The 72,089-nt window shown below is 44.4% G+C and overlaps 1 protein-coding gene across 1 annotated transcript; it reads left to right on the top strand.

Moving 5' to 3' along the window:
• Nucleotides 1–48,777: 48,777 nt before the first annotated feature.
• Nucleotides 48,778–67,530, top strand: LOC137428067 (cytochrome P450 3A19-like). The gene is made up of 6 exons (XM_078777423.1): nt 48,778–48,913; nt 57,406–57,549; nt 62,345–62,505; nt 63,695–63,921; nt 64,071–64,233; nt 67,153–67,530. Exons 1-6 carry the CDS (start codon nt 48,778–48,780, stop codon nt 67,270–67,272), a joined length of 951 nt encoding a protein of 316 aa, XP_078633549.1. The 3' UTR covers nt 67,273–67,530.
• The last annotated feature ends 4,559 nt before the right edge of the window (nt 67,531–72,089 follow it).

Genomic DNA, 72,089 nt, shown 5'->3' with positions numbered 1-72,089 from the left:
ACTTTGGGATGAATGAACCATGATTACTTCCTGGTTGTGCTTGTTTGTGAACCAAGCAGACAGAGATCCCAGAAAAACATTCTCACTTATCTTTGATCTGTTGCCATATGATGTGGAATCTTCCTGGTTCACCGCGGATACATTACCAATAACCGGCATGGCCGCCTGGTTCTGCAGAGCTGGGTTCTGTTGCGACTCCACACGTGACTGTGGTGTGTGATGCTCTTGCAACTCCACAATCGGGACAGGAGCATTCACTTCCGGGATCTCAGCATCACTTCTCACTGTGCTTCTTCTCTTCATGGAGTCAGGGCAGTCTGTGAATGAGTTATAACAAAATCATGAGACGGAATGATAATTCCTTCATATAAATTTATCTTATGATTGGTGTACATTCGTGTTCAATTCCAGGAGCTATAACTTACCAAACTTCTCCATTATCATATTGTAAAGTCGTTGATTCTGGAAGCCAACGAATATCTGTAACACAAAAAGTATCAGACGACACACCTTAAGAGAGGACCTCATGCCATGTGACATGTTGTTCAATTTCACACAAGTTCTGCACAAAGCAAAGGATGAATCAATTTGACTTGTCATGTTTGTTTTGTTTTCAGACTCCATTATATATATATATATAATATATAATATATATATATGTATATATATATATATATATATATATATATATATATATATATATATATATACACATACATATATATTGTTACGGATCTCAGAGACGGCACTCCCCTTAACAAGGGGGGTTAATCCCCTTGGCCTGTTAAGCTGGCCGTCTCTGGTCCTGGTACTTGTAACGCTCCTTTGCGGGTTGGAATTGATCAGGGTTATTGGTCGAGGTGTTCTCCCGAATACCTTTACCAATCCCTCCGCAAAGCAGGGAGACAGGGTACCGCTCGAACCACGGACAAGATGATATTTGCCGAGCGGTTTAGCAATCCGCGGCTCGAGCCATTAACAAAGGACTAAACCCGGCTATTGCGGTTGGCCGAATCGTGCCACAGGTACTCAATTGAAAGAAAGGACTAAAGTGATCGGGGGGAAGAAGAAACCAAAGTCAGGAATACCAGACATTTATGAATTATGTACAAAACCAAAGAACCAAAGAAGAAACAAAAGTAATATACAGAAGAAGAAGTAGAGACATGGCAGCCTTAAGCAATCTTATATTAATTCCCCAGGACAACAAACAGACTCACACGACAGGGGAATAGCAGGCAGGAATGACTGGAAGAAGGGATGAGAAGGCCCAGGCAGACGGTAGGCATCGAGGCCCGGCTCCAGGAGTCGACTCGCGTCGTGGCGGGAAAACCCTGGCAGGCAGCGAGCGCGTATCGTTCACCACGAGTGGACGTTGCATATAGCGATGGGACTGGGATGCTCCGTCTATAACAAATGGCTCATGTCCCTCGTGGTCCCCCTGTGCTGTCTTTCCCTCGCGGTCCCCATGTGCTGTCTTTCCCTCGTGGTCCACCTGTGCTGTCTTTCCCTCGTGGTCCCCCTGTGCTGTCTTTCCCTCGTGGTCCCCCTGTGCTGTCTTTCCCTCATGGTCCCCCTGTGCTGTCTTTCCCTCGTGGTCCCCCTGTGCTGTCTTTCCCTCGCGGTCCCCATGTGCTGTCTTTCCCTCACGGTCCCCATGTGCTGTCTTTCCCTCGTGGTCCCCATGTACTGTCTTTCACTCACGGTCCCCATGTGCTGTCTTTCCCTCGTGGTCCCCCTGTGCTGTCTTTCCCTCGCAGTTGTCAGCTCTTTCACGAGCTTCGATTCAGTATATTTAAAAAAAAAAAAAAAATGTCAACGCTCTCTCTCCCTTGAACAAGATGCCAATTCGTCGCGCACTCCAGGTCCTTCCCCTCTCATCGGTACCTTCTCACGCATCTCTCCCTGCCTTCTCTGGTACCTTCTCACCCGACTCTCTCTAAGCAGTCCCTCGCAGCCGCTTTTATTGCTCATGTTGGAATCAAGCCGCCGGCTCTGATGACACGCCTACCGGTCGGCTCACCTCGGCCCTGGTTGGCCGGTAAGGGCTTGCTGACTCCACCTCCGATGACGAGTCGACGTGTCACACCTTGTTCTGGCGGCTCCGCCCCCTTCTTCCTCGGCTTCAGACCGCATGGTTTATGGCGGCGTGGTGCCAGTAAACAGCCCAGTGCAACGGCGGCGAACGCTGTTGGCAAGCGAGGCCCCACAATTTGAAGAGGGAGAGCAAAATGGACGGAATGGGGCCTATCTTATTTGATTAATGCAACGCAGATTCAACTACTAGGAACAGATCCTCAACTGAAACACATAATAATGAAATAACTACGGAGAGGTCCTATGGTTCGCTACGTGTTGTACATGGACTAACTAGGGTGCGATCTTTAACAAACCAATTGATGGGGATATTTACACGGGAACATTTATAAGGGAAACATTTACTAAAATTTACTAGTGAAGGTTCTAAAAACCGTAACACAATATATATATATATATGTATATATATATATATATATATATATATATATATATATATATATATATATATATATATATATATATATATATATATATATATATATATATATATATATATATATATATATATACACACACACACACACACACAGTGTATTCAGCAAGTATTCAGACCCCTTCACTTTTTTCACATTTTGTTATGTTGCAGCCTTATGCTGAAATCGTTCAAATTCATTTTTTCCCTCATCAATCTACACTCAATAACCCCATAATAACAAAGAGAAAACAGGATTTTAGAACGTTTTGCAAATTTATTAAAAAGAAAAAACTGAAATATCACATTGACATAAGTATTCATACTGTTACGGATTCGGCCCTTCCGTGGTTGTGGTTTTCATCCACTTGTAACATTGCTGGTTATGTATTCTTATTCTTATCTGGGTTGGAATGAAATGGCGGTTATTGTTGTTTAAGGGAAATGGTTATTGTGGTTAAAAGGTTAAAAAGCGCTCATGGTAAAAATGAGACAGGAAATCGGATGGTAAACCGGAAGACGTCGAGCGAAGAAGAGGAGGTCGTGAGGCAAAAAGGTCGGAGAAGAAGCGTGGTTGAAGCTCCGTACCGAGCGGTCGAGCGTACATCGCGAGTGAACTTTGAGTCCTTGAATGGAAGTTCGTGTGATAGGTGTTATCGCTGGAGCATTGAGGAGCCCGCGTAGTCGGGTATCGGCATTGAGGTTCCGGAGAATCCTTGCCTGGAGGCTCCGGCTCGAGTGAGAGCCGTCCGCCATTTCGCCCCGCGCGCTGCCTTCATCGGAAAAGGTTTTTGTCGCGTCGGCTGGTCTTATCCTCCGGTGGTCTGCCGGGGACGGCTGTGCAATAAAGCGGCGTTTGAAGATTACACGGCGATTCGCTGATTGAACGGCAAACGTGTACGTCGGCGCATGTCTTTGGAGATTTTCCATTCTACCGCGAGTTTTCTGGGTGTTGGACTACGTGACTTCTGTGTCGCTTCGATCGCCTACGCCTCGATTGATCTTGATCGGACATTGTTCCAACGATCGCTGGAGCGAATCAACTTCGCCTTGGAGGGTAATAGAGACATTGAGGAGTGCTCGGTTCCATTCCCTGGGAGTGCCGTGATTTTGAGTTAAGTTACTAGATAAGGTGGTACCATCTTAAGATATTGATTGTATGGTTGATTGCTATTATTATTTGTATCGTGATTCCTGTGTGCTCTTTAATATAATCTTTGGTTGTGGATAACTCATGGTGTGGTTTCCATGTTGATTTCGACACGGAATAACATATTTCTTTTCTGCCGTGACTCCTCCCGGGGTTCCGGGGTATAAGGAGACCAGGAGGTCGGGGAGGAGCACGTAACAGAAATTGGGGGCTCGTCCAATTGACTCGTGGGCTCGAACTTGGGTCTGCGTCCGGGATCTAAAAATTCCCTAAATTTAGTCTGGGAAAGAATTCCCTAACATTCCCAGAATTCCCAAATTTGGAACTTTTCCAACATTCCCAATTTTTTTTCAAAAACAATTTTTTTTGGACATTTCTTGTGTGAACGTTAACAGGTGCTAACAATACTCACCATGGAGTTTGACGCAGAGAAGTTTGCAGTGACCCCTAGTGAGGCACAGTTCAGAGCGTTATTAAAATCGGACCTCTTGGTATTGGCCAAACATTTTAGCTTGGAGGTTCGAACGAATATGAGGAAAGCAGAGATGCAGAGATTGGTGATAGAATCTCTGGTGGGACAAGGAACATGGGAAGAGGGAGCCTTGGATTGGTTATCTGAGGAACAAGAAAATGTGGAGTCCCGGAAACTGGAGATGCAATTGCAGAGCCAGGAAAGGTTAAAAGCAGAGGAAAGGAAAGCAGAAAAGGAAAGAGCAGAGGAAAGGAGAGTGGAAAGAGAACTCCAGGATAGAAGAGCAGCACAGGAACGAGAACTCCAGGAAAGTTTAGAAGAGAAAAAAGTACAAGAAAGAGCAGAGGAAAGGAGAGTTGAAAGAGAACTCCAGGAAAGGTTAGATAAGAGAAACAAGCAGAAGAAAGGAGAGCTGCAAGCGAACTCGAAGCGGAGGAGAGAAAAGCCGACAGGGAGTTAAAGGACCGTGAAATGGCGCTTCAGCAGGAAATTAGACTCAAGAAGCTGGATGTAATGAAAGAACGGGGAGAGGTACCATCCATGCCGACTGGTTCGACACCTGGTCAGAACACCTGGGATGTTGGCAGACATGTGAGGCTGGTTCCACCCTTCAATGAAAAGGAGGTAGCCAATTTTTTTTTCACACTTTGAGAAAGTGGCTCAACTGCTAAAATGGCCTGAGGAGTCCTGGACCATATTAGTGCAAAGTGTTCTGGTGGGTAAAGCTCAAGATATTTATTCGGCTTTACCGATTGACCAATGTGCAGATTATGAGGTATTGAAGAAAAACATTCTCAAAGCCTATGAATTGGTCCTGGAAGCTTTCCGGCAAAAATTCCGGAATGCCAGGAAGAGGGAGAGTGAGACCCATGTGGAGTTTGCCAGAATGAAAGAAACCATGTTTGATAGGTGGTGTGATTCAAAGGGGTTGGGAAAGACTTCGAACTATTGTGACAATTGATCCTGGTGGAGGAATTCCAGCAGTGTGTCCACGAGGACATTAAAGTACATCTGGAGGAAAGGAAAGTACCAAAGCTGTATGAAGCAGCAACCATGGCAGATGACTATGCCTTAACACACAGGATGGGGTTCCACAAACCGAACTTCTCGCCTAGACCTAGCCAGGGGAGCTATGGTACATCAGGGGCGGAGAACGAAAATTCATGGGGGCGGCCTCGAGAGGAATATGAGGATCACTCTGATACCACGACTTCTAGAAATCCGAAGACAGCAGTTCCAAGGCAGACTTATCCTCCGGGGGGGGGGGGGGGGGGCTCGAGAAAAACCACGAGGTTCTCCTCCGGGCCTACTTGTGCTTTTTGCCATAAACCTGGACACTTGATGTCCCACTGTTATGCTCGGGGAAAGGAAAATCAGGAGCGGAGTTCGACTAGTACAACTCCGAATGCAATGGCCAATGTGAGAAATCGCCCTCAACAGAGTTACCAACCATTTATTTCAGAGGGGTTGGTGTCACTGGGTGGAGACCCGACTAACCGGAGACCTGTTCAGGTGTTGAGGGACACAGGAGCACACCAATCTTTAATGCTTGAAGGCATCTTGCCATTGTCAGAGGAGACGGCAACTGGTGATAGTGTTCGTTTACAGGGAATTGGTGGCTGTGTTAGAGCTCCACTTCATGCCATCCATTTGGAGTCTGATTTGGTGTCAGGACCAGTCACCATAGGTTTACAAGCCACTCTTCCTGTAGAGGGAGTATCTGTTGTGATCGGGAATGATTTGGCCGGTGGTCAAGTTTATGGCAACCCGATGGTTGTTAAAAAGCCCAGTAGGGAAAATAACACCACACCAGTTAGGGATGGCGACAAATGTAGCAAGTTATTTGTAGGTGGACTGAACTTCAAAACAAAGGAAGAAGTTCTGACCTCTGTCTTCAACAATTATGGACCGCTTTTGGAAGTGCGGTTGGTAAAAGACAGGGAAACACAAAAGTCAAGAGGGTTTGGCTTTGTCACGTTTGAAAGCACAAAGGACGCCAAAGAGGCAGAGAAGAATTGGGATGGTAAGGATTTGGAGGGTCGGACCATAGCCGTAGAGAAGGCAGGCCGTAGGCGGCGAGGGGGCTACAGAGGAGGACAACGGAGTAGTAGTTTTGGTGGTGGCCGCAATCGATATTATGATGGAGGCTCCCATAGTTACGGCAGCCCCGAAGGAAGGATTATCAGGGTAGGGGCCGAGAAGGAAACCGCTATTCCCGGGACTACAGTGACAAGCGGTCCACCCGTGATTATTACGAAAGTTAGAAAGAGTTGAAGCACTGAATGCTGCAGAGCAGCCGAGCAAAAAATTCCTACACGGATTAACCGTGAACTCCACGTTCCTAAAGGCGTCCATGTAGTGAACTTTCCTGCACGGACTAACCATGAACTCCACGTTCCTAAAGGCGTCCATGTAGTGAATACATCCAGGCCTCACCACCCAACCACCATGGAACCTGGCTTTCAGCTCGGCCTCCCGGGAAAAGTGCTGTAGATTTGCTTGACTTTGGATTTTGATTACTACCCCATAACCTTCATTCAAAAGAAACGAAAAATAAAATCAGAGGGGGATGAGATGGAATTTGGCTCTGCAGGAGTCCAACTGGGAAATTGAACATGTAAAGGGCAGGGACAATGTCGTGGCTGACACTTTGTCCAGGGTCAATTAACTTTGGAAATCTCTGTGGGTTGTTCGAAGTTTTGTTGCTTTATTTTTGGGAAATATTGATTATTGTTGTTCACGGGAATTGATGATTTGGGTTGTGAGTTTACTTTGGTTTGTTACAGAGTTTGCCTACAAAGAAAGTTTTCACTGTGTTCAAACTTTCTTTCCTGAGGGGGGGAAGTGTTACGGATTCGGCCCTTCCGTGGTTGTAGTTTTCATCCACTTGTAACATTGCTGGTTATGTACTATTATTCTTATCGGGGTTGGAATGAAACGACGGTTATTGTTGTTTAAGGGAAATGGTTATTGTGGTTAAAAGGTTAAAAAGCACTCATGGTAAAAATGAGACAGGAAATCGGATGGTAAACTGGAAGGCGTAGAGCGAAGAAGAAGAGGTCGTGAGGCAAAAAGGTCGGAGAAGCAGCGTGGTTGAAGCTCCGTACCGAGCGGTCGACTGTACATCGCGAGTGAACTTTGAGTCCTTGAAAGGAAGTTCGTGCGATAGGTATTATCGCCGGAGCATTGAGGAGCCTGCGTAGTCGGGTATCGGCATTGAGGTTCCGGAGAATCCTTGCCGAGAGGCTCCGGCTCGAGTGAGAGCCGTCCACCATTTCACCCCGCGCGCTGCCTTCATTGGAAAAGGTTTTTGTCGCGTCGGCTGGTCTTATCCTCCGGTGGTCTGCCAGGGACGGCTGTGCAATAAAGCGGTGTTTGAAGATTAGACGGCGATTCGCTGATTGAACGGCAAACGTGTACGTCGGCGCGCAATGTAATGAAAATGTATCTAAGTTGAACCCCGGCGTTATGCTCTCTCTAACCACTGAGAGGCGTCTATAAGAACTCGGACGGCCATCACTCCGAAACATTCCTGTGACATTTAATCCGTGACACGTAGACTCGAATGGTGCGTATACGTAGATGATCCAGGCTTGCTTGCATTGATTGATATTGCTGAACTTTCCCCATGATTCCATAATCCTGATATATTGCATGATTGTATTTTTACAGGATGTTGCCAGAGATCGGATTATCATTAAACCTACTATCAGGTCAAAGTTGTGGATCTGATTTTCAATGCAATTAATGACAATTCGTCTCGCCGTCCGAACGAGAACAAGAGGCGAACGAGAGCGACATGGCGGGACACCAAATGATCCATGTGCCGCTCTTCGCAGCCGACCCTCAAGCAGCGGACGCGGCCGCGGCCGCGGAGCTGACACATTGGCTGAAAACCTTGGATAACCAATTCAAGGCTCAGGAAGCCGCCGTCACCGATGAAACGAAATTGGACGTACTGCAAACAAAGGTACACCACAACGTGTATCGGGCAATCGAACAATGTGTGATATTCGATGCCGCCGTGGCAGAGCTGAAGCGTATTTACATTAAAAAACGAAGCGCGGTCTATTCCCGGCATCTGCTCGCAATACGACGACAACAGCCCACGGAGACTTTAGATCACTTCGCTCAAGAGCTCCGACGTCTGCTGACTGAGAGTGCCCCAGCGGTACGTACACATGAACAAGTTTGTGATGATCTTGTTCGCAATTCTTTCGTCGCCGGACTTAGATCCCCAGTCGTCAGACAGAGACTTTTTGAAGAAGCCGATTTGACACTCGCTGAAGCACTACGGCTATCACACGTCTATACCCAAGCACGGGAACAATCCGACGCGTATGAACACCCATACGTCACTGCGGGGACATCTCGACAAGCTCGACAGGAGAGAGCGACCGCCGAGGTGGTGGATGCAGCCACGGCATCTCTGCCGGAATCGGAGATCCCGGCCACTCCCAAGGAGGATTTTGATCCGGGCTTGACGGCAGCAGCAGCAGCTGGACCCAATCCCGGACGTAACGCTACGTGCTATTTCTGCGGGAACTGAAAACATCTCAGGTCTGTTTGCCCGGCTAGAGATGCGACATGTCATTTGTGCACAAAGACGGGTCATTTTTCCGATCGACGTCGTGGGGCAAACGAGCCCGCCCGACGATGAATGTGCTTATCGCCGAGTCAGCGGACCGAACGGTGCGCGGGGCACCTCGCCCGACTTTGATGGGGGTCGCGCCTTCCCGAGGGCCCCTGGCTGTGCACTCGACCTTGGTGAGATTCGTCGCGCCGACTAAACAAGTGGCGCAAACACGACAGCATGCGGTGCGACCGTCCTTGGCCGGCATTCTTCCGACGCCATGCCAACTTCCCGGATCGGCCGCCCGAACGGCTAATGTTGGCTTTGAAACTCCGCGCGTGACACGAGCACCATCCGGAGGCTGCACATATGATCTACAAGCTACAGCTATGGCACGGAAGCCGGGAACTCCACGCGTGGCACGTGCACCCTCTGGAGGCGGCACGACTGGCCTACAAACGATTTCAACGGCACGGAAAACTTTAGCTGGCGTTGGATCCACACGCGAGGCACAAGCGCCTCGCCTAGATGACTCGATAACTGCAGGTCCACCTGGCCTGGCTCGTGCTATAATCCCACTTATGATCGAGGGAATTTTTGCTAATGCTTTGATCGATACAGGTTCCACAGATAGTTATGTTGATTATCGACTTGTGCAAAAACATGGATGGCCGATTCTTGGGACGAGACGCCGAATCTTTATGGCCTCTCAGGGGCTGAGGCTCAGCACGAAAAGGGAATGTCGACTGAAGCTTGTGATTAAGGGACGAATGTTTCCGGATGTGCATCTGTTGGTCTTACCAGCATTATGTGCAGATGTTTTGCTAGGACATGATTTTCTCAAGCGACATGGACGGTTGGAAATGGAATTTGGTGGCACTGATACGCTTGCTGTGTGTGCTCTTGCAGGGATGGAAATTGAGCCGCTGTTGCTGTTCCCCAATATGACCACGGACTGCATACCTGTAGCGGTTAAATCGCGACGCTACTCACGAGCTGACGCGCAATTCATTGCGGAAGAAACGGCCCAGCTATTAGAGGAAGGTATCATAGAACCTAGTCGGTCGCCATGGCGGGCCCAAGTTCTAGTGGTACGAAGCGAAGCGCATCGCAAACGCATGGTAATCGACTATTCGCAGACGATTAATCGGTTTACACAGCTGGACGCCCACCCCCTTCCGGGGATGGACTCCCTGGTTCGACAGGTGGCCCAGTATTCGGTCTATAGCACTCTCGATTTGCGTAGTGCGTATCATCAAATCCCCATCTCCGAGGCCGACCGCATCTATACAGCGTTTGAATCGGGTCAAAGGTTATACCAGTTCACCCGACTACCTTTCTGGGTCACGAACGGGGTCGCTTGTTTTCAGAGGGCTATGGACGACCTCATTGCTAAGGAGAACTTGACCGACGTCTTTGTATATCTGGACAATCTCACGGTTTGCGGGCATGACCAGGAACATCATGATGCTAATCTGAAGTGCTTCCTGGAGGTCGCGCAGAGGTATCGCTTAAGTATGAATGAGGCTAAATGTCGTTACTCCGCCCGCACGATAAATCTTCTGGGGTACACCGTGACCCACGGCTCTGTTGCTCCGGATAAGGAGCGTCTGCGACCATTGCTCGACATGGCCCCGCCCTGCGAGCTTGCTTCGCTGAAGCGTGCTCTCGGGCTGTTCGCTCATTATTCTAAGTGGGTACAAAATTTCTCCATGAAGCTCCGCCCACTTGTGGACTGCGAAGCGTTCCCCATGAGCCTTGCCGCCAAGGCTGCTTTCCATGGCCTTAAGTCCGACATCGCTGGCGCTGCTGTGGCGACGATTGATGAGAATAAATCTTTTGTTTTGGAAAGTGATGCATCGGATCATGCGATAGCTGCGACTCTCTCCCAGGGGGGGCGCCCTGTGGCTTTCTTTTCGCAAACTCTCACCTCCGCTGAGCGGAGACATTCGTCTGTCGAAAATGAGGCGTACGCCATCGTCGAGTCGATTCGGCGTCCCTATTTGCTCGGACGATGTTTCCAAATTATCACGGACCAACAGAGCGTTGCGTTTATGTACGACACCCTGCATGCTCAATGCATTAATAATAATAATAATAATAATGCATTTATTTTATATAGCGCTTTTCAGGAAGCCCAAAGACGCTTTGACAGAGTGCAAAACATAATGCATAGCAAAACATAAAAACAATTGCAAAAAAAAAAGAATCAATAGGGAAATATTCAAAGCACAAAGGAGGGAGAAGGAGAGGAGATAGTCAGGGGTTAGATGCTGTGGGTTAAATGTTGAATGCAGTGTTGAACAGGTGGGTCTTGAGTGATGTTTTGAATGTGGTGAGTGAGGAGGAGTCTCTGATGGTGTGAGGTAGCGAGTTCCAGAGGGTGGGAGCAGCGATGGAGAAGGCCCTGTCCCCCCAGGATCTAAATTTGGTCCGGATGGGGGGGGGGGGGGGTCAGGAGGTTGGTACCAGCAGAGCGGAGGTTGCGGGTGGGAGTGTGTCTGGAGAGGAGGTCAGCCAGGTAGGGTGGGGCCAGGTTATGGAGGGCTTTGTAGGTCAAGAGGAGGATTTTGTACTGGATTCTCTGGGAGATGGGGAGCCAGTGAAGCTTGTAAAGGACGGGGGTGATGTGGTCACGGGTCCGGGAATGGGTGAGTAGACGGGCAGCGGAGTTCTGAATGTATTGGAGTTTATTGGTGATTGTTGAGGGTGAACCATAAAGGAGGCTATTGCAGTCGTCCAGACGGGAAGTGATGAAGGCGTGGATGAGGGTTTCTGCAGCCACGGAGGAGAGGGATGGACGGAGACGGGCGATGTTTTTCAGGTGAAAGAAGGCTGTCTTTGTGATCTGTTTAGTGTATTTGTCGAAGGAGAGGGTTTGGTCAAAGATGATGCCAAGATTCCGGATGTGAGGGGAGGTGGATACTGGGAAACCGTCGATGTTGAGGGCAAAGTTATGGGTGGACTTGGTGAGCGTTTTTGGGCCAATGATGATTATTTCAGATTTATCACAGTTAAGTTTGAGGAAGTTGATTTGAAGCCAGGATTTTATTTCAGTGATGCAGTTTGTCAGGATAGAGTGGGTGGCGGTGGAGATGGACTTGGTGGAGATGAAAAGCTGGATGTCATCGGCGAAGCAGTGGAATTGGAGACCATGACGGCGGATTAAGTGACCGAGGGGGGACAGGTAAAGGATGAAGAGGAGGGGGCCAAGAACTGAACCTTGGGGGACACCTTGGGGGAGGGGAGCAGTGGGGGATTTGCAGTTATTGATGGAGATGAACTGACGTCTGTCAGAGAGGTATGATTTAATCCAAGAGAGGGCAGTGCCGGTAATGTTAAAGGTGGTTTCAAGTCGGGTGAGGAGGATGGTGTGATCGATGGTGTCAAAGGCAGCGCTGAGGTCGAGGAGGATGAGAATGTTGAGGTTGCCAGCGTCAGAGGAGAGGAGAAGGTCGTTGGTGATTTTGAGGAGAGCAGTTTCAGTACTGTGGTTGGAGCGGAATCCGGATTGGAATGAGAAAATCACTCGCTGGCGCATCGAACTCGCCGATTTCTGCTACACAATCAAATATCGCCCTGGGAGGGATAACCTGGTTGCCGACGCCTTATCGCGGCCGGCAACGTGTGCAGGCCTCATATCTTTGGAGGATCTGCGCGCTTTGCACGACACTCTGTACCATCCCGGGGTGACGCGTTTCACTCATTTTGTGCGTAGTCGTAACTTGCCCTACTCGGTTGAAGACATTCGCCAGGTCTGTCGCAATTGTTCTGTTTGTGCTGAACTCAAACCGCGTTTTTACAACCCTCCTATGGGCAACTAGGCCATGGGAGAGATTGGCGATGGACTTCAAAGGGCCTCTGCCGGCGTCACCGGCATCGAGTAACTCTCGTTATCTGCTCACTATCGTTGATGAGTTCTCGAGATTCCCTTTCGCTTTCACGTGCGCAGATATGACGGCTGCCATGGTTATCCGGTGCCTGCAGAACTTGTTTTCTATGTTTGGGAATCCAGCCTACGTGCATACCGATTGAGGTGCAGTGTTCCTGTCCCAGGAGGTGAGGAGCTTCTTGCTCCAGCATAATGTCGCTTCGAGCTATACCACTCCTTATAGGCCGCAGGCGAATGGGCAAGTCGAACGCTTCAACGGTATTATATGGAGAGCCGTCACGCTAAGCCTTCGGTCCCTCGGCCGAGGCCGAGATAAATGGGCTTGGCCGCTACCTGCGGCACTGAACTCGATCAGGACTTTACTGTGTACGGCCACCAACCAAACTCCCCACGAACGGATGTTTCATCACCCGAGGAGCTCGGGTAGTATCCGACCTTTACCTAGTTGGCTTGCTGAGCCGGGGCCGGCTTATCTCAAATGTGCGGTTCGCATGAGCAAGTATGATCCACTAGTGGATAAGGTGCAAGTACTCCAAGCTAATCCCGAGCATGCTCGCGTGTTGATGGCAGATGGACGTGAGTCCACTGTCTCCGTACGCCACCTGGCCCCTTGCGGGGAAATCGACGAACCAATTTACGAGTCTATGGACTCTCCTGTTGCTCCGCCTATGGAGCATCTGCCGGCCATCTCGCTGCCAAATACACCCCAGCCTGTGGGCACTGTGGTGCTACCTTCGTCACCTGACTCCGGCGGCTACTCCGACGCGGGGGACTCCGGACTTGGGGATGTAGTACCCGGTAGTTTCCGGACCCGTGCTGGAAGGGAAATTCGTCGCCCCGATCGCTACGGATGGACCGACTGACATTGACGGACGATCGCTGCTCTACTATTGCTGCTGCGTGCTTGATTCCTGCCTCGCGGAAGTGTAGTTCAAACGGCGGGGATAATGTAATGAAAATGTATCTAAGTTGAACCCAGGTGTTATGCTCTCTCTAAACACTGAGAGGCGTCTATAAGAACTTGGACGGCCATCGCTCCGAAACATTCCTGTGACATTTAATCTGTGACACGTAGACTCGAATGGTGCGTATACGTAGATGATCCAGGCTTGCTTGCATTGATTGATATTGCTGAACTTTCCCCATGATTCCATAATCCTGATACAGTATATTGCATGATTGTATTTTTACAGGATGTTGCCAGAGATCGAATTGTCATTAAACCTACTACTAGGTCAAAGTTGTGGATCTGATTTTCATTACACGCGTCTTTGGAGATTTTCCATTCTACCGCGAGTTTGCTGGGTGTTCGACCACGTGACTTCTGTGTCGCTTTGATCGCCTACACCTCGATTGATCTTGATCGGACATTGTTCCAACGATCACTGGAGCGAATCAACTTCACCTTGGAGGGTTATGGAGACATTGAGGAGTGCTCGGTTCCATTCCCTGGGAGTGCCATGAGTTTGAGTTAAGTTACTAGATAAGGTGGTACCATCTTAAGATATTAATTGTATGGTTGATTGCTATTATTATTTGTATCGTGATTCCTGTGTGCTCTTTAATATAATCTTTGGTTGTGGATAACTCATGGTGTGGTTTCCATATTGATTTCGACACGGAATAACATATTTCTTTTCTGCCTTGACTCCTCCCGGGGTTCGGGGGTATAAGGAGACCAGGAGGTCGGGGAGGAGCACGTAACAATACCCTTTGCTACGACACCATGAGATCGAAGGAACTGCCTGCAGAGCTCAGAGACAGGATTGTATCGAGGCACAGATGTGGGGAAGCCTACAAAAATATATCTGCTGCATTGAAGGTTCCCAAGAGCATAATGGCCTCCATAATTCTTAAATGGAAGAAGTTTGGAACAACCAGGACTCTTCCTAGAGCTGGCCGCCCGGCCAAACTGAGCAAGTGGGAGAGAAGGGTTTTGGTAAGAGAGGTGACCAAGAACCTTATGGTCACTCTGGCTGAGCTCCAGAGGTTCTGTGTGGAGATGGGAGAAACTTCCAGAAGGAAAACCATCACTGCAACACTACACCGATCTGGGCTTTATGGCAGAGTGGCCAGACGGAAGCCAAACAGTTCAATCTTGGTTTCACCAGACCACAGAATATTGTTTATGACAGTCTGAGTCCTTTAGGTGCTTTTTTGCAAACTCCAAGCGGGCTTTCATTTGTCTTTCACTGAGGAGAGGCTTCCTTCTGGCCACTCTGCCATAAAGCCCAGATCGGTGGAGTGTTGCAGTGATGGTTGTCCTTCTGGAAGTTTCTCCCATCTCCACACAGGATCTCTGGAGCTCAGCCAGAGTGACCATCGGGTTCTCGGTCACCTCTCTTACCAAGGCCCTTCTCCCACGATTGCTCAGTTTGGCCAGACGGCCAGCTCTAGGAAGAGTCCTGGTTGTTCCAAACTTCTTCCATTTAAGAATTATGGAGGCCACTGTGCTCTTGGGAACCTTCAATGCAGCAGAAAATTTTTTGTAGGCTTCCCCAGATCTGTTGCTCGACACAATCCTGTCTCTCCCAGTCGATGTCAGAGACTGGTCGACAGTTATAAGAAACGCCTACTTGAGGTTGTATCTGCCAAAGGGGGCAATACCACCTATTAGAGCCAAGGCTGTACTTACTTTTTCCACATGCGAAATTTGCATTTATGTTTATTTAAATTACTAGGGCATGCCCGTACTATATATAAGCTAGGACGTGCCCGTACGTGGGTGCCCGTTCCTTGCCAAAAAAAAAAAAAAAAAAAAATTTGTGTAGGGGTGTGTGTGTGTAAACATCCTAGGGCGTGCCCGTACGTGGGTGCAAAAAAACATGCGTGCAAACAACAACAACAAAAAAAAACTTTGAAACCACGTGGCAGTAACGACCACAGAACCCCCCCCCCCTCTATTTACATGAATGGTTTGGTCCATTCGCAACGACCACAGAACCCCCCCCCTCTATTTACATGCAATGGTTTGGTCCATTCGCAACGCCAAAGCGAACGGCGAACGGCTAAATCGCCATAGCTCGGTAAGTACTTGTCCGATTAATTTCAAACCTTGAAAAGGCACATCCTCGGGTCCCCAGCAATATACCTGGCAAGTTTAAAGTATATCGGACCCGTGGTTGTCGAGAAACAGCGGTCACAGACAAACATACAAACACACATACACACATACACACATACACACATACACACAGAGATTAATGGAATTATAGATAGATACAATGGACTAAAAAATGTAAATGTTTCATGATATTTTCATATTATATCACCTTTATCTATCAATATTGTTGAAATGAAGATCAAATAGCTGTATGTTGAAATATGTTGAAAAAGTCAAAACTTTACATGGGGTGTACTTACTTCTTCACGTGACTGTATCTATCAATATCATCAATCATATCTGAATAAACATGTTCTGTATCAATTTTCAAAATAAAACTATCTGTATCCATCGAAAGTAGATTAACATCATTTTGATATTTCTTCCTTAAGTTATTGTAAAAGTAATCATATATTAATGACTTTGACAAGTCAAGAATTGTTGTTCCAATATAAATAGGCTTATCCATTTCAATACTCTCTTTAACCAAATGGATAGCACAAAAGTTTTCTGAAAACACCTCTACTCTTTGAAAACTGAGTCTATTGATTAATTTTGTTGCTTGTTTCCAAGATGTAGCAAGTATTATGTTTTGTCTATTTCTAACATTTTCCATCAAGACAATTGTCTTTCCAAATCCAGCATTATTCATCAATTTATAAAAGTCCTTCTCAAAATCTGTCTATGTCTCTGTTCTTCTCTTTGTGTTAAAATCAATATACTGCTTCAACCAATGACTTTGATTGAACTGCAAAACTTTATGAAGCTTCTTCACTCTCAACCCTGCTGATAAACATTGTCTCAAGTTCCTTTGGTGTAAAACATAATTTTCTTTATTATACAATGTAGAAAGTAAGCCTGGTGTTGGGCTAGCGGCTAGGGTGCCAGCTTAGGATCCGAGGATCCTGGGTTCGAATCCCGGTCTATCGCTGAATTAACGCCAGGGGGGTTGACTCAGCCTGTCATCCTTCCGAGGTCGGCAAATTGAGTACCAGTTCACTGGTATTTCCCTGTTTGTCGTAAAAAGGCGACAAAAAGGGTTGGCGGCAGGAAGGGCATCCGGCCGTAAAACATTGCTTCAAAAAGGGGACAAAAAAACAACAACAACCACGGTCCCCGAAAAAGGCCAACCCCTGCTTGCGGGGAAAAATGGCCTCTAAAGGTGGTTTTTTTGTATTTGTATACAATGTAGAAAGTAATTTCTCTGTTGATTTACCTTTGGTATTAAATGATTGTGGATAATCACTGAACCATTCTTTTCTTGGGCTTTCTTTATCAGGAGCATAAGGTAGATCTTTATGTTTATTATGAAGTTCTTCAGGATGTTTCAAATCAAACTCAAAATAATATCCAATTTCTAGCTTTATCCAAATATTTTGGTGTAGAGATAACGATATCCTATAAAACCTTTTCATAATCTACCTCTTTCACCCACTTAAGTTTACCATAACGAAGGGCTTGAGACATAGCCCACCCATACAAATTATTAGCATCATGATACATCAAATAAGAACTATCTTTTATAGTTGAGGTGAGCCTGGTGTTGGCTTAGCCGTTAGGGTGCTGGCTTGGGATCCTAGGATCCTGGGTTCGTAATCCCGGTCGATCGCTGAATTAACGCCAGGGGGTTGACTCAGCCTGTCATCCTTCCGAGGTCGGCAAATTGAGTACCAGCTTGCTGGGATGAATGATCCCGGTGTGTACCCCAGTTTAGAATAGGTACACCGTATCCCTGCGCATCGTAAGAGCGTGACCAAGGGTTGGCATCAGGAAGGGCATCCGGCCATAAAAACATTGCCTCAAACAGGGAACCATGATTGTCATGGAGCCCGCAAGGCTAACCCCCACTCTAGCGGGGAAAATGGCCTTAAAACGATCATTCGTTCATTCATTTTATAGTTGAGGTGCGTCAACATCATTGAGGTGAGGTGCGTTGAGGTGTGTCAACATCATCAACATCAACATCGTTGAGGCGTCAGGAAGGGCATCCGGCCATAAAAACATTGCCTCAAATAGGGAACCATGATTGTCATGGGGCCCGCAAGGCCAACCCCCGCTCTAGCAGGGAAAATGGCCTTAAAACGATCATTCATTTTATAGTTGAGGTCATGTGTTGAGGAAGGATGAAAGTGACTTGGTTGAGAAGAGTGATGGAAATGAATGTAGAAGAAGAGGACGGGGAAGACCGAGAAAGACTTGGCTAAAGATGGTGGAAGAAGAAATGCGGGCAAGGAGGTTAACAAGGGGAGATGCAGAAAATAGGGCAAAATGGAGAAGATTGTCATGGGGACCGCAAGGCTAACCCCCGCTCTAGCAGGGAAAATGGCCTTAAAATGCATGTTGTTGTTGTTGTTGTTGTTGTTGTTTTGTAGTATCATAATTAGAAAGATATTTGTTGTTGGCTTTAGCATATCTACTTGAACATACTTGAGATATTCCCCCTCTCTTAGCCTTTTCTATCATCAAGAGCATATCTACATCACTGATTAAATACAAATTCTGTTTTGTCATTTTTAACATAGCCAAACCAGGCGCAGTGTAATAGTGAGCGGGGTCCAATCCCAAATTTTTTTTTTTAATGGCAGACGGTTCTAAAAGTCTCAAATACATCAACCAATAGAAGGACATCAGTTTTAAGATACAAATCGTGATACTCTCCAAGGTTCTTTGTATTAAACTTTTTCCAAACATTTTGCGCTCCAGTACAATCTTTATCAGTTATATGACTTTTATTTAACTCGTTATAAAAAAATTATTTTGAGGGAAGTTGTGTTTCTTCAAATTTCTCAAATGAATCCATATAATCATGAGGACATATACCCTTTTGTGATAAGAGTTCAATCTCTTCTTGATTTATGAAATACTCTGAAAGACTCGGAAAGTTTTTAATATATGATACCAAGTTAAATAATGGACTTGCCATAAATTTAAACCTATCAAGAAACCGGATATGAGTCATAGGAGATGTTGGAATTGTTTTGATGAATGAAATGTTTTTCTGATCTGTGTTAGGACTTGCAGAAATGTTTCCAGATGTCTTTGAAAGTTCATTTATAAATAGATGTGTGTCATAATGTGCGTTGTTGTGAAGAAAGACTGGGATGAAAGAGGGGAGTTTGTAATTAATATTACAACTTTGATGAGCTGGACCTCTATATTTGCCAGTGAGATGGCAATGGTCTCTAACCTTTAACCCTTTATCAATTTTCTCATCACAAATATGACAGACAACCTTCGGTTGTCTAAACTTTTTTTCTCTCTTATTTTGTTAAGGACATTGGTTTATTGGTTTCTCTCATTATCTTGGTTATTCGTCCGGCTGTCCGACCGCCCGTGATCGGTTTTCGTTGCCGCGATAACTTGAGAACGGCTGAAGTGATCTAATTAGTAATTCAAACTTGGTACAGCAGGGGCGGACCCGGGGGGTGGGGGGTGCAGGGGCCAGAGCTGTAGATAGAGAGTTTGGCCAACTAAACAATAGGCGCCATGTTGTTACCCAAGGTCAAGTGCACGCGCGCGTGCGTTCAAGCGTGCATGCAACTTACTGCTATTAGGAACGGGTTTATTTTTATGTTCCTCAGTTTCATACATTGTTGAGTCAGTTGCGCATGAGTGGAAGTTGGGATGGATGAGTGGAAGGAGGGATGGATGAGTGGAAGGAGGGATGGATGAGTGGAAGGAGGGATGGATGAGTGGAAGGAAGGATGGATGAGTGGAAGTTGGGATGTATGAGTGGAAGGAAGGATGGATGAGTGGAAGGAGGGATGGAGGAGTGGAAGGAAGGATGGATGAGTGGAAGGAGGGATGGATGAGTGGAAGGAGGGATGGATGAGTGGAATAATGGATGAGTGGAAGGGGGGATGGATGAGTGGAAGGAAGGATGGATGAGTGGAAGGAGGGATGGATGAGTGGAAGGATGGATGAGTGGAAGGATGGATGAGTGGAAGGATGGATGGATGAGTGGATGGAAGGAGGGATGGATGAGTGGAAGGAAGGATGGATGAGTGGAAGTTGGGATGGATGAGTGCAAGGAAGGATGGATGAGTGGAAGGAGGGATGGAGGAGTGGAAGGAGGGATGGATGAGTGCAAGGAAGGATGGATGATTGGAAGGAAGGATGGATGAGGGGAAGGAGGGATGGATGAGTGGAAGGAAGGATGGATGAGTGGAAGGAGCTCTGACATGCTCTTAGCTCTTGCACGAGCCTCGATCTTGTACACAAAATTTTTTTTTTTTAAATCGAACACATTCTTTCTCCAGTCGTTTTACAAACTCAAGAGGCATCTTCTCCTCCATAAAGTTCTAACTTGTTGTATTTATCACCTTCGGATGATTTGATATAATAATAGAAACCACAAGGAGTATGTTTTTGATATTTGTTTGTGTAAGGCCCTTTAGGGTCTGGAGAAGCAGCATCCATCTTTTCAAGGATACTTTCAAAGTCAGCATCTATCTATAATTCCAGTAATCTCTGTCTGTCTGTCTGTACGTTTGTCTGTGACCGCTGTTTCTCGACAACCACGGGTCCGATATACTTTTAACTTGCCAGGTATATTGCTGGGGACCCGAGGATGTGCCTTTTCAAGGTTTCATATTAATCGGACAATTACTTACCGAGCTATGTCCAAAAAACGATTCAACCAATCAGAGAGCAGCGAACGATCGCGTGTGCCGAACGTGGCGGACACACTCTGCCTCGGATGGCACATTTGAGAGCGTATTCATTTATTTCACGTTTGCAAACTATGTTGGCGCTATGTTGGCGTTAAACGATGTTTTAAAACTAATAAAAACGAATTTGCGATTCATTCGCTTTCCTGCGCGTTTGTGTACGCGATGGCGATTTCTTTACCAAACTCCGGAAGCCGTTCGCTTTGGACCGAACCATTTCATGTAAATAGAGGGGGGGGATTGTCACCACTCGCAAGCCGTTCGCTTTGGACCAAACCATTTCATGTAAATAGAGGGGGGGGATATAATTTTAGATATATATATATAGTACGGGCATGCCCTAGTCTATCTATAATTCCGGTAATCTCTGTGTGTATGCGACCGCTGTTTCTCGACAACTACCGGTCCGATATACTTGAAACTTGCCAGGTATATTGCTGGGGACCCGAGGATGTGCCTTTTCAAGGTTTCATATTAATCGGACAAGTAGTTACCGAGCTATGTCCAAAAAACGATTCGACCAATCAGAGAGCAGCGAGCTACCGAGCTATGGCGATTTAGCCGTTCGCCGTTCGCTTTGGCTTTGCGAATGGACCAAACCATTTCATGTAAATAGAGGGGGGGGGGGTTCTACCGTACTCGCAAGCCGTTCGCTTTGGCTTTGCGAATGGACCAAACCATTTCATGTAAATAGAGGGGGGGGGGATATAATTTTAGATATATATATAGTACGGGCATGCCCTAGTATATTACAAACGGATGTTTTATGGATTTGTTGAAATCTTTCAATGATATACCTGATCCTGCTTTTGGCATATTGATTACAGTTGATTTATGATTACTACAATATTTTGAATGTTGATCTAATCGTTCTTTTGTTTGAAAGAAGTTGAGGCATCGCTTACATGGATATGTTTTACATTTTTTATTGACTACTTGGGTGATTCATCTTGATAAATTTTTGATGGAAGCATAATGTGATTTTTCTTTCAAAGCAAAGTAGAGAAGGTCAATATGTGTTTCATTATTTATATTATCAGAAAATTTTAATATCTGAACTTTGTTTGTATCCGTTAATCCATATACTTTAATAGATAGATTATTCATCTTTTGAAATTTAGAAACATCTATTAAAGACATTGGAAATTTTAAATCTTTAACATTTAGTGTATTCTCATATTTCTTATAACGAGATACTCTTTCTTGGTTCTTATTTTGAGGATGAAGGTGAGTGAGAACAGACCATAGGAAACATTTATTATCTTTGTTTTGAATATTAACAACTGCTTTTTAAAGTTTAATTTCTCTTGGTAAATCAATATAAAAAGAAGCATGAAGAGGGTCTGATTTGAGAATGTGTATATGTAGGAAAATGATTTTACTAATACTATATCCGCTACCCACCACAGTATTATCTACATCCTGCTCCTGTTTTATAAGTTCACCATAAACACCTGATGATAATAAATCTTGGAATGATGTGATAAAGTGAGGGACTGTTCTCATATAAGGAGTTTCTTCAACACCATCTTTTACCATACCCATTTTTACCCCCCATATAAAACTTTAACGTATTCATCTCAGTTAACGTATCTTTTATAAGTGTTTCAACAGCAGGTTTAACCATCTCAATCGCATCAGCTATTGATTTTGGTCCAGGAGTTCCAAACTCAAAAACGCTTAGCTTAATATGTCCCTTAAATGCTCCATCAGAGTTTTTAATAGAGTATCTAACTGACTCTTCATTCTTCTTGTGTTTGTGTGATTGAAGGTGAGATTTAAAGCCTCCCTTTTTAATGTCCTTAGAGCAGACATCACAGTGTTTAACATTAGATTCTGGCGGTAGTTCTCCCGCATTTCGTCTATGCCTTTTTGTTTTTAGATGACATGTCAAAGCACGCTTATGATATTCACGATTACAAACGTCGCAATACATTGTATTCACCATATTTATATAGTAAAAAACTTGATGAAAATCTCGTGGTAATTTATAGATATTTTTTCGCTTAAAATAAAAATGTCAGGGAAATTTATAGATATTTCTTCGCTTAAAAGGAAATAGTATCAATGATTTCAACCACTTAAGAATTGTCTCTTTAAGAAGTAATTCTGTGCTTAAAATAAAAATCAGTTCTTGGCACAGATCCAAATTAGTATGGCTCATTGGAGGAGACTGTTTAAGGTTTTAGACCTTATTTTTCAATTTTTATTTTGGAGGAGACTGTTTAACCCTCTAACTTTTTTACTTATTGAATACAATGTTTCAAAACACAAAAGACAAATTTCAATCAATTTCCTCATTTAAAAAGGATACTGAAATATATTGCACTGATGTAAAATTGAACAAAGATGATTACAATAACTTTTGGATTAAACCTATTATGAAAGATAATATGAGCTACTCAATCCCTTTCAAAGGAAGAGCATTCTCTGTCTTTGGGAAGCCATCAATTAAAGTAGTTATAACAAAAGTTTCACCATTATTTATGGAGATCTATAACAAACTAGAGGAGGTATTGAAAGATGTAAAAGTATCAAAAAACAAAACTCTTTTTACTGAAGTTATCGAAAAGGAGGATAAAACTATTAGCTCTAAACACGGTGAAATTTCTATATTCTTTAATAAGCCAAAAGATGTTAATCTTGATGAAATGAAAGATGTTAATATAACAGGAGAAATGTAATTTCGCTCAATAGTAGTTAGGAACCATTTCAAAATTACCTTTAATATTAGAGATATAGTAGTTGAATGTCAATGAAAAAAAGTATATGGATATAGAATATAGATGGTAATGTTTTTTTCTGCAAATTAAATATGAGTCATTATTCAAGTGAAGACTTTCGGGAGTATGATAGTGATGATAGTACCTCTATTGGAACAGAAGACAGTTAGGATAGTGAGAGTTTGTGTTCTAATGATAGCTATGAAAGTAGTTTTATAGATTATGAAGATACTGATGAAGATACTGATGAAGATGATGAAGATACTGATGAAGATGATGAAGATACTGATGAAGATGATGAAGATACTGATAAAACTACTACTACTACTACTACTACTACTAATACTGATGATTTTTACTTTAAGTGATCTTTTACTCTATAAATATGATAAATCCAAACGACGTACCACATCTTGAATTTCCTGATTCTCCATATGATAAATTGGAGAATTGCCCAGCTTGTGATAGAGTGGGATTAAGTACATAGTCAAAAGCCCATAAACAATGTTTATTCTGTGATTATCTTTTAATTAATGATGACAAAAAATATAAAAATAAATATAACTATTAAATTGGAAACAAAAAAGAATTACTTTACAAAATTAATAAGAGAGATGAACGTTAAGTATTATGATGATAATACACCATTTTTTACACAAGGGAAGAGACTATTTGTATTGAGGAAATGTATAGGGGTTTAATGATGTTTATTATTCAAAATAATTTCAATGGAAATGTTAATACAAGATACTATGTAAATAAAATAATGGATTATGTTGAAATTAAACCCGTACTCAGGATAAAATATAGACTATAGAGTTTCTAAAAAAGCTCATAAAAAATTAGATGACTTGTTTTCCAAATATATAAATGAATGATTTTTTACCCGTTTGGGAAAATAAGATAAAATTTAACAACCATAAAAATCTTCCAAATTCATGAAGATGTCTAATAGTTGGTTCAAGTGGTTGTGGAAAAACCTGTTTGCTTTTAAAGATGCTCCTTACCCCCAACTTTTTCGATTATAACAAATTAATAATTTTCAAAAGTCAAGTTTTCAACCCGAGTATCAACTACTATCACAAGGTTTTAATGCGGGCCTTCAAAAAGAAGATATAATCGGTTTATTCAAACTTCAAAACAAACTATATAATACAACTATTACATACAACTATTTTGTGATGCACAGAAATCAAAACTGAAACCAAAACCCATAACTTGTATTCTCAGTGATAATACGGATGATATACCTTCACCCCAAGATTTAGATAAATCAAAAAAGAACCTCGTTATCTTTGATGATTGTGTTAATGAGAGAAACCAAACGGTTATGGATAGCTACGATACAAGAGGGAGACATTCTTCTTGTAATTGTATTTATCTCAGTCAATCATACTTTCAACTCCCTCGTCTCTTAATAAGAAACAATGCCAATACCTTTATTTTATTGAAGTGAAATTCAATAGATATAAATAATTTTTGGAGAGACAATTGCTCTACGTTATGTAGCAAAAAAGAATTTGTGGCTCACATGAAACACACGATTGGAAAATATAAATATATTGTTGTGAAACAAGATGAGATACCAACTGATATTTTTTTATTTTACAAATAATTATACACATAAATGACAACTATTATTATTAATCTTGTGGGTAAATCTGCTCCAGGAAGAAATTTTCATAAATCTAAGCTCTTGAATAGTAAAAATGAAAGATTGTAAGTTTAAAAAAAAAAATACCCCATGATTCGTATTGTAGCTACAACAACCAGAGCAATGCGACCAGAAGTAGAAGGTGAAGATTATTACTACATTACAATGGAGGAACATATGCGATTGAGGAACGAAGGTCAAATATTTGAGGTCTCTCTTGGCACAACGAAATATTCACATTGTAAGAGTGAGTTCAAGAAACTAAAGTCTGGTGGTCTTGGGATTTTAGAAACTAATCCAGAAGGAATGAGACAAATTATGAAACATCTGAGTGATAATGGAGTTAAGGTTTTGTCATTTTGTTTTGATGTTGATGAAGAAACTCAATGCCAACGTATGAAAAACAGAGATACTTGTATTAGTGAAGAAGAAATTACAACTTGTATTAATGCTAATAAAAAATTTGATAAAATATTTAAAGAAAAGGATTTATTTGAACACATCTACTTTAATGATAAAGAAAAGGCAAATTTTTCGATTGACCTTTACAATTCAGTAAATGATATTTTTCAACAAATAAATACAGAAAATGAATGCCAAAGAAAGAGCAAGAAAGTTTAAGGAACATCAGGAGTTGGTTTCAAAAGTTGTGAAGCAACAGGAAGAGATAAAGAAGAAACAGAAACAAAAACTAACTGGTGAAGAAGCCTTTGAAAGAAAACAAGAGAAATTTTTCAAACCACTTTAAAAAATTCAACAAAAAATGATTTCTTCAACAACTCCCACAATAAAATATACTCCGAAAAAACTTCAAATGCTTGAAGATTTTAGTCAAATGGCAGAGCAAGAACTTGGATAATTAGAATATGATGGTGAAGGATTATTCCGGCAAATTGAGCAACACTAATGCTACACTCGTAAATGATTTCTTCTGGAAAATGTTTGATAGTGTCCGCCTGTATATTGGAACACAAGAGGTTGAAGCGGTTGATTATGTCTCTGCCACATCTGAAATGATGAAATTTACACTATATTCATTAGGGGATAGAATGGGTAGGGGAGCTGTTGAAGGTTTTATTCCTGATATGTCAACAGGTACAAACGTAGACTCTGGTTATAGACAAAGAAAGGCAATGCATAACAATGAAACAAAAGCAGAGAATAGATTTACCGTAGCAGTTCCTCTTAAGGGTAGACAGTAATACCCCGGCCTACGTCATTAGTTGGTTCCATAAGCCGTGACGTAACTCGGTTTTTGACGTAAACCGGGTGGAATGTCTTTAAAATTCCTTAAAATGAAGACAAACACCGTAATTCGTAAAACTAAAGTAAATAACTGGAGGAGGCTGCGGCTTCATCCTGAATCTTTGCCGCTCCCCGTTGGGAGTCCCTCCGTTGTTTTCTATCGGTCGGGTCTTCTCCTCGAATGGGGTGACCGGCGCGGACGTGTCGACCGTGAGCTGACTTGTGTGTCGAGTGGCTCCGCGGCCCGCTTCACCATGGCGTGCTTTACCCAACGTGTCCGAGCAGTTTCACCGGTGGTCGTGTCGTGTCGTCTATGATGAACGAACGAGCTCAGGGTTCCGTGAACGGGGCCGCCCCGGGGATCGACGCTCGCCTCCGAGTCGTAGGCGTGCCCCGTCTTTCCTCGAGCAGCCGAAGTTGCTTGCTTCTTTATTTTTGGACGATGCGATATACGCAGAAACGATGACATACAGGCAGGCATTTGCAAATCCATGCACATGTGCACATGCACACGTCAATCGGTTTTTACAAGGATATGCATCAACAACAACTTGCGACTCCCTGCACCACAGATGTCAATTTCCAAACAATTTACCTACTCCCTCTACCTAACTTTAAACTACCCTCCCCGGGTATTCGTGAAGGGGTCCATCCTCCCCCATCCACTCCTTCACACCATGCACTCCACACCACTCAATCCACACTACTCACTCCACACACCATTTATTCCCACACACCAAGTATTCTCTCCATTTATCCACTTGCACCCCATGCAAGTCAATCACTCAACACCATTACACATGTCCTCAATAGCCCACTCATACACTTTCTCCGGTCATCCCAGACCATTGCCTCATTTCACCAAGTTCAACGATAACCAGATTCTCACACACACAACCATTTTCGACCAATGCCTCATTTCACCAAGTTCACCAATAACCAGATTCTCACACACACAACCATTCACGACCGATGCCTCATTTCACCAAGTTCACCAACAACCAGATTCTCACACACACAACCATTCACGACCAATGCCTCATTTCACCAAGTTCATCCACAAACAATTTTACTCAATTCCTCATTTGCGCCTAAAGCTCATCCTCATACTCACACACATGATACACCAAGATACATCAAGAGCGGCTTCAGCTTGAAGTCGCCGGTGCAATTACCCCCAAGCATTAGCGTTAGCCGCTCCTTCGCGACTTTGTAGCCTGGCATGGTCTTCTCCTCCTTCGAGATAAAGGAGATGATGATGTAGGAGTGACGTAAAGTCGCACATAATGACGTTCGCTGAACTGAAATTTACTCTAGAAGAGTGGCGTAAAGTCGGATTTGACGTAGGTCGAAATGGCGTAAAACGGGGTATGACTGTATTTGGATTTTGTGATTATGATAAAGTTTTGTATGGATTTAAAATTCGATTTCAACTACAAAGGAATGATAATGTAAATAGATTGCCTTTTGGGGCTGCTAATGCTTTTGGTGATAATAATGAATTTTTGTTAATGATTTGTGTTAGTATATCAGTGAATATACTCCTAATCTTAAAACGGAAGAGATGTTAAATAGAAGACTTAACTCAAAGAAACCGCTGAATGTATCATACCTTAAAAGAAGATGTCAACACATTAAACTGGAACACACTACCTACACTTGGAATGTGGGTGTTCTTCAAGGAAAGCCACGATATCTATGGCTCATTTTTAAGAAACCGGATGGAGATGAAGGTACTGATAAGAATAATGCGCTGTGATAATGCTAAGGTGAAACAACTTCGGGTTTCTCTTGATGGTACATTTTACCCGCGAGATAGATTGGAAATTGATTGGGAAAAAATGATGATGCGGAAGCCTACAAGTCTTACCAAAATGTGTGTGTGAAAGCAACGGTAATCAAGAACCCATTTTGGATATGACTGTGTTCAAAAACTTTATACAATCCACACAATTGACCTGAGTTCTCAAAAGGAAACTGTGAAGTCCAATAGAGTGGATACTTCTCTGTGCATTGAAAGAGAGGAGAGTGAAGAAGTTGATACATATTGTTTGCTTTTGGAAGAAACAGATTGTGGATTAATACAGATAATGGTGTCATGATTAATATCACAGAGATTTTTCTAATAAATAAATGAGTAGGAAAGAACTAACTGGGGTAGATATATTAATCAAATCAATTTTAATAAACTATTGTCTTGTATTCAAAATCAAAAGCCTTGTACTATTAGCGTTAATACAATTCAAAGAAAAGGAGACATAAGAATTGATGTTTTGCTCACAAGAGAGCAGGTGAAAACACTAAATGATGCTGGCTCACTTAAATTTAAAATATCACAACCTATGTTGAAGAAATATTCAATAAAGGAGCCAAGAGGAGGATTTCTTCCATTTCTAATTCCTTTAATGGCTGGTTTAAGTGCGGCGGGAGCATTGATGGGTGGTATTTCAGCAGCGGTAAAAACTGCTAACGAAAGGAAGGCACAACTAAAAGCTCAAAAATAATTGGAAAGACATAACAAGGAGTTGGAGAAACAAATTAGTGGAAGTGGTGTAATTGTAGATTTTGCTGAAAAGCTTGAAAGCCTACCTGATAAAGCGAGATTGTTAGTTGGAGATATGCTTTATTGTATCGCACAGGCAGGTGTGAAACTAACTAAAAGGGGTAATGGATTATATCATTCTCATAAATAAATGGATAAATGGTTTAAACAATTTGGAAAAAATACAACGTCAAATATAGAACTTGCTAAATATTGTAAAAAAATTGATGATGTGGTTATTTGTATGAGAGATGAATAAACAAAGTTGTCCAAGAATACAAAGAATATTATAATGAATTTAGACACACAGAATGGTTCTCATTGGGTTTGTATTCATAGTAGTCAGGATAAATATTATTTCGATAGTTATGGTCTACCGCCACCTGTTGAAGTAATAAAATTCTTACAGAATGGTGTTTATCAAACATTTCAAGAACAAGACAGTAATTCTAAATGTTGTGGTCAATAATGTTTACATGCATTATTTCAACTCAACAATAATGAAAATATTTATGATGTCATTTTAAATCTAATATAAATGACTTATGTTGGAACAAGATGGTTCCATCTTTGGAGTATCCCGAGAGTTGAATATTGATTTAACAAATTATTATACAAAGGCACAGGCCAACAACAACAACAACAACAACAACAACAACAGGCATTTTAAAAGGCCATTTCCCTGCAAGAGCGGGGGTTAGCCTTGCGGTCCCCATGACAATCTTCTCCATTTTGCCCTATTTTCTGCATCTCCCCTTGTTAACCCCCTTGCCCGGATTTCTTCTTCGACCATCTTCAGCCAAGTCTTTCTCGGTCTTCCCCGTCCTCTACTTCCTTCTACATTCATTTCCATCACTCTTCTCAACCAGTCACTTTCATCCTTCCTCAACACATGACCAAACCATCTCAAACTGTTTCTCTTCACAGCATCAATCACAGGCTCTATCCCCATCATCTTTCGCAATTCATCATTTGGCTTCCTCTCTCTCAACGATACTCCACACATCCACCGAACCATTTGCATTTCCACCCTTTCCAGCCTTCGTTGCTGCTCTACATTCATTACCCATGTCTCGCTCCCATAAATCATAACACTTCTCACACATGCAGCATACACCTTTCCCTTCAGCTTCAACGAGACTCCCCTCCTCGTCAGCACGCCACTCAGTTCCCGAAACTTCTTCCATGCACATCTCACTCCAGCAACCGTTGCCGAATCTGATCCACCTTCTCCATTCAGCATGTCTCCTAGGTAACAAAATGTTTTCACACCTTCCAGCTTCACGCCGTCTCCAAGATCCAACAAAACATTTCCTCCATCTGCAGCTCCCTCTGTGCACACCTTACACTTGAATGTAGCTGCCACACTGGTTATTGACCCTCTCAAACCACTACATTTTTGATGAACCCACTCAGCGCACATTGTACATTGAATTGAGTTCACTCCGACACCCTTCCTACACACAACACACGGCCACTTCCCAGTTCTTTCCACCTCACCACATGCTTTACCACTTGCCATCACCTTTGTTTTTCCGATATTCACCTTCAGACCTTTCGTCTCCATACATTCCTTCCACTTGTTCATCTTCTCCTTCAGTCCATCCATACTTTCTGCAATCAACACCAGATCATCTGCATACAACAACTCCCACGGTAAACCCTCCTTTACGTTCCAAGCCAGCACCTCCATCACAGCTACAAATAGTAGTGGACTTAGTACCGACCCCTGATGCACTCCCACCTTCACAATCTCACCACTGTTCCCATCCTTCGTCCTTACAGCTGTGCGCGCTCTTTTGTACATTGCCATCACGACTCTGATCAACCATTCCTCCACTCCTAACTTCCTCAATGCCCATGTCACTACTTCACGTGGAACCCTATCGAATGCTTTCTCCAGATCAACAAACCCAAGAAACAACTTCTTCCTCTTCTCCATGTACTTCTCCTGCAACTGCCTCACAATAAAAAGCGCATCTGTTGTTCCTCTTCCTGGCATAAATCCAAACTGCATTTAGTCAATCTTCACTTTCTTCCCTATCCTCCTCTCCAACACCCTTTCCAATACCTTCATTCCATGCTCCAATAACTTTATCGCTCGATACGAGCCACAGTCCAGAGGGTCACCTTTCCCCCTGTATAGAGGGACGAGAATACTCAGTTCCCAATCCACGGGAATGCGGCCTTCTTTCACCACCAGATTGCAGATCTCTGTCATTCTCTTCACACCCCAATTTCCCGCTGCCTTCAACATATCTCCCACAACTCCCGTCGGCCCTCCCGCTTTTCTACTCTTCATTGCTTTAATCGCTTCCTCAACTTCCTTCTCGGTTATCTTCTCTGCCGGTCCTAAAACTGGGTTACTCTCGATGTTGCCATCCCATTCATTCTCTGCATTCAACAGTATTTCCATATATCTCTTCCATCTTCCTTTAATTCCATCTGGGTCCACAACGATTTGTCCCACTTCATCCTTCAAGCAACTCACCCCCATCACATCACACCTCTCTTTCGCTATCTGCTTTGCAATCCTGAATACCGCTCTCTGACCCTCTTCCAAATCCAAGCGTTCTCCGAACATTTTCCTCCATGCCTCCTGCGCCTTTGCTGCCTCTTTCTTTGCAGCCTTCTTGGCTGCCTTATAACTTTCATGCTCTTGCTTTTCTGCCCCCGTACCCTTCGCCTTCGCCTTCTGCCACTCCTTGAAATTCTTCCTCTTCTCGTCAATCTTCTTTCCAACTTCATCATCCCACCACCATGTTTCCGAGTGCCTCGGTGGTCCTTTTGTCCATCCACATACCTCACCAACGGCTCCCAACAGACTATCTTTGATTGACATCCAACCACTTTCAAGCTCAACCACATCATCCTCTACCATACTCAACCTCTCTTTTAATGCCTCCCTCACTGTCACCTCTTTCAACCTCCACACCTTCATTCTCGGTTGGTACTTCACCCGCCGAGCACTCCTCGCACCTTTCAACCTTATGTCGCAGACAACCAAGTGGTGCTGTGAAACAGCCTCCTCCCCCGGGATAACCTTTGTGTCCCGGAGGTGCCCCCTATCTCGCCTACGCACCATCAGGTAGTCAACGGTTGTCGTCGACCCACCTGACGTGTATGTAACAAGCTTATTATCCTCTTTCTGGAACTGAGTATTACAAATCAACAAATCAGCTCCATCAGCAAACTCCAAAATCCTTTCACCTTCTACATTTCTCACACCATATCCATAACCCCCATGAACTCCATACTCATTCCCACATGTCCATTTAGGTCTCCTCCTACCACAACAACTTCCTTATCTTTCACGTTTTCCATCAGCTTCTCTATTGCACACCAGATCTTGTCCTTCTCTTCATCGCTCTGACCAACCTGCGGAGCATATCCCGAGATGACGTTCACCATGAGCTTTCCATTCATCATTTTCACCATCATCAACCTTTCACTCACTCTCGTCACACTCACCACACTGTCTACAAACTCCTCAGAAAACAGGACACAAACACCATTCACACCTTCTGGGTACCCTTGCCACACAAACTTGTATTTCTGTCCCTGCCTACCCTTCACCATTCTCACACCACTTCCCTTCCATCTTGTCTCCTGCACACAACATATGTCCACTCTTCTTCTGACCAATACTTCCACCACTTCTCCTGATCTCCCTGTCATTGTCCCTACATTCCATGTCCCAAACCTCAGAAACCGATCTCCATGTCGGGCATCAGACTTTTCGTCGTCATAAATGGAGTGATTTCCACCCTTGCTTCGATCGGGTTCCCCACCTTGAGTTTTGACGAGAGGGAGTGGGGTCCCCCACGGGGTACTTCGGGCTGTACCCTGCCCATATGTAGTTGTAATTGTCATGGTTCTCTTTTTGAGGCAATGTTTTTATGGCCGGATGCCCTTCCTGACGCCAACCCTTTTAGTCGCCTCTTACGACACGCAGGGATACGGTGTACCTATTCTAAAACGCGGTACACACCGGGAAGGGAGAAGACTACAAGAGAATTAAAATTTTTGTATTCAAGTAGCGGTCGAAATTATCGACGGCAAAAGCTATTTGCAGTGCTGCCCCCGAACTTTTCATGATCACTACGGCAGAGAGTTGCAGTGCCCTTTTTCTTTAGTTGCTGCTGTGCCCTTTTTGTCAACAAAGCATAATAATAGAGACCAAAGTATGAATAAAGTAATGATGAAAACAACAAACTGACTTCGTCGGCTTTCGCTTTCTCAGTGCATGTCGGAACATTGGCGTAGTGAGCATATACATTGTCTAGGCTACCTCGTTTCCCGTTCTCTTCCTGAATACAGAATGTTGCAGTCCTACTATCCTATACCCTTATTGGGTACGGGAAACGAGGTTCAAGGGCATCCCATTATTTATATTGGCCCCGCCTATGACCATTCGTCATCCCATACGTCATCCAGCATCATCAATGAAACGCAAAGCATTATGGGCTACTATGAGCGCATATATTACAGCGTGGCTATTATTGCCGATGTTTGCACACCCATGTCGTTGCCTACCAACTGCGCTGTATTAGCGGGGGTAATACTCATGGTTGGGACGGCCTTCCGATTGCTTCCGTCCCGACTATAGGTATGTTACAATCCCGCAAGGTCAGCGGTGGTGTACATCTGCAGCTGTACCTGTGCGCCCATGTCTACGAGAGGCTGTCAAATACAAGTTTACAAAGTGTAATTTTTGATCCAAGTTTGATCCAAGTCAAATACAAAGAGAATGGCTGTCCTTGAAGCTTGACATCAGCAGAAATCATGGAGAGGAGTCCAATTTCCTAGGTCTATGGAAGACCATTCTGACAGAAAAGGGCCACAAATACCCTAATATACTTCATCTGGTGCAGATCTGCCTTGTGTGCCCAGTGGCCACATCACATGTAGAGAGGCAGTTCTCAGCAGTGAAGCGTATTCTTGGGGATTGGAGGCTAAAACTGGGGTTGGGTATGCAGAAACACCTTCTGTGCATCAGCACAGAAGGGCCCGACCCCGACAACTTTGATCCTACATGTAGCGTTGCCAGGTGGCATTCTATGAGTGCATTTGGACATAGGCCTGATACTACACCCCTCTCCCCCAAGGGTGATTGAATTGTAATCACTAGGGCATGCCCGTACTATATCTATATCTAAAATTATATCCCCCCCTCTATTTACATGAAATGGTTTGGTCCATGAAATGTTTTGGTTCATTCGCAACGCCAAAGAGAACGGCGAACGCTTTACATGAAATGGTTTGGTCCATGAAATGTGTTGGTCCATTCGCAACGCCAAAGCGAACGGCGAACGGCTTGCGAGTACAGTGACAATCCCCCCCCCCCCCCCCTCTATTTAGATGAAATGGTTTTTATTAGTTTTAAAACATAGTTTAACGCCAACATAGCGGCAACATAGTTTGCAAACGTGAAATAAATGAATACGCTCTCAAATGTGCCATCCGAGGCAGAGTGTGTTCGCCACGTTCGGCACACGCGATAGCTCGCTGCTCTCTGATTGGTTGAATCGTTTTTTGGACATAGCTCGGTAAGTAATTGTCCGATTAATATGAAACCTTGAAAAGGCACATCCTCGGGTCCCCAGCAATATACCTGGCAAGTTTAAAGTATATCGGACCCGTGGTTGTCGAGAAACAGCGGTCACAGACAAACAAACGTACAAACGTACAAACAAACAAACACACAGAGATTACTGGAATTATAGATAGATGTATACCTGACTCAAGACTGAGTCAGTATTGAGTAAAGATGATGTCTGATGATGATGATGAAAAAAGTTCAACTCTGTCAAACAAAAGTTAAACTTTGTTACATGGACATGATGACAATGCAGTTCTGACTGAGTTGAGTTGAGGTTTGAGAGAAGTCAAATCTGAAACTGTTATTGAGATTCAAATTCTAAAAATACATTATTAAAAAGTTTAAGTTGATTTACTTGTTCTGTCAAACAAAGGTTAAACTTTGTTACATGGCCATGATGACAATGCAGTTCTGAGTTGAGTTGAGTTTTCTGAAACTGTTTATATTCTAAAAATACAATATTAAAAAGTTTAAGTTGATTTACTTGTTCTGTCAGTAACATTTCCCTGCCTGTTTAAGTTGCCGACACACTTTGCCTTTGTGCCCACAAGAATAATTCTAGATTGCCTTGGTGCCCCCCAAACCCAAAAGAAAATGCCTTGGTGCCACCCAAACCCAAAAGAAAATGCCTTGGTGCCCCAAAAAATTTGAAGTCATCAAAGGCAAACATTGCTGTGCCCTCCCTACAGAGTAATTCGACCCCTGTTCAAGGATACTTACAAGAAAAGGGTGTCAGATATTACATTCCTTATGAATTAGAACATAGACATGGGAATTTTGTAATTAAGGACTGGCCTTACAGCGATATTGATAAACCCTCAAATGAAGATTTGATGAAAATATTAAATAAAAATCAACTTCTAAAAGTGATAAAATAGAAAACTCTTTTGGAAATCATCAACAAATCTTATTGGTATCCTATTATGAGAAAAATAATTACACATACAAGAATATCTCAAAATCTAGATGAATACATGTATGATATTCTATGGGGCTCAAACTCAAGGGTAGCAAGGGATGAGGAAGGAGTTGAAGAAGAGAAGGAGGAAAGGGAGAAAAAGGAGAAGGAGGCAAGGGAGAAAAAGGAGAGGGAGGAAAGGGAGAAGGTGGAGAGGGAAAAAGGAGAAGGGGGAGAGGGAGGAAAGAGAGAAAAGAGAGAAGGAAGAGTGAGAAAAAGGAGAAGGAGGAGAGGGAGAAAGTAGAGAAAAGGTTGAAAGAGGAGAGGGAGAAAAGAAAGAAGAAGGCAAGGGTGAAAAGACTCAAGGTACTGGGAAACAAACGCCCATGCACTGAGGAAGAAAATTAAGAATGGCAAAGTCTACTGAAAATATTACAAGACGGCACCAATATCAAGGGGGGGAGATTTAAATGAGAAAGTGGGGATAAAGAAGAAGGAAAAGATTATGTGGTAATCTTTTGGTAAAGTAATTATGTGGTAAAGAAGTTGGTAACAAGCACATGATCAGAACAAAAAACAAACAAACAAACAAATAAAGAAACAAACAAACAAATAAAGAAACAAATAAAGAAACAAACAAACAAATAAAGAAACAAACAAATAAACAAACAAATAAACAAATAAAATATTATTTTTATTTTTATTTTTATTTTATGAAATAAAATATTTCAAATAAAATATTACCTCCATTGATGAGAGGTTTGAATCAAGTTCATCAAGGTGAAGGCTGAGCCCCACACAGGTAGAGTCTCCAAGATAGACCCCACAGGTATGGTCTCCAAAATGAAACCAGTTTTCAGTGTCTCCAAGGTATAACTCTTTGGCTGGGTCATCAAGGCAGAACTCGTTCTGTGCGTCTTGGTTGTTCAAAATGTCTTCAAACGAATCAATAACTTCACCCCAAGTTGTGTTAAAAGCAGTATTTCCATTTCGTATCTCAGATACAATTTCCTGTGAGATAAAATAACAATGTATTAATTTAAAACGAGTTTATTATATGGATAAATCAAGCTCTGTGAATATTAAAATAAACTTTGCGAACTCTTACATGAGTCTCAATCTTATTAAAAACAAACAAAAAAATTTTTAAAAATAATTTCATAAATATATAATTAAATAATTAAATAAACAAAAGCAAAAATAATAATAATAATAATAATAAAACTTACCTCCATTGATAAGAGGTTCGAGTCCAGTTCATCAAGGTGAAGGCTGAGCCCCACACAGGTAGAGTCTCCAAGATAGACCCCACAGGTATGGTCTCCAAAATGAACCCATTTTTCAGTGTCTCCAAGGTATAACTCTTTGGCTGGGTCATCAAGGCAGAACTCGTTCTGTGGGTCTTGGTTGTTCAAAATGTCTTCAAACGAATCAATAACTTCACCCCAAGTTGTGTTAAAAGCAGTATTTTCATTTCGTATCTCAGATACAATTTCCTGTGAGATAAAATAACAATGTATTAATTTAAAACGAGTTTATTATATGGATAAATTAAGCTCTGTGAATATTAAAAGAAACTTTGCGAACTCTTACACGAGTCTCAATCTTATTAAAAACAAAAACAAAAAATTTTAAAAAATAATTTCATAAATATATAATTAAATAATTAAATTAACAAAAGCAATAATAATAATAATAATAATAAAACTTACCTCCATTGATAAGAGGTTCGAGTCCAGTTTATAAAGCTGAAGGCTGAGCCCCACACAGGTAGAGTCTCCAAGATAGACCCCACAGGTATGGTCTCCAAAATGAAACCAGTTTTCAGTGTCTCCAATGTATAACTCTTTGGCTGAGTCATCAAGGCAGAACTCATTCTGTGGGTCTTGGTTGTTCAAAATGTCTTCAAACGAATCAATAACTTCACCCCAAGTTGTGTTAAAAGCAGTATTTTCATTTCGTATCTCAGATACAATTTCCTGTGAGATAAAATAACAATGTATTAATTTAAAACGAGTTTATTATATGGATAAATCAAGCTCTGTGAATATTAAAAGAAACTTTGCGAACTCTTACACGAGTCTCAATCTTATTAAAAACAAAAATTATTTTAAAAAAAATTTTTCATAAATAAATAATCAAATAATTAAATTAACAAAAGCAAAAAATAATAATAATAATAATAATAAAACTTACCTCCATTGATAAGAGGTTCGAGTCCAGTTCATCAATTTGAAGGTTGAGCTCCTCACCGGTAGTAGGACCCCAAGGTAGGCCGCAGTCATCCCACTCATGCTGTGGGCAGTTGTCCATTCTCAAGAGAAGCAGGAAGTCTGTTGAAAAAAAAAAAGCCTGTGCTGGAACCCTTCATATAAGAATGGTTTGTGCGTGTCATTTCCTGTGGAAATTCCCTGGGCAAGCCTTAATAGGAAATGATGCAATGTTAGCTCAAGATGGTGATTTTGCTTTTAAGAAAATTAAGTTATTACCTAAAAATGAAACACAAATATTTGTTGGGTCTCTGTATGAGTAGAATGAAAAATGGGGAGAAGTAAAAATGCAGGTGTGAGCCATTGGCTTAATTTTCCCCATTGACTTCAATGTTATATTTAATGTGTTTTAGTAGTTGGGTCTATTGAGGATTTAATATTTGTAGATGGGCAAAAAGAGGTACTAGAGTAGCTCATGGTGGTGTTGTATGCAATTGTATGTCCAGAGCTAAACTCTTCAGGAATCCACTAATTGAAGGTCCAGGAACAATATTTGGTTGGTAACACATTTCCCATTGCGGGCGAAATGGGTGAAATGACCACGCCCTTTTTGTGCGAAGTACTACCATCCGCCGCGACTGTATCTCCAGAACCGTTGGACATAGGAGGTTGCCTGACCACTCAAAATGTGCGGAATGGCCACATTATGGGGGGTCAGTAATACATTGTCATATCCACAAGTCAATGGTTTTTAAGATAATTACCAAAAACCGATTTCAGCATGTTACGCACCACAATTATACAATACCACCAAGGCCACAACATATGTATGACACTTTATCATATGGTCCCTGTTGTACCTTTTGCATATTGTTGTTATTTTGGAATTTAATTATTTGGATTTCTACACTTTTTGGCTTTACTACAGCCACAAAACGTCACACAATTTATGTTCCTTTCTCTGCAAGTGCACGTTTTGGTACTCATACATGATGTTGGGCATTTGCATGGAGGGGGCAGGTAATCGGGCCTGCACGATACTGGCAGTATCACTGGTGTTATGCCAACATCCGTTGCTTCATACCCATACTGGAGTGGATCTGGTTTGGTGACTGCAGGAGTTGGGGCTTGCAACCACATCTTACACTGCAGATATGCTCGCTTTATGTGTTATTGTATCGTTGATGAACAGCACACAAGCTGGTTGAAGTCCAGTTCTTTCTTGGAGTTGTGATACTGCTCCCATCGATATTCATCGAACGTGGAACAGTCGGTCTTCTTTAACCCAGAAACAAGGAACTTTTCAGCATTGCTTGTCATCTGTGGTGACAGTTCTTCTACACCAAACCCTTCCAGTAGGGAGAGATCCATGGATGCTTTCAGGCCAGACAGCTTTGGACCCCACCTTGCTGGTACTGTCGCAACCGCTGAGAGCATGAATGGCTGGGAGACACGACACCAAACCGTTGTCCAGTTGATCAACCAACAGGTGGACTGGTACAGTTTTCTTTGTTTTCCGGTTACCAAGCTTCACGTACAGCTTTTGTAGTTGCCAGGTTTTGTTGAAGTGGAAGATGAGGTTGATAAAGACATCTGTGTCAGGTGAGTCAACCAAGACTGATTGAACCCCGTGTTTCTCAACACCATCATTAATATGGAACATGATTCTGTCGTCGGCTTCTTCTTGGTTGCTTGAGAGCTCTGTAATCTGTGTTTCAGTGCCAGCTAACAGTTTCCTGCATTCACCCCCATATACTCCTCCAAAGAAGATCTCCTTGTCCGACTCGACATTCTGCAGCATCCACTTGAAGACATACTCCTGCAACCGAACTTTGTTCAACATTGAGCTCCAGAACATAGCAAGATCGACAAAGAGTTTCTGATTGTCAGACCTAATGGTGATAGTGATTTGTTCTGAAGAACTTCTCTGTGCCCGTTCCATTTGCTTGATTGATGCTTTTAGATAAACATCAAATATAATGTCTATTCTTGTGGACTTGGAGCCTGTAGCAAGAATGCTGTTGGAAAGACTCTCAGCCAATTCCCCGAATGTGTGAAGGCCCATCCTTTTCATCGCTAGTTTACGCACAAGTGCCATGAAGTCCACTATTGTCATCTGAGCGTCACTCTTTACATTCCTCGTCTCCTGTGGAAGTTGACTGACAAGTTCCCTGGTTAAGGAGGCTTTATCGGGCTTCTTCAATTTGATGCCATCTTTACATTCAGTGGTGAGGAACTGGGATGTGCTGGTCAATTCATACTTCAGGAGTTCTAGCATGCTGTATCCTCTTTCTCTAGCATAGTCAATGTACCTAATCGTTTCTGCAGCATCCTTTTTCGCCATCGATTTCTTCGCTGTGGGCGGAGTACGTTTCACGAAAACAGTCTTGCGGTTGGTAGGGATTGTATCATGTAGGTGCTTCTCCTTAACCTGAAATCTGGTCTCAACAAACTCTTGATAACTCTTCTCACCAATTTCCAGGCATTTGAGTAATCCGTCAACAACCTCCTGGGGTATGTCAGCTTCAGTAGAGATGTTCTGAAGTCTGATTCCAGCGCCAAACGGATTGTTGATGGATTTTATGTAATCTCAGAGATCTATCTCAGAGAGCTTTTCACTCACTCACCGCAGGCAGGTGGGAGGTCTTTCTGTCTTCTACCGACTCCTCTCCGGCCTTGCTCCCCCAGCTCTGTCTGTGCTCTGTCCCCCAAATATTCCGACAGGTGGCACAAGATCTACCAGCAACCCTCTTATGGTTAAACTGCCGAAATCTAGGCTCTCTGCTCACCTTCATATTTCATTCCTCTTTTCTCCCGCCTCTGGAACAAACTCCCACACTCCGTTCAATCCCACTCCTCCCTCCAGGTCTTTAAACCAGCTGTTCACCACCATCTCTTATCTTCCCCCATCCAAAACCTTGATCTTTTCTACCCCCACTAATTCACCCCAGATCCACTTTTTCTGAAATTCCAACTTCTTTCCTGGAAGTCCTTGCAGTGTCCATATGTTTTATACCTCTCCACGCCCCCCTTCCCATGCCCCCCCCAAAAGCCCTCTCCCTCCCACAGATCTCTCGATGCCCCTGCTCTCAAATGTTGTGTTTGTGTCATTCCCCCTCTCTCCCCATCTTGTCTACCGCTCCCCTTATTGTATGTTTTGTGTCGGTTTGTCTTTCTGTGTGAATAATGTTAGCTCTTTCACGAGCCTCGATCTTATATACAAAAAAAAGATAAAAATAAAAATAAAAAAGGCTTCGCAATTCACGGCATTTTCCAGGAACGGAACCCCCACAAATAGCCGGGTCCGACGGTAGAAATGATAGCGAGGAATATAGAAAAAAAAACATGAAGAAGGAAGCAACAGGAGAAACAAGCATTACGCCTAGGTCCTCCGTCAGTGAAGTGCTGTGAGTTGACAAAGTGGAAGACGCAAGGCGGCCATCTTGGAGTTTGACGTGGCGACCCAATTTGCAATAGCGTTCTTCCTTATGCCGAGATACACCCACACACACGATTAGAAGTTGGTACGTCCCTTATTTTTCAAGATATTCCGCTCACAAGGTTCAGACATACATGTCGGCGGCCATCTTGGAATTTGACGTGGCGACCCAATTTTCAATAGCGTTATTCCTTATGCCTAGATACACCCACACACCAGATTAGAAGTTAGTAGTTCGTTTATTTATCAAGTTATTTCGCTCACAATGTTCAGACATATATATGGCGGCGGCCATCTTTGATTTTGACGTGGGTTGCACCCGCACACCAAATGAGACTTCGGTCTTTCGCTTATGCACGCACACACGTATGCACGCACGCACGCCCGCACGCACGGGAAAACCATAGTCCCCCTTTCGCTCCGCGGTGCGACAGGGGACAAAAACCACATGTTTGAAAGTAGCCCAAAGAGATTTTACCGTGAATTGGGGAAACAAAAGTAGAATGTGTCAATTCCCCCTGAAAAAGAAAAGTTGGAAAAATTCTGGAAAGGAATGTTTGAACATCGAAAATAACATAACAAGGAAGCAGAATGGATCCCAAACTTGGAAAAAAGCAACATCTCGAGGAAATGCCCCCATTGATTAGATGGAGATGGGTAGATGTCCGGGTAAGATAGGGGGAGAAGAGAAAATACCAGAAGAGAAATTTATCATATGTTTTATGTTACAGTTTGTCTTTTCGTGATCAATGTTAGGTCTTACACAAGCCTCGATCTTGTATTGAAAAACAAACAAACATCAAATCATTCCATTTAAAAAAAAATTCAATCTCTTGCAGTAATTCGTTTCTAAATTCTCTAAACTCACCTTCATTCCACCCCTCCTCGATCGTTTTCAAACAGATGTCTGACTTGAAAATCACAAAAAACTATTTTTCTCCAATTCTCCTGGGAGCCTGCCCAGTAGGCACACAGACATTGGATCCACGTTGAATGAACGTCAAGATTCGACGTGGACCCGAGTTTGAAAACGAGTTGGATTTGCAAATTGGATCAACGTCATTTTTCCAACGTCGAAACAACGTCGAAAAAACGTTGATACAATGTCACAACAATGTCATTTATTCGATTAAAAAATCAAGCCAAGTTGCCAACGGTGAAACAACGTTGAATGACTGTCGGGTTTTGATGTAGGTATTAATGTGGTTGGGTTTTGGTTGTCCGACGTCGCGACCTCATTCCAACCGTTATTCGACGTTGAAACAACGTCGTGTGCCCGCTGGGTGGGATGGCTTAGCGGTTAGGGTGCCGTCTTGGGATCCTAGAATCCTGAGTTTGAATCCTGGTCGATCGCTGAATTAACGCCAGGGGGGTTGACTCAGCCTGTCATCCTTCCGAGGTCGGCAAATTGAGTACCTGCTTGCTGCAATGAATGATCCCGGTGTGTACCCCGATTTAGAATAGGTGCACCGTATCCCTGCGCATCGTAAGAGGCGACTACGGGTTGCCATCAGGAAGGGCATCCGGCCATAAAAAAAATTGCCTCAAACAGGGAACCATGATTGTCATGGGGCCCGCAAGGCTAACCCCCGCTATAGCGGGGGGAAATGGCCTTAAAACGATCATTCATTCATTCTCCCCACTTCCCCCTCCTCCTCAAAGCTACCTCCTCCCCACCTCCTCTCTCTTCCATCACATACCTCCACCTCCTACAACCTTCGACTTTGCTCTGCCTCCCCCATCCTCCCCCCAAAAAACCCCTCACTGTCCCTCATCACATCACTATCAAACCTTTTGTCCTCCTCATCCTTCCCTTTCTCCAAACTCTTCTGCAATCTCCGACACACTGTCAACAGCTGTCCCGACCCCCTGATCTTACCTTACCACTCCCCTCCCGTGTCCTGTACCCGATGCTCCCCTTCCCTCTTCCTTAACGGTATGGACCTCAAATATCCGGGGCCTTCGCTCAAACCCGATTGATCTCTCCATGCAGGTTGCTTCTGACAAACCAGATGTAATCTGCTGAACAGAAACTTTCCTCCTTCAAGGTATCTCTGATTCCTTAATATATCTTCCTGGTTACTCCCTCCTCCGGTATGATCGACCTGAGCCTCGTCCTGGTGGTGGGTTTGCTATCTTTATCAAAAACTCTCTTCCTCATTCTCCTTGCACTGCCGTCTCGCCACGCCAACCACAGGAGTACCTTTGGCAACGGTTTCCTCTCTGCTCCCACCTTTTGTTCATATGTGTTTTGTACCGTCCTCCAAACACTGATGACTCCATTTACATCTCGCTGTCTGATAATATGGACCAACTTCTATCGACTCATCCCAACTCTCTCTTCCTCATATGTGGTGATTTCAATTGCCACCAAGCCAGTTGGCTGGGTGTGGGTACCTCTCCCACCAGCCATGGCACCTCAGCAAAGGACTTCTGTGACTCACTGGGACTGAGACAATGTCAATTTCCCGACCCGGATCTCAGCAAACGGAGCAGCTTCATGGCAGAGTGGTCAGACGGAAGCCAAACAGTTCAATCTTGGTTTCATCAGACCACAGAATCTTGTTTCTCACTGTCTGAGAGTCCTTTAGGTGCTTTTTTGCAAACTCCAAGTGGGCTTTCATGTGTCTCTCTTACCTCTTTTGTGTTCACCTCTCTTACCAAGGCCCTTCTCTCCCGATTGCTCAGTTTGGTCGGGCGACCAGCTCAAGAAAGAGTCCTGGTTGTTCCAAACTTCTTCCATTTAAGAATTATAGAGGCCACTGTGCTCTTGGGAACCTTCAATGCAGCAGAATTTTTTTTTTGTAGGCTTCCCTACATCTGTGCCTCGACACAATCCTGTCTCTGAGCTCTGCAGGCAGTTCCTTCAACCTCATGGCTTGGTTTTTGCTCTGATATGCATTGTCAGCTGTGAGACCTTATATAGTGTTACGGATTCGTCACTTCCGTTGTTGTGGTTTTCATCCACTGTAAACATTTTTGATTCCATGTACTATTATTGTTGTCGTTTAACGGAGATAGAGGTTACTATTTTCAAAAGGTAAAAAGTCAATGTTTTAAATGAAACCGGAACCGGACAACGACGAAGAGGAAAAAGAGGTGAGAAGGCGGAGCGAGTGAGTCGGACAAGAAGGAGCCGAGCTACTTGGAGGTTTGGAGCGAACGTTGATGAACGAGAGTCATGAATGAACTTTTGGTTTCCTGGGAAAGGGATTCCTGCGACAAAGTTGTCATCGCTGTGACAGATAAACCTGCGTGACAGGTTTTGCGCTCGATTCCGGAGAGAATCATCAGAGGGCCGTTACGCCTCGAGAACGGGCTGTCGGCCATTTTGACTCGCACGCTTTGCGCCCCTCCAAGTTTTATTTGCTTCGCTTCAGCCGTTTTCACCGCATTCACCGCATTCAGACGTAGTTTATCAGCTTTGGCCGCGTGACTGTGACTGTCATCCGAACGGGATTCTGGTCTCGATTGGACATCGTTCTGACGATCGCTGGAGCGGATCGACTTGGGCTTGATGCCGGAATAGAGACATTGGGGAATGTTCTTCTTTTTGCTCACTTGGAGCACAGTGAGTTATATTGTACGAACCTGATGGTACCATCATAGGAAATATATAGTGGTTGTACAATTGATTACTATTGTTGTTGTACTGTTATTCTTGTGTGATCTTAATACAATATTTGTTTGTTGGTAACAATTGGTGTGGCTTCACCATTGATCTTTGACATACAGAACAACACATTTTTCTGCCGTGACTCCTCTCGGGGCTCGGAGGTACACCGTGTCCGGGGGTTGGGGAGGAGCATGTAACAATAGACAGATGTGTGCTTTTCCAAATCATGTCCAATAAATTGAATTTACCACAGGTGGACTCCAATCAAGGTGTAGAAACTGAGCTAAATTTCAAGTGTCATAGCAAAGGGTCTGAATACTTATGTAAATGTGATATTTCAGTTTTTTTTTTTTAATAAATTTGTAAAACTTTCTAAAATCCTGTTTTCTCTTTGTCATTATGGGGTATTGAGTGTAAATTGGAGGGAAAAAATGAATTTAAACGATTTCAGCATAAGGCTGCAACATAACAAAATGTGAAAAAAGTGAAGGAGTCTGAATACTTTCTGAATGCACTGTATCTCTCTCTTTGGGTCCCATGCTGACGAAAAGCCGTCACAGTTCGTCTTCTTTTTGGTTCTGGATTTCATTGCGAACATTCACATTTTCCGACCTCTTGAGCCAAGGACATTGGTATCGTGCAGTCGGACATTGGCGTTTTTTTGGTCCGGGCGATCGGTTCGAGCGGCCGCATTTTCCTTTCCCTGGCATGTTGGGGCTGACGGTGCGGGGGACTGACCGCATTGAGACCACCGTGTTGTGGAGCAGATGGTGAGTGGATGGGTGCGGCCTGCTCGCTTCGCGCTCGGTGGCTGGAGGAACGAGCTGCGCGCCAAGGTCCATTTTCCTGCGCACGGACTCGGGGACCCGTGCTGAGGCTGGCGGGTGAAAGAACAGGATGCCGAGACGTTTTTTCCCCGCGCAGGGATGCGGGGCCCAAACAATCTCCTACAAGGTTCAAGAGCTGCTCAAAGCTGAGTACACTACAATTTTACTTTCGTTTATTTTATCATCCCCTTGTGTTGTATACGAGTCTGTTAGGGAGCACTCCATTTAGGAATTTTAGTTTACTGTGCATTTCTTTGTTTCCTGGCCTTTATTTTAATAAACCTTTTTATTGTTGCAATTGAATTCCAGGTCGGGTTGAGTTGATCACCAAGGTCGAAGACGTCCAGTGGGAACCGTACAGGTAAGAGCTTCGCTACCCCTTCGCTGCCCGCATCCCCTGCGTGTATTAACACCGCCATAGTTGAATTGAATGCTTCGGAGTGTAAAGTTTGTTCGTCTACCCGTTACCTTGGAAGATCTTAATCCCCAGGAACACGACAATATTTAGAAAATCTTTCCAAGAGATGGTCCAAAAAACTTTGAGGCTTTTGTATGACAAACACAAACAAAAAACTCGAGGTTCCAGGGAACCTGAACTCAACTGGTCTATATCAATATGGTTAGAATATGCATAATAGAACCACAAACTATATAATTTATTTGTGCTTAAAATATATGACAAAAATTGATTTTTCAATATGGCCGCCCTGCCGCGCCCATTTTTGGGCGTGGAACGCCCAAATGCAATCCCAAACTAGTTTAAGTCTTAAAGATGCTGCATAACAAGTTTCATCAAATTTCATAAATCTTTGTGACTTTTAGAGCGTAGACGTTGAATTGTTTACAGACGACAGACGGACGACAGACGACGGACACTGGGTGTCGACAAAAACTCAGCTGGACATAGTCCAGTTGAGTTAAAAACATTTTGTGTCAATCAAATGGGATTTCCTGAATCGTCTTTGACTGTCGAGGGGAAAGTACCATCCAGAAATATATCTAAGATGTAAAGCTTATTCTAACCACTCACTGACTCACTCACTGATGTTAATGTTCGGTACCTTCCAGGTGACCTAGAAAGCTGAAATGTTGTGTACCGACGGACAACGAAGCCGGTATACCGGGAAAAATCACAGAACTGTCGGAAAGCGTCCGTAAATGAAAAATGAGGTTAAAACAAAACATGAAGTCAGTAAAAAAATTCCTCAATCGATATCTAGCATTTGAAAATTGTCATTCTTATAACTGTAAACTATGAAATAAAAAGGGGCCTTGGAAGGGGGGAAGAAGGTAGGTCTTTTAACAGAAGAATGAAAATAAAATTGCAAGCAAATTAATTAAAAAAAGGGGCTATTCTGGTTCCACAGCCGAACAGGCATTCCACCTGAGATACACCCCAATGTCCACATCTGCCCATCACCACCAAGCAACCTGTGCCATGAGTGTACCTTCTGTTTCAATGAGTATGTTTCAATGAGTTTCAATGTTCTGGGCATCCTCAGCCAACGGTAGCATCCAAATGGCGAGTTGAACGTCGTTGCATCGGAACTTGTGTGGTCGAGTTTTACATGCCAGAAACCATTCTTGGCATCAAACGCACTGAAAACCTTGGCATTGGTCAGATCTGGAAGGATCTCTTCAATTGTTGGCATGGGGTAGTGACTTCGTCTGATGGCCGTGTTGAGGTCCTTCGGGTCGATGCACAGTCTCAATTTCCCTGTCGCTGGCTTTACAACAGTCACCATGCTGTTGACCCATGGTGTCGGTGTAGTAACCGGAGTGATAATGTTGAGAACCTGGAGTCTGTCAAGTTCCTCTTTTAGTTTCTCTCTGAGTGCAACAGGAACTCTATGTGGTGGGTGTACAACTGGTTGTATGTGCGGGTCAATTTCGAAGTGATAATCACCTTCAAGCAGCCCTGTGCCTTCAAAGACATCTCCAGTCCGCTGCATGACCTTTTTGAGCTATAGTGGTGCTTGTAGATGCTGCCCAGGTTGACAATCCAGAGATGTAACAATCTGGTTTATATTCTCCGGATGAAGAGCAATCAGCTGCATCTGCAATGCAGCTCGGCTTCCCAGAAGTGGCATGCAGACATTTTCCATGATAACGAACTCTACACGGTACCGTCTGCCATTCTTTGGGTTGGTCAACTTCACCCGACAGCGACCCAACGGCTTTGCCTTGGTCTTGTTGTAGAACGACAGAATCTGCTCAGTTGCCTCAATCTTGTAACACAGTCCCTGCAGGTGTTTGGTAAAATATTGCACGTCGCACCACTATCAACTTGGAAGGTTACCAAGTTACCATGGATGTCCATATTTGCGAGGATCCGCTTTGGATGGGATGTCCGTACAGCATTAATTTGTTCCATGGTGGTTGAGACATCTGGAGATAGTGTGACCATGAAAATATCCTCAACTGGGCTCGGATCTTCGGCAGACTCGCTATCCATATGAACAACGTGGACAGAGCCTTGCTGGGCCCGCATGCAGACCGAACTGAAATGATTCAATGCGGAGCAATTTCGACAACGTTGTCCATAAGCTGGGCAGTAACGTGGCCCACGGGGATGCATCTGACCACAATACATGCACGCATCTCTCCTATTAGGAGTCTGCTTCCGATTACTTGGTAAAACGGTTGTATCAGGCATTTTCTGGTCCGTTCTGTACATATTTGCCTTAGGTCTGACCCCCATTGTGCGTTGGACAACTGCATGTACTGATGATGCAGACGTCACTTAAATAGCTCGTATACGTTCCTTCGATAATTCTGTAGCACGACATAGCTGCAAATACTTAGCCAAGTCAAGCTCTGCTTCTCGGAGTAAATGTTCACGCTTAGTGGAATCATTAATTGCAGGTGGATGCTCGGATTCTCAGTCCTGTGATATATTTCTCAATGTTCTCACCACTCTCTTGGTCTCTGGTGAAGAAACGATAGCGTTCCACCATCTCGTTTGTACGTGGGTGGCAATGGGCATCAAAAGCTTGAATGAGTTCAGCTGCGGTGCGTTCATCTTCAGCCGTGTCGAATGACACGGTGCGATAGATCTCCCTACCCTCTGTGGCGATCAAGTGGAGAATCAACTTCACCTTCCTCTCGTCTGATTGATCATGCATTGCAAGGTCCAAGTACAATTCCAACCCCTCCTTCCAGCGTCTCCACGTCTGCGGCAATTTCGCTGCATGGAAATCCAGTTTGCCCGGCAGTTGTATATTCATTGTCATCGGTGCTCGTGGATTTGTGGCTGATCCCATTATTGGTGTCGCCTCCACAGGCCGTGCTGTCGTGTCTGGCCCCTCAGACATCTTTTGCAAACTGAATTACACGGTTCAAACTCAAACCGAGGTCCCACGTAATAGTATAAGGAACTCACAGCAGATTCGGCGAAGTCAGCTGGCTTGATGGACCAAAAACTCGTATCCGTGCACAATCCTTGGCAGTCGGCACTTAGCACACCGGATATTGCACTGAGCACACCGGATATTGCACTGAGCACACCGGATATTGCACTTAGCACACCGGATCTTAGGCCTTCTTATGTTATGGGGCCGTGGTAATCACGATCGGCAGCGATCACTCACACCACGAAGCTGCGACGTACGATTCGATCACCTCTGACACCATGTTTCAAGGAGTAGTCATGAACAAAGGTCGGTGGGTCATTCAGGCTTCAATGAAGCACGTTCATCCAGCACCATTCTCAAGCATCGCCATTCCCGCCAGTGAGGATCCGCGCATGCGCACCGGGCTCATGGACTGCACAACATTTGAACACTGTAACACCTTCATGCGCATGCGCATAACAGTTGACAGTTGACACCCGCCGCCATCGTGTTCGTGGCCCGATGCGCTTTGTGGGTCAAACAACCTATATGGAGGTTTCCGTATTTTCATCGTCAGAAACACATGCCGTGTTTAAGGGAAACTGGGTTGTTATTCACTTATTCCGATATGAGGATTCGTTTCTTAACCCATTTCACCCGGATGGGGTGTGGCCAACACTCGCGTTAATTTACGTCATTACCGCGATTATCATTGTATAATCACGGGGCCTTATTACTATGACTATTAGTATTACTTATTAGGTTCAGTCCTTGTGGTAGTTACCCCGCCTACGCCCCTCCCCCTCTTGGCTTCCCTGTCTGCACACCACACATGAAGGGTTGGGCTGTACCCCACCCCCCAACTGCCCCCACAATTTTCTGCTGGAGCCGTCAATACTCCTCTCGTCAATACTCATTTAAAACTCACCTGTTGAAGATGCGGCAGAGACCTCAGGTAATAGCAGAGTGCAAAAGGGCAGACAGGAACGAGCATGAAGATACGCGACATCTCTGTGGAGAAACAATGCGACAAATGGAACAGACAGCCGTGGTAATGCGAACAAAAAGTTTCCCACGCTCTGTGACGTCAAAGTCACGCCCCTTGTGACGTCAATGAGTTCAGGTTTGTACCAAAATTGTATTCAAATTCGAGTTCTTTCGTTACCATGGTTAACAGTCACCACTCACCATGGTTACCATTTATTTCAGAGCTGGTCGATTAACAACTTCGGGGCTGTCTATATATTACGTACCCATTTTTGAATAATACCAGAAACCCCTCCATTGGAGGGAAGACCTTCAACCGACATCACCGATAAAATTAACACACTTATCACACGTCGATCATTCCAGGTCCATCTCAAACTCTGTCTCTGGAAGGATTGTCAAAAGAACCAAACTTGTCCAACGCGTTTCCACAATGAACCACCGGGAATAGGTTTAGAATCTCCAAATGCTGCGCCACACCATCAGCCAGCAACAACATATCATAGAGCACACCACTTGTCATAATTGGCATCCAGAGCGAGTCTCAGGCCATAGAAATGTAATTTGGAAATCTGAACCTCCGATGGTGCCACAAGGCCTTTGTGCGTAACTGAATTGGAGTACTGCTCTCTCCCATGGGATGGTGCAACACGCTTCACACCTGTCACTCATGGACATTGTGTAATCGATCTGAGGCTCAGATTGTTGTTTAAAGGTGCTGCAACAGCACGTGACAAAGGAAATTAAAACAAATAATTTATTTCATCATCTATTGTGTGCAATCGTGTTTACATCAAATAGCACGTTGGTCATAACGATAGGACGTCAGGAGCAAATGTGGACCCACGAGACATCAGTGGACAATTTGTGGTACCCCGAACAGATTATTTTTTTTGTACACACACAGGACATTTTGTGGTACCCCGAACAGATTTTGTTTTTTGCACACAGTGGACAATTTGTGGTACCCCGAACAGATTATTTTTTTTCTACACACAGTGGACAATTTGTGGTACCCTGAACAGATTTTTTTTTTTGTACACAGTGGACAATTTGTGGTACCCCGTAAAGATTATTTTTTTGTACACACACAGGACATTTTGTGGTACCCCGAACAGATTTTGTTTTTTGCACACAGTGAACAATTTGTGGTACCCCGAACAGATTTTTTTTTTCTACACACAGTGGACAATTTGTGGTACCCCGAACAGATTTTGTTTTTTGTACACACAGTGGACAATTTGTGGTACCCCGAACAGATTATTTTTTTTGGACACACACAGGACAATTTGTGGTACCCCGAACAGATTTATTTTTTTTGTACACACAGTGGACAATTTGTGGTACCCCGAACAGATTTTGTTTTTTGCACACAGTGGACAATTTGTGGTACCCCGAACAGATTATTTTTTTTCTACACACACAGGACATTTTGTGGTACCCCGAACAGATTTTGTTTTTTGTACACAGTGGACAATTGTGGTACCCCGAACAGATTTTTTTTTGGACACACACAGGACAATTTGTGGTACCCCGAACAGATTTTTTTTTTGTACACACAGTGGACAATTTGTGGTACCCCGAACAGATTTTTTTTTTTCTACACACAGTGGACAATTTGTGGTACCCCGAACAGATTTTTTTTTTTTTGTACACACAGTGGACAATTTGTGGTACCCCGAACAGATTTTGTTTTTTGTACACACAGTGGACAATTTGTGGTACTCCGAACAGATTTTGTTTTTTGTACACACAAAGGACATTTTGTGGTACCCCGAACAGATTTTGTTTTTTGCACACAGTGGACAATTTGTGGTACCCCGAACAGATTAATTTTTTTTGTACACACAGTGGACAATTTGTGGTACCCCGAACAGATTTTTTTTTTGTACACAGTGGACAATTTGTGGTACCCCGAACAGATTATTTTTTTGTACACACACAGGACATTTTGTGGTACCCTGAACAGATTTTGTTTTTTGCACACAGTGGACAATTTGTGGTACCCCGAACAGATTTTTTTTTCTACACACAGTGGACAATTTGTGGTACCCCGAACAGATTTTGTTTTTTGTACACACAGTGGACAATTTGTGGTACCCCGAACAGATTATTTTTTTTGGACACACACAGGACAATTAGTGGTACCCCGAACAGATTTTTTTTTTTTTGTACACACAGTGGACAATTTGTGGTACCCCGAACAGATTTTGTTTTTTGCACACAGTGGACAATTTGTGGTACCCCGAACAGATTATTTTTTTTCTACACACACAGGACATTTTGTGGTACCCCGAACAGATTTTGTTTTTTGTACACAGTGGACAATTGTGGTACCCCGAACAGATTTTTTTTTGGACACACACAGGACAATTAGTGGTACCCCGAACAGATTTTTTTTTTTGTACACACAGTGGACAATTTGTGGTACCCCGAACAGATATTTTTTTTTCTACACACAGTGGACAATTTGTGGTACCCCGAACAGATTTTTTTTTTTTTTGTACACACAGTGGACAATTTGTGGTACCCCGAACAGATTTTGTTTTTTGTACACACAGTGGACAATTTGTGGTACTCCGAACAGATTTTGTTTTTTGTACACACAAAGGACATTTTGTGGTTCCCCGAACAGATTTTGTTTTTTGCACACAGTGGACAATTTGTGGTACCCCGAACAGATTAATTTTTTTTGTACACACAGTGGACAATTTGTGGTACCCCGAACAGATTTTGTTTTTTGTACACACAGTGGACAATTTGTGGTACCCCGAACAGATTATTTTTTTTGGACACACACAGGACAATTTGTGGTACCCCGAACAGATTTTTTTTTTTTTGTACACACAGTGGACAATTTGTGGTACCCCGAACAGATTTTGTTTTTTGCACACAGTGGACAATTTGTGGTACCCCGAACAGATTATTTTTTTTCTACACACACAGGACATTTTGTGGTACCCCGAACAGATTTTGTTTTTTGTACACAGTGGACAATTGTGGTACCCCGAACAGATTATTTTTTTTGGACACACACAGGACAATTTGTGGTACCCCGAACAGATTTTTTTCTTTTTGTACACACAGTGGACAATTTGTGATACCCCGAACAGATTTTTTTTTTTCTACACACAGTGGACAATTTGTGGTACCCCGAACAGATTTTTTTTTTTTTGTACACACAGTGGACAATTTGTGGTACCCCGAACAGATTTTGTTTTTTGTACACACAGTGGACAATTTGTGGTACTCCGAACAGATTTTGTTTTTTGTACACACACAGATCATTTTGTGGTACCCCGAACAGATTTTGTTTTTTGCACACAGTGGACAATTTGTGGTACCCCGAACAGATTTTTTTTTTTTGTACACACAGTGGACAATTTGTGGTACCCCGAACGGTTTTTTTTTTTTGTACACAGTGGACAATTTGTGGTACCCCAAACAGATTATTTTTTTGTACACACACAGGACATTTTGTGGTACCCCGAACAGATTTTGTTTTTTGCATACAGTGGACAATTTGTGGTACCCCGAACAGATTATTTTTTTTCTACACACAGTGGACAATTTGTGGTACCCTGAACAGATTTTTTTTTTGTACACACAGTGGACAATTTGTGGTACCCCGAACAGATTTTTTTTTTTCTACACACAGTGGACAATTTGTGGTACCCCGAACAGATTTTTTTTTTTTTTTTTGTACACACAGTGGACAATTTGTGGTACCCCGAACAGATTTTGTTTTTTGTACACACAGTGGACAATTTGTGGTACTCCGAACAGATTTTGTTTTTTGTACACACACAGGACATTTTGTGGTACCCCGAACAGATTTTGTTTTTTGCACACAGTGGACAATTTGTGGTACCCCGAACAGATTTTTTTTTTTGTACACACAGTGGACAATTTGTGGTACCCCGAACAGATTTTTTTTTTTGTACACAGTGGACAATTTGTGGTACCCCAAACAGATTATTTTTTTGTACACACACAGGACATTTTGTGGTACCCCGAACAGATTTTGTTTTTTGCATACAGTGGACAATTTGTGGTACCCCGAACAGATTATTTTTTTTCTACACACAGTGGACAATTTGTGGTACCCTGAACAGATTTTGTTTTTTGTACACACAGTGGACAATTTGTGGTACCCCGAACAGATTTTTTTTTTCTACACACAGTGGACAATTTGTGGTACCCCGAACAGATTTTTTTTTTTTTGTACACACAGTGGACAATTAGTGGTACCCTGAACAGATTTTGTTTTTTGTACACACAGTGGACAATTTGTGGTACTCCGAACAGATTTTGTTTTTTGTACACACACAGGACATTTTGTGGTACCCCGAACAGATTTTGTTTTTTGCACACAGTGGACAATTTGTGGTACCCCGAACAGATTTTTTTTTTTTGTACACATAGTGGACAATTTGTGGTACCCCGAACAGATTTTTTTTTTTGTACACAGTGGACAATTTGTGGTACCCCGAACAGATTATTTTTTTGTACACACACAGGACATTTTGTGGTACCCCGAACAGATTTTGTTTTTTGCACACAGTGGACAATTTGTGGTACCCCGAACAGATTATTTTTTTCTACACACAGTGGACAATTTGTGGTACCCTGAACAGATTTTGTTTTTTGTACACACAGTGGACAATTTGTGGTACCCCGAACAGATTATTTTTTTCTACACACAGTGGACAATTTGTGGTACCCCAAGCAGATTTTGTTTTTTGTACACAGTGGACAATTTGTGACACCCCGAACAGATTATTTTTTTTTGTACACACACAGGACAATTTGTGGTACCCCGAACAGATATATATTTTTTTGTACACATAGTGGACAATTTGTGGTACCCCGAACAGATTTTTTTTTTCTACACACAGTGGACAATTTGTGGTACCCCGAACAGATTTTTTTTTTTTTTTGTACACACAGTGGACAATTTGTGGTACCCCGAACAGATTTTGTTTTTTGTACACACAGTGGACAATTTGTGGTACTCCGAACAGATTTTGTTTTTTGTACACACAGTGGACAATTTGTGGTACCCCGAACAGATATTTTTTTTTGCACACAGAGTCCAGGCTCGTGGAAGAGCTCGTAAATACCCTGGATTTATTAGGGGAAAACAAGCTTTCAACTGAGAGCCACGGTTGGGCAGCTCCAAAAGTTCTGTGCTTGTGTATCGAATCACTACTTTATCCGAAGCCGAAGTGGGGCTCGAACCTTGCTTTGATATCTCATAGTTTATCATTATCACTGCGGAAGAATGTACTTCCCATGGGGGTGGCAGGGAGGGGCATTCCTCTTTGGGGTATATGGATTGCAGTGGAGATCCTGGGTCGGGCCTCAAGAACGTTGGGGGTGTGTTCATTTAACAAGTTCCTTGAAGAACACTCACCAAGTGGATTGAGCATTCGAGCAAGCACTCCATTCGAAACCGTTGATAAGGAACGGCAGGCTTGACAAGCGCTAGCTAGTTGCTTGGTAACTGAACACATCCCAGGTTACTTCCCTTTCCGTTTTGTGTTAAACAACGACTGGGAAGATGGAACTTTTTGGCCTAAATGCAAAACGTTACATTTGGCACAAACCCAACAGAGCACATCACCCAAAGACCACCATCCCTACATCTCATGACAAAGTCCCTCCTCACACAGCCAAACCATCGAAAGGGTCGTTTGACAAGCATCCGCTTCAGCTCCGGCTCAGAGCATGGCAGAACTGGGAGGGGCTTTCTACAGAACCGAATCATCACCCCTCTCCATTGTCTGCTGTGGAACCTTGTCGCTCGCCTGGGAGGCCCGCCAGCGAACCTGGCAAGTCCTCAAGCGTACGATCATGAAACCGGCCTCTCCAAGACGCTCAGCGACAGAGCCCAGTCGGACGTCTGAATATGAACAGAGCTTTGTATCGAACCAGTCCCAGAACCGGCTCGGCGTCCGAAAGATGCGCTTTGTGGGTCAAACAACCTCTATGGAGGTTTCCCTATTTTCATCGTCAGAAACACACGCCGTGTTTGAGGGAAACTGGGTTGTTATTCACTTATTCCGATATGAGGATTCGTTTCTTAACCCATTTCATCCGGATGGGGTGTGGCCAACACTCGCGTTAATTTACCTCATTCCCGCGATTATCATTGTACAATCACGGGGCCCTATTACTATGACTATTAGTATTACTTATTAGGTTCAGTCCTTGTGGTAGTTACCCCGCCTACGCCCCTCCCCGTCTTGGCTCCCCTGTCTGCACATCACACATGAAGGGTTGGGCTGTACCCCACCCCCCAACTGCCCCCACAATTTTCTGCTGGAGCGATGCTCTCCCGTCAATACTCATTTAAAACTCACCTGTTGAAGATGCGGCAGAGATCTCAGGTAATAGCAGAGTGCAAAAGTGCAGACGAGAACGAGCATGAAGATACGCGACCTCTCTGTGGAGAAACAATGCGACAAATGGAACAGACAGCCGTGGTAATGCGAACAAAAAGTTTCCCACGCTCTGTGACGTCGAAGTCACGCCCCTTGTGACGTCAATGAGTGACAGTTCGTACCAAAATTGTATTCAAATTCGAGTTCTTTCGTTACCATGGTTAACAGTCACCACTCACCATGGTTACCATTTATTTCAGAGCTGGTCGATTAACAACTTCGGGGCTGTCTATATATTACGTACGCATTTTTGGACAATACCAGAAACCCCTCCATTGGAGGGAGGACCTCCAACCTACATCACCGATAACATTAACACACTTATCACACGTCGATCATTCCAGGTCCATCTCAAATTCTGTCTCTGGAAGGATTGGCAAACGAACCCAACTTGTCCAACGCGTTTCCACAATGAACCACCGGGAATAGGTTTAGTATCTCCAAATACTGCGCCACACCATCAGCCAGCACCACATATCATAGAGCACACCACTTGTCATAATTGGCATCCAGAGCGAGTCTCAGGCCATAGAAATGTAATTTGGAAATCTGAACCTCCGATGGTGCCACAAGGCCTTTGTGCGTAACTGAATTGGAGTACTGCTCTCTCCTATGGGATGGTGCAACACGCTTCACACCTGTCACTCATGGACATTGTGGAATCGATCTGAGGCTCAGATTGTTGTTTAAAGGTGCTGCAACAGCACGTGACAAAGGAAATTAAAATAAATAATTTATTTCATCATCTATTGTGTGCAATCGTGTTTACATCAAATAACACGTTGGTCATAACGATAGGACGTCAGGAGCAAATGTGGACCCACAAGACATCAGTGGACAATTTGTGAAACCCCGAACAGATTTTGTTTTTTTTGTACACACAGTGGACAATTTGTATGGCCCCGAACAGGTTGTTTTTTTTGTACACACAGTGGACAATTTGTGGAACCCCGAACAGCTTTTTTTTTTTTGTACATACAGTGGACAACTTGTAGTACCCCGAACAGATTTTTTGTTTTTTTTGTACACAGTGGACAATTTGTGGTACACCGAAGTTTATTTTTGTTGTACACACAGTGGACAATTTGTGGTACCCCGAACAGATTTTTTTTTTGTACACACAGTGGACAATTTGTGGTAGCATGCTCAGAGCATGGCAGAACTGGGAGGGGCTTTCTGCAGAAACGAATCATCACCTCTCTCCATTGTCTGCTGTGGAACCTTGTCGTCGCTCGCCGGGGAGGACGGCCAGCGAATAAGGCAAGTCCTCAAGCGTACGATCATGAAACCGGCCCTCTCCAACACGCTCAGCTACAGAGCCCAGTCGGACGTCTGAATATGAACAGAGCTTTGTATTGAACCAGTCCCAGAACCGGCTCGGCGTCCGAAAGTCTCTGCCCCGTACCGGTGCTTCAAGCCCGATTCGTCCTTCGGTTGTAACCTTCGTCACTCATTTGAGCAGGTGAGCGAAGGTGCTGCGGTTGCCTCAACCTTTTGCCATTCATTCTGCAGCCTGCACGAGGACACGCTTGCGGCATCGTTCCGGGATAGTGCCGCTCCTGCTGCGCCTCGAATGGGCATTTCTGCTGGACCACGTGGCATCAAGACTCAGCTTCCCACCTTCAATGTCCAACTTTTCACTGAAGTCTGAAGGCCGTAAAGTTAAAGGAAGCTGAAACTTGGCATATGAACTAACGTGTGTTCGACATTGTGTGTGAATTTCGTGAATGTAACTCGTTTACTTTAGAAATGAGACCCTCTCAGACATGCACAAACATTCCCTCTCATACTGTACATGTGCATTCATTTTTATGACATTTTCCCCTCGATCCTGAAAGACAAAAAAATAAAATGCACACACAGGAACATTTATTACCCTTTATTTGAAGCACATATGAAAGGTCATGCAAATAAAATAAATGTAGTTATGCAAACAGTTATTGAGCAACAAAAATCATGTCGGGTCTAAAAGACTCGACTTTATAGGGGGTGCAGGAGTTTTTTTTTTTACTTGAAGGTCCTCCTTGGGGGCCGTGCGGAGGCCCAAAAGGACCCACGGCAGCCGGTCGGCCCAACCGCCGTCCTGAAGGCCGGCCATGAGCGCGGCCTTCATGGAGCGGTGGAATCGCTCGCACAACCCGTTGGCTTGGGGGTGGTAGGCCGTAGTACGGTGGAGCTTGACCCCCAGGTTGCGGGCGACTGCGCCCCACAGCTCGGAGGTGAACTGCGGTCCGCGGTCCGACGAGATGTCCGCCGGTGCGCCGAAGCGGGCGACCCAGGTGGCGATGAAAACCTGCGCCACGTCGGCGGTGGTGGTGGAGACGAGGGGAACGGCCTCCGGCCACCTGGTGGTCCTGTCCACCATGGTGAGCAGGTGTGTGAAACCCCGTGATGGGGGGAGGGGGCCCACCAGGTCCACGTTGACGTGGTCGAAACGTCGTTCGGGCACGGTGAAAGGTGCCAGCGGGGCCTGGGTGTGTCGGTGGACCTTGGCCTGTTGGCAGGCTGTGCAGGTGCTGGTCCAATCGCGGACGTCCCGTCGAAGGCCGTGCCAGACGAATCACGCCGATACCAGCTTCTGGGAAGCTTTCCGGCCCGGGTGGGAAAGGCCGTGGAGGGAGGCGAAGATGCAGCGCTGCCAGGTAACGGGCACGATGGGGCGAGGCTGGCCTTGGGAGACGTCGCAGAGCAGGACAGTGTCCGCGAAGGGGATGTCGGCCAGGCGGAGGCCCGTGTCCGCCGCCCGGAGGGCTTGCACCGTGGTGTCGGTGGTTTGGTCCGCCGCCATAAGCGCGAAGTCCACGCCGAGGTGGACCGCGTTCACGCTGGCCCGAGAAAGACAGTCGGCCACGGCGTTGTCTTTGCCGGCGACGTGCCGGATGTCCGTGGTAAACTCTGACACGGCGGAGAGGTGGCGCTGTTGGCGGGCCGACCACGGCTCCGTGACCTTGGCCATTGCGTCAACCAACGGCTTGTGGTCGACGAACGCCGTGAAGGGTCAACCCTCCAGGAGGTGGCGGAAATGGCGAACGGCCAGGTGTAGACCGAGGAGCTCACGGTCAAACGTGCTATATTTGAGCTCGTTCGGCCGGAGTTGCCGGCTGAAAAAAGCGAGTGGCTGCCAAACCCCGTTCACCCATTGCTCATGTACGGCGCCCACCGCGTAGTCGGAGGCATCCGTGGTGAGGGCGATGGGAGCGTTGAGCACCGGGTGAGCGAGCAGTGTTGCGTCGGCGAGGGCCCACTTTGAGCTTTTAAAGGCTCCATTGCTGCGGACCAGGCGACGTCGTGCTTGGCCGGCTTGCCCCGGAGGGCTTCATAGAGGGGCCGCATGAGTTGAGCAGCGCGGGGCATGAAGCGGTGATAGAAATTCACCATTCCCAGGAATTCCTGCAGGGCCTTTATGGAGCGGGGACGCGGAAACGTGGTGATGGCCTCGACCTTGGTTGGCAGCAGCACGGCCCCGTTCTTGGTGATGTGGTGGCCCAAAAAATCAACGGCCGTCGTGCCAAAGTGGCATTTGGCTGGGTTGACGATGAGGCCGTGCTCGCTGAGGCGCCCGAACAGTATTCGGAGGTGGAGGAGGTGCTCGGCCCGGGACGTGCTGGCGACGAGGATGTCGTCCAGGTAAACGAAGAGGAACGGCAGGTCGCGCAGCACGCCGTCCATCAAGCGCTGGAATGCCTGAGCCGCGTTCTTGAGGCCAAACGGCATTCGCAGGAATTCGAATAAGCCGAACGGCGTGATGACGGCCGTTTTTGGGACGTCGGCCGCCCTGACAGGTACCTGGTGATATCCCCGTATTAAATCGATCTTTGAAAAAATGACCCGTCCTGCCAAACGGGCGGAGAAGTCTTGGATGTGCGGGATCGGATACCTGTCGGGGGTGGTAGCGTCGTTAAGGCGGCCGTAGTCGCCACATGGGCGCCAGCCGCCCCCTGGTTTTGGGACGATGTGTAGTGGCGAAGCCCACGCGCTATCGGAGCGCCGCACGATGCCGAGGTGTTCCAAAGCATCGAACTCGGCTTTGGCCACGGAGAGCTTGGCTGGGCCGAGGTGGCGGGCTCTGGCATAGACCGGCGGGCCCGTGGTTGGTATGTGGTGCTCGATCCCATGACGTACTGCGACGGCCGAAAACATCGGCCGCGTGAGGGCCGGGAACTCCGTGAGCAGGCGAGCAAACTCGTTCGCCGCCGGGAGGGCGCATGCCAGCTCGGTCGGAGCGGAGCTGCTCAATGTGCATGCCAGGGAGCTGAAGGTCTCAGCATTGATGAGGCGACGCCGTTGGACGTCCACCAGCAGTCCGTGTGCGCAGAGGAAGTCGGTGCCTAGCAGAGCCATGGGCACGCTTGCGGTTACAAAAGTCCAATTAAAGCGTTGGCCGCCGAAGCAGAGGGTGACGTTGCGCGGGCCAAAGGTGCGGATGGCCGATCCATTGGCCGCAACCAAGGAGGGGCCGCAAACCGCGGACTGCCTGTCCTGATCGGAGGCGGGTATGACGCTCAGTTGGGCGCCGGTGTCACACAGGAAGCGCCGTCCGGACGCTTTGTCCGTGATGAAAAGTAAGTTGCCCGTGTGGCCGGCGCTCATGGCTGGTAATGAATGCCGGCCCGGCCGTTTCCCGGCTTGCCGAAGGTGCACGGGGGTCGGCATGTCCGATTGTCCGTACCTTCTGTCCGAACCTGGCATGATAATAACACCACGCCTGGTCAGGTGGAGGCTCCGGTCGTCGTGCTGGAGGTGGTCGGCGTGGCGTAGCGGCCACCAATTGTGTCGGCAGTTTGGTCGTCGACCGTGCCGGGTGCTCGGGCGCCATGGGCGTTGCTTCGGACGGCGGTGGGCTCCAGGTCGCTGCTCCAATGCGTTGGCCTGCCGCGGAGATCTTGTCGGCTTCCCTGGCGAGGGCGCGGGGATCCGTGATTGTCGTGCTTGCCAGGGCAAGGCGTACCGGGCTAGGCAGCTGATGGAGGAACATCTCCCGGAACAGGAATGCCGGAGAGTGCTCGCCGAGCAGCGAAAGCATGTAGTCCATTCGCTCGGACGGGTGCGTGTCGCCGAGCTCGGGCAGGTCGAGCAGGCGCCGTGCGCATTCCACTGATGAGAGGACGAAAGCGTCGAAGAGGAGCTTTTTAATCGCGTCGTATTTGTCAGTGGCTGGCGGGCGCTCGAGGAGGCTCAGGGCGCGGGCCGCGGTGACTGAGCCGAGTGCTGCTACCACATGGTGGAAGCGGGTGTCGTCGGCCGTGATGCCTCGCAGGGCGAACAGGGAGTCTGCCTGGGCGAACCAAACCGCCGCGTGAGCCTCCCAGAAGGTAGGCAGTTTGAGGGCAACTGCCGTGTCTATGTCGGGTCACCAATGTAGGAGCTATGCTCCAACGTAAATCGAAAGAATGGACGCGACAAAAAGCTGGAATTCGTCCGAGTTTCTTTATTGTGTCAAATCAACTCGGGTACTCTGAAAAGCCCGTTTATCGGGCAGCAATATATATACACATTATCCCGGAGCGTTTGCCCGGGAAAGGCGAGAGGGGGCGTGCCCGGGCGTCCTGGACAAGGCCTGGCAAGTCGAGAGCGGGCATGCCCGGGTGCGCCCGGGCATCCCGGACGAGGCCTGGCAAGTCGAGAGCGGGCATGCCCGGGCGTCCTGGGCGAGCCCGGCATGGTGATCGCTCCGCGTCCTCGGTAGGTGCAAGGCGATTGTGTATACCCAGCGGTAGCCGCTACACTACGATGTATCTGTACTTGTACATTAATTATTTACTTTTCAACACACATTGTGATCTAAAAAGGCTGCTCTGTGATTTTGCTTTGTTTATGAGCTTGTTGCTGTTCTAATTTAAGATCTTCATATAAAAAAGTTGTTTTTAAAAGTTACCGAAGAGAGAGAAATGACGGGGTGTAAGTGGAAGATTGGCGGGGGGGGGGGGGCGTGGAGTCTGCGAGTTTGCTTACCCCAGAGCCCCTGCTATCTCTGGATGTGTGCATGCGCACTTGCGTGCGTGCGTGCGTGTTACTTGAAAGGGAGTGAAATGTGATCTTTACCTCTTATAAACCGTCTGAAAAAGCATCTTTAGTGAACATGAATGGTGATTTAGACTTTGACCATCATGACATATAGTTACACAATTCCTGAAATTACATTTCTCATCTGACTCTTTTCCCAAACACATTTACCTGAACCCTGCCTCCTCCACCTACATGCTTATGTAATGAATAAATAGTTTCAGGATTACAAGCAAAGAAAAGAAAATACAACTTCACTCTGCAGTTTATAGCTCCACTTTCTATTTTCTCAAATTACAACAAATGATTGAATGTCCATGAGCAGGAACATGCAGACGCATCATTAAATCGATGTACTCACAACTGTCACTTTTGCTGCAGTATAAAAATTTTAAAGAACAGTTGTGGAAACTCTGGACACCCTCCAAAGATAATTTTTTTCGTTTAGGCCTCACAGATAACGAGATACAAGCACAGGCCATCATTTTTATCATTGCTGGCACCGAGACGACAGCGAATACACTCTCGTATGTGGCGTACAACCTCGCTGTTCATCCTGACATTCAGAGCAAGTTGCAGGAGGAGATTGACGAGGCATTCCCAAACAAGGTATCACACTCATTGTTATGTATGATCTTCAATAAAATATGTTTTCATGATCTTGGATTAGGTACCACCACTTTAATCTGTTGGCCAGATAGTGTGTTGGCCATCTGAAGAGGAGCAGTCTTGGTGATTCTCGGACCCTGGCCAAAAGTCAAGGATGGGACTGCCTCCCACATGTCCCTCATCAACACTGTGTCTCCCCTTTGTATACATTGCAGCTTTCGAATATCCACTTACCCCATCGATGTCCTGCACTGTCACGATTTCACAAACATCACAAAATGCTCACATATTCCAGGTAGTTTTAAATGGGACCAAAGAACAATAAATGTTGGTTCGATGACAGAAGAAAGTAGAAAAGTCATCAAAATGTTGAATAAAACGATTTCTATTTGTTGTCTTAAACAAATGAGGTGGAAACAGCAATGTACAAGGCTTATTTGCTGCAACAAAAACATTTTCTAGTGTGGACATCAAGGTTGCATTGGTGTTCTCATCACAGCAAGTTTTATCCAAACAGTAATAGAGGTAAAGGGATTCAGCTTTCACCAGCCATGGCACTTCAGGATCTGTGAACTTTCCCACCCAGATTTCTCCCAATGGCAAATCCTCTCTGCTGGACTTGATGACAAACTTCCCCGCAAGTGTTACCTGCTTCAATGGATTCATCTCGTCGAGTGTAAACGAATCGATAAATAAACTGTTGGCAATATTTTAATTGTCAGTTCTTCAAGGCATCATCATCATCTTCATCTGATTAATCGTCATCTGGAACAAACGGTTCTTCCTGGGTATCATCGTTGTTCTCGAAAAACGTCACAAAAGCACATCTCTGTGCAGATTAAGTTGTTCTTTTTACATTTACAGTGAAGTGTACCAAGAATATACGAAGAACTTGGATGAAAATTACGTCCTCAAGCTCTGGTTTGTATATGATACCCCTCGAATCTAAAAAATTGGAATGCAGTACATTTGTATTTCGTTCTTAAGGTATCATACTTTCAAACAAAACAAGTGGTGCTTATAGCATGATTTGGACAGATATTTACCTTTCCCCTATGAGTCTCAAATCAAACTAAACAATGAAAACTTGCATTAAAAAAAAATAATCTCAATATTGAAAAAATGTTATCGAACATGAATGTTGTCGAATGCCTGAAGCTATCAGATTATTGAATGTCTGTGTTTGTAGTCGGAGTTGACCTATGAAGGTGTGATGCAACTGCCATATCTGGACATGGTTATCAGCGAAACCTTAAGGAAGTTCCCGATTGCTATACGTCTTGAGCGTGTTTGCAAAGATTCCACAGAGCTCGGTGGACTACATGTGCCACGCGGAATGGTTATCGGCGTGCCGCTTTTTGCCCTTCATCGGGACCCTAGCATATGGCCAGAACCTGAAGAATTCAGGCCAGAGCGGTATGTTTGTGCTTTTCGAAGCTTCGGCATTGTAATATTTTGGTTTATATCCTGAAGGGTCTTAATTCCCCCCTTCCCAAGAAGGTACTTCGAGAAGGTGTAAGTTGACACAGTAACTGAGCAATGTCTACTTGCTCCCGGCAACCAAGATTCACAAAGGAAGCAAAGGAAGGCCGCAATCCGTACGCCTATCTACCATTCGGAGCTGGGCCTCGGAACTGCATTGGCATGCGCTTTGCTCTCGTGCACATGAAGATGGGTTTCGTGGCATTACTGCAGGAGTTCAATATTCGAACTACACCAGAAACGGAGGTGGGTGTTGTTACAAAGGTTGGCCTTGATAAGTTAACTTTGCATCAGAAATATAGCAAAATCCAAATCAAACATTGCATGATGCTGCAGAATATGTAAAAAAAATAATTTATTCTGGTGTGTTGTTTTTCATGATCGAGTGAGCTTATTGAAAAAGTATACCAGAGGCACAATGAAAAACAAAAATTATGCTTTGTGCAATCATTCACAAAATATGTGAACTGATCCACAAATTGGGTTTCCCATAATAAATTGGACAGATCCATTTTGAAATGGATCCAATCTGCCAGCCTCATGTAATGCGCTTTCTTCGATATCCCAATGGTTGTGTTTTTTATTTAGAAAATCTTTAGTAGACTAACAAAGAATAAAAATGAAATGAATAAATAATGTGAATGAAGACATGAAAAACAATTGAAAACTTTTTATTTTATTTTGAAGAGGAAAGGTTTTCTCCTCCCAGTCGGCATCGTACGCAGTGTCCCCTCCTGGAAGGCACAGTTGCATTGTTAGAAAGAAGCTTACACGATAGCATAATACACCGTTGGCACATGACTTTGTGGCCTGCAAAAGTATTCACCCCCTACCAAAATTATAATGCCATATGTATATAAATTACAAATATGCAGAAGCTATTTTTCCAAATTAACTTTTTATTAATGTCTGAAGAGATCAAACTAAACACTTATAGTTGAAGGAAGTTGCATGTCAGGAATATCTGCAAAAAAATGTAGAAATCAAAATTCACTGGTTGCAAAAGTATTCAGCCCCTTAGGTCAGTACTTGGTGGAAGCACCTTTTGCAGAAATAACTTCTCCAAATGTTTTTGGATCGGTCTCTACTAACTTTGTACAGTGAGATGGTGAAATCTTTGTGCATTCCTCACGTGAAAATTGTTCGAGTTCTGCCAAGTTTGATGGGGATCATCGATGGAATGCAATTCTCAGGTCTCGCCATAAATGTTAAATTGGGTTCAGGTCAGGTCTTTGACTAGGCCACTCAAGAACTTTTATTTTCTTCTTATTCAGTCACTTCAGTGTGGGGTTAGCTTTGTGCTTCCAATCATTGTCCTGCTAAAATGTGAATCTCCTACCCAGTTTCAGATTCACGGCTGATTCAAGCAGGTTTTCATCAAGGATTCTCCTGTACTTTGCACCATCCATTGTCCCTTCTATCCTGACAAGCTTGCTAGCTCCTGCTGATGAAAAGCAGCCCCATAAGATGATGCTGCCACCACCATGCTTGACAATAGGGATGATGTTGACTGGGCAATATGCAGTGTTAGGCTTGCATCAGATGTAATGCTTTGAATTTAGACCAAAAAATTAAATTTTTGTTCCATCTCACCAAAAACGTTTCTCCACATGTCTGCAGTATCATCGAGATGCTTTTCGCAAACTCCATATGAGCTTTTACATGCGTTTTTTTCAGTAATGGCTTCCTTCTTGTGACCTGTCCATAGAGGCGAGCCTTGTAAAGGGAATGGGATATTGTTGATTTATACCTGGTGATTAATGCCAGGTGGGGTTGACTCAGCCTGTCATCCTTCCGAGGTCGGCAAAATGAGTACCAGACAATTGGTTATAGAGAGGCATTGCTTCAGCTGCAGACACGCCCACATAAAAATGATGCAACCAGCAGTTGGGGTGGCTGCACACGAACCGCCCACCAAATTGTTGATTTGATGAATACTGACACACATCTCGGACATAGAGCCTTACAGCTCTTTCAAGGTCATTTTGGATTTACAGGATATTACAAACCAGTTTCCTGCTTGCCTGGCCGCTGAGTTTCGATTGGCGACCTGATCTGGGTAGAGTCTGGGTGGTATCATACGTCTTCCACGTATTAATGATGCATTTCACCATATTCAAAAGGATAATGATGACCACTCCTTTTTGTATATTCAGACGCTTCAGGCTGCCAAGGCAGTTTCTAGGCTATCGGGTACAATCCTGGACAGTTCGTCACTCTAACACAGGTTATTTGAATGGCTTATTCCTCCGAGTAAGCTGGTGCTCATTTTGCCGACCTTGGAACGATGACAGGCTGAGTCAACCCCACTGGTGTTGATTCAACGGCGTGACCGGGGGCTTGAACTCAGGACCCTGGGATCTCAAACCAACCACCTTAACCGTTGAGCCAACACCAGGCTTCAAAGGGATAATGAGTAAATTTGAAATCTTCCTATAATCCTCTCCCGAATGGTACTTCAATACCACTTTATGTATGACGTCTTTGGAAAGCTCCTTGTTCTTCATGCTTGCGTTGTTGGTTGACCAAGTGAGTTACACCTTAAAACTCCTTACATAAGTCGAGGAGCTTCATTTTAAAGTTAAACCACTGAACACATACAGGTGAAACCTATTACACTTATTTTATAACCTTTCAAACAAATAATTTGCTGCTGAAGTGGTTTTTGGTTAATTCGGTAAAGCGTTTGAATACTGATGCAACTAAGAATCATCTAATTTTTTTAGCTTTATTACTTTGGAGTAGTTTGTGAAGACTGTATATATTAAGTTTGATTTTCAAGCATCATGAAATAAGCTCAGGTGGCATCAAAATGTGAAAACTTTGGAATGGGGGATCAGGGGGTGAGTGGGTGAATACTTTTGTAGAGGTTGGGAAGATGGAAGCAAGGAAGGGGAGAGAGAGCGACTCCTCACCAGTCACCACACGTCGACACGACGGTGTGGGTGTGAAGAGGGAGTGGGAGAGAGGAAGGGGTGAGAGAAAGAAGGACAGAGAGGGAGGGGGAGAAAAAGAGAGGGATGAGAAAGGGGGGAAGAAAAAATGAAAAGAGGGAGTTAGCAAAGAGGACGTTATGCTTTATGAACACAAACAAATTTATAATTATAGTTTCTCTGCACACATTGAAGCCTGCAGATGAACACCACCTTGTGAACTCTTTTGCAGATTCCACTGGAAATTGGTAAAGTTGGTCTCTTGTCTCCGAAAAATCCAATCAAGCTCAAGTTTGAGAGGCGTCAGCGACACGAGGAGGTTACACCACATGAGGGCGAGGAATCGGAGTGAAGTTTTGCTTTTCCACCTGTACCTTGGCCAAAATGTTTCAACATTTGTGAAATTGGTGTTGGGTTTGCTTTTAATTGTATAATGATTAAATTATGTGACATGTAATATGCCTTCCTGAAAGATTAACCATGCAGTAACATGCATAGAATAGCACAATCGGCTTCATGCTTTGTGTTGTCCTGGAATGAGAAGGAAGCTGACGTCATTGGATGGTGGTGGGCATGTGTGAATGAAGTAAAGGGGTTATGGCTTCCATTATTCTGAGTGATCGTCTTTGATCTACTTGGTAATGTAGATGGGAATAATTTGGTGTATTTCTATTCCCTTGTCTGGGATACAACAACTTGGCGCAAGGATCTGATTGTTTTGGAACCCAAAGAAACAGAGTAAAACATGGCTGTATTTGGAATTATGGGAGCTTTTGATAAGAGGAGTGCTTTGATAACTACACAGACAGATGCAATTGACGGCAAAAAAGATAATGCTGTTCCTGGTTTTTCTGGAAGCAGACACGTTCAAAATGTTCAAGAACTTGTGTCAACTGGATGATCTAAAACCAAAATGTTGTTACGATTTGAAGAGACTTTTAGCAGAACATATCACATTGGATTTCAGAGTGAACTCCCCCCTCAACCCCCAACCCCTCTTCTCGAAGCCCCTCGGTATGGGGATAACCAAGAGTTGATGTTAAGTAAAGGAAAGCGTCCATCCTTGTTTGGGACGAATTGGCCAAGTAAGATAAAGGTAGATTGGGGAAGTATCTTCTTGGTAACAAGTGTTGAAAAGCCCAAGATTTCTGTCCCTCAATCAAGTCAATTTCCACCAGAGTTGAACCAGCTGTTAAATCAGAATAGATCATTGTTTTCTCGTGAGGGCATGGGCATAAAAGGGTTCGGTGCATCTTTCAGGCTAAATTCTGATGCAAAACCAGTGTTTCAGAAAACTAGACCCACACCATATTTTATTGTAGAAAATGAGTGTGACAGGCTACCTAAGGTTGATATATTATGCCGTGTACACCGTAATGATTGGGCATCACCAGCAGTTCATGTGCCCAAACCAAATAATGAGATGAGGGTTTGTAATGATTACAAAACCGTTAATGAGGTTATTGAGGATGATTATTAACTCCCCAACATACAGGATCAGGTTGCCAAAATCACACAGAACACAAAGAACACAGAACAACCCAAACTCTTCTCAAAGTTAGATTTAACCGGTGCATTTAACCAGTTATTTCTGGATGAAGAATCAGCAAAGTTGATGGTGTTAAACACCCAGAAACAAGATGGGCATTCCAGGGGATTTCAGGAAAGAAAACAAGGAATTTGAAGAAGGTGGGTTTGGGATATATTCACGGGGGTGGAAAATATCAAGGTTTTGGATGGAGAAGATATGGTGGTAAACAGCTGTTTGAAGATCTGGAGGGAGGAGTGGGATTGAAGAGAGTTTGGGACTTTGTTGCAGAGGTGGGAAAAAAGAGGAATGAAAGAATGAAGGTGAGCAGTAAGTCTTGATTTTTGGCAGTTTCACCAGTAGACTGTTACTGGCTGACATTGTGCTTCCTCCAGGAATATTTAGGGGACAGAGCACAGACAGAGCAGGGGGTGCAAGGCTGCAGAGTAGTCAGTAGAAGATAGACAGATCGCCAACGCACCTGCGGTGAGAGAGTGAAAGGCCTTCAGAATCGGCTTGGCATTTTTGAAAAAAAAAAAAAAATTCAACTTAAATCTTCAACTTCAATTGTTTATAAAATGTAATATCACGTATATTACAAATATATTTGTGCAAAATAATTGTTTGTATTATGATTGGTGTAAATCATGACAACACAGCAACTCAGGTACAGTCATTATCCTCAGGTAAAACAAGCCCGTTCCTCTAACAACGCGCGCTCGCCTCACCAAGCTAGTATATACGTGTGTGTGTGTATATATATATATATATATATATATATATATATATATATATATATATATATATATATATATATATATATATATATATATATATATAGTCAATAAAAGTGAAGCTTATACTTTAGTGATAGATATTTGATTAAATCTGCATCATGGATTGTAGAAATTGCGTGTTTGCTGTGTTTAGAAATAAGGTTAAGATTGATCATCTATGCAAGGAAAGAGATACAATGTGTCGCGTGATTCCCCTCGGTTAAGACCGGGAAATCAACAATGGCAATCGAGCTTACTTTGAGGTGTTATTCAATGGCGGATTTGACGATATATATGCGCAGGGGAGGAAGGATAGAGGAAGAAGAAGTGGGAGATTTTACCTGTGGTCCCGAGCAGTCTTCAAACCTGCAGGAAATTAAACTCACGAACACGGATTTCGAATGTACAAGAATAACGGCTTTATTGCCGGACCCAGAGAACAAAACGCGACAGTAAATAAAATATGATTCTAAATTAGGATCCCACTCACCACACTTCAAAAACAGACACAAGGGAGGGAAGACCGTTGTGTTCTGTCATGGGGATTTAGCTCTGCCTGGCAGTCAGGAATCGTCAGGCTTGAGCACCGTCATCCAACGCGGCTCTGATGCTGGCGGGGAGTAGGCCTTGATGCGCTCCCGTTCGCGCGCTGCTGGTCCAACGTATGCCGCTGCACGGCAAGCCTTGTTTGCACCTCGTCGCTCGCACACGAACACAGGGAAGGAGAATCGTCAGCGCTCCGTCTCTCCACCGTCTTTTGGACTCCTCGTTCCTCCACCAAAGTCCGAAGGTAAGAGAAGGTCCAGTACGAGAGGGGGTCCGGAACAAGAGGGGTCCAGCACGAGAAGGCAAGAATAAAAGGAAGGGCAAAATGTCGGTCTCCTCCACCTTTTATCAAAACCCTCGTTACATCACCGGCCCTTCTTTTCCAATCAGCACGTCGCTCCTTGCTCTGCCAATCGGCGGCCTGCTTCTTTCTCGGCCTGCGTTGATCTCCCCCATCAACCCTTCTTCCAATCTTTCGCAAGGTGGGCGTGGCTATTGCCTGGCTTGCTCGATGTTTCATTGCCATGGTGTCGCAATGCGCGGCCGCTTGCTGCCTGTTCTTCCAGTCAGTCTTATTGTGAGAGGGAAGATTTATTAATGTGTGCGCTAATGGGGCTAACTAATGTCTATTGGTGTGTTGCCATACGGGACAATGGGATGATTGCAGAGGGAACGACATTCATGAGAATTGACATAATCCCTGTAACTACTTAACATGCCCCATTCCTCGTAATGGGGACAAAGATACACCTTAATCCAAACAAACCGCCGAAACAGAACTTATTACATGTGGGGTTCCCTATCACAACAATCGAAGCACCTACCTATGCAGATCTGCTTGGATGGATCTATATATGCCCTACCCCACCGACATAACAAATGTTTGAAAGAGTATTGAAATGTACAAAAGGCGAATAGATCTGTTTTCATCAGACAAGAACAAATATAGCCTCCAGGAGGTGCCACGCTGGAAAAAACAACAAGTCTGCACTTATTCATCCAAAGATGCTTATCCTCAATGGTGGAGGTGTAATGATTACCAGATGCCTTATTGAGTCCAAGGTGCCAGACTGTCTGCAAAGCCCCTGACCTTTCCATTCCTAGTCTGACTCCTGAGACAGCTGGAGATTTCCTTTGTTCTCAAACTTACTATAAAAGGAACTGCATTCAACTACTCGCCAGAAGAATGGCTGGACACGTTGTGTTGAATCTGTGAGTGTATACGTCGGTATTGTATTGTTAAACTTTGTTGTAGTCCTTGGTATATTCGAGCGAATCTTCTCCGGAGATTTAAATATTCAAAATTGTTCTTGTTGTGTGGACATTCAAATCAATACACCTTCGTCATCCTCCTCTGGAGAGGGAAGGGTGATCACCAGGGCTGCAACAACTACCGAGGGGTGACGCCATTCTCGGTGCTGGGCAAGGTCTTTGCTTGGATCATTCTTGAGAGGGTTCGCCACCATCTGCTTGAACACCAGTGACCAGAGTAGTCGGACTTTACACCAAAGAGGTCAATGATTGACCGTATCCTTGCACTTCGGGTCCTCACCGAACACAAGCGAGACTTTCGTCAGGGGCTGCTTGCAGCCTATGTTGATCTCCGCAAAGTGTTCGATTTGGTGAACCGGGATGCCCTCCGGAGGATTCTTGTTCTTTGTGGGGTGCCACCAACGCTGATCAATCTGATCTCTGAACTATACTGTGGTCCTGAGAGTGCTGTGAGGTGTGGTGGCTCCATCTCTGACATTTCCAGTTTTTACTGGAGTTTGGCAGGGGTGTGTACTGGCCCCCACACTCTTCAGCACTTGTTTGGACTGGATTCTGGTGAGGATATCGGAGAGGTCAGGTTCCAGTGCATCGTTTGGGAGTGTCAAGATCTCTGACGTTGATTTTGCAAATGATGCAGTCATCTTTGTGAATATGCTGGATATTCTTACAGGGGCCTTCCAGGCACTGAATGAGGAGGCGGAGCCGCTGGGATTACGGATTTCCTGGGTCAAAACCAAGATCCAGGCTTCCAATGACATCTTGGATGCTGCCTGTTTGTGGCGAAGATGTTGAGGTCACCAAGAGATTCACTTACCTTGGCAGTGTTATTCATGTCTCTGCATGTTGTGAGCCGGAGGTTGATAGACGTCTGGGTCGGGCCTGGGGAGTCATGGATTCACTGGATCATGGGGTGTGGCACTGTCGGTATCTATGCAGGAGGACAAAAGTCAGTCTTTAAGTCCTTGGTGCTTCCAGTCTTGCTCTACGGATGCGAGACTTGGACCCTCACCAAGGGTTAGAGAATGAGACTTAACCCCTTCGGAACCA

The sequence above is a fragment of the Myxine glutinosa genome, chromosome 5 (assembly GCF_964187855.1).
Source record: "Myxine glutinosa chromosome 5, kmMyxGlut1.1, whole genome shotgun sequence".
Classification (NCBI taxonomy): domain Eukaryota; kingdom Metazoa; phylum Chordata; class Myxini; order Myxiniformes; family Myxinidae; genus Myxine; species Myxine glutinosa.
Note: the sequence above shows the minus strand (reverse complement) of the source record. Positions and strands in the feature narration are given on the sequence as shown.

What these genes read in the sequence shown, in the direction of transcription:
- LOC137428067 (XM_078777423.1), top strand. Translation starts at nt 48,778, where the DNA reads ATGAACAAAGGTCGGTGGGTCATTCAGGCTTCAATGAAGCACGTTCAT. An exon ending in ACGAGGCATTCCCAAACAAG is followed by an intron (nt 62,506 to 63,694) that starts GTATCACACTCA and finishes CTGTGTTTGTAG; the next exon opens with TCGGAGTTGACCTATGAAGG. An exon ending in GAACTACACCAGAAACGGAG is followed by an intron (nt 64,234 to 67,152) that starts GTGGGTGTTGTT and finishes ACTCTTTTGCAG; the next exon opens with ATTCCACTGGAAATTGGTAA.